General features: G+C 44.3%; 2 protein-coding genes across 9 annotated transcripts; both read left to right on the plus strand.

The window, feature by feature from the left end:
- Positions 1–7,038: 7,038 nt before the first annotated feature.
- SMARCAL1 (SWI/SNF related, matrix associated, actin dependent regulator of chromatin, subfamily a like 1) lies at positions 7,039–47,500 on the plus strand. 7 transcript variants are annotated; one of them, XM_042040973.1, is made up of 17 exons: positions 7,039–7,126; positions 7,955–8,915; positions 9,609–9,659; positions 12,222–12,482; positions 13,674–13,724; positions 17,712–17,892; positions 18,835–18,985; positions 21,846–22,004; positions 23,733–23,798; positions 31,506–31,646; positions 36,819–37,037; positions 37,812–37,882; positions 40,023–40,125; positions 40,813–40,995; positions 41,494–41,594; positions 43,125–43,221; positions 43,594–47,495. In XM_042040973.1, exons 2-17 carry the CDS (start codon positions 8,045–8,047, stop codon positions 43,798–43,800), a joined length of 2,913 nt encoding a protein of 970 aa, XP_041896907.1. In that variant the 5' UTR covers positions 7,039–7,126; positions 7,955–8,044; the 3' UTR covers positions 43,801–47,495. The 7 variants fall into 7 exon arrangements, with proteins under 7 accessions (XP_041896907.1, XP_041896904.1, XP_041896901.1 ...); XM_042040970.1 differs by having other exon boundaries at positions 7,118–7,196; positions 43,594–47,496; XM_042040967.1 differs by lacking the exon at positions 7,039–7,126 and adding an exon at positions 7,335–7,585 and having other exon boundaries at positions 43,594–47,496.
- A 300-nt stretch (positions 47,501–47,800) lies between these two features.
- On the plus strand, positions 47,801–51,149 carry RPL37A (ribosomal protein L37a). Of its 2 annotated transcripts, none has more exons than XM_042040974.1 (4): positions 47,801–47,892; positions 48,881–49,009; positions 50,271–50,353; positions 51,000–51,149. In XM_042040974.1, the coding sequence occupies exons 1-4, from the start codon at positions 47,890–47,892 to the stop codon at positions 51,061–51,063; spliced, it is 279 nt and encodes a 92-aa protein (XP_041896908.1). In that variant the 5' UTR covers positions 47,801–47,889; the 3' UTR covers positions 51,064–51,149. The 2 variants fall into 2 exon arrangements, with proteins under 2 accessions (XP_041896908.1, XP_041896909.1); XM_042040975.1 differs by lacking the exon at positions 47,801–47,892 and adding an exon at positions 48,770–48,799.
- The last annotated feature ends 19,188 nt before the right edge of the window (positions 51,150–70,337 follow it).

Raw genomic sequence — 70,337 nt, forward strand, 5'->3', positions numbered from 1 at the left:
CAATGTGTAACATCTATGTTTATTTATAGCCCCACTGAGGAAAGTACAACTGTGTTCTACTCACCTGTGAAGAACCCTGCATACCTGTGCCACCACAGGAATAAAAAAATATTAATTGTACTACCAGTCCATTGAGCTATTCATGCCACTCCTTCTCCCCCACCACCCTGTATTAAGCCTTTTAAAGCCAAAAGTGGTGTAAATCTTTCTAAACACCAGAGGACCATTTCGCTAAAACACTATCCATCTTAACAGCATGTCAGATTTCTGAATGGGAATGACTTCTTTGGTGGGAACAGGCCTATAACTTATACTGCTTCTCATTTCCTGAAGCACTGGAATTGTGCTGCTCCCTAATGTTATTTTATTAAGATGCAATTTGTCATCATATTGCTGAAAACAAGATAAAATGCTGGCTAATTAAATTCCTTATTTAACTTGATGAGCATCTGCTTTCTGTAGTCACATTTTTTTTTAAACAGAACCTTTATGGCTGCTTCTGAGGATCTGGCTATTACAATTTTTACTATGATCAAAAAGGGGAAATGCCCTCCCTAAACAAAGCACATGTGCTCCCATTGCCTGTGACCCTTGTTGTTTATAGTAGGAAACGTATGGGCAGATTGCAGCAGTACCTCACAAGTACACTGCCCTGACACTTCAAGAGCACTCCCTGTTGTGGAATAATTGCTATCCCATGGAGCCCAGTGGAAGTCACTGAGACAAGCTGGTAGCAAAATACTGCAGCTGATAGCAAGTGTTTTCTAGATCAGGCTGCTATACAAAATATAATAAACAAATCACCTTGTGACTTCCCCCTTCTGTAGCAGATGAGACTCCCAACACAAAGGAAAAATCTTCTCTGTTCAAGGAGCAGGCTTAACAATCTTAAGCACACACTTCAAGTTGAGCATGTGCTTAAGAGTGCTGTTTGTCAAGGCCAGATTCTGGCTCACTTTCCAAGAACTGCATTCACAGAGGTTTCTAAGATCAGAGCAACATTCCTGCATCATTGGTTGAGTGAAGACTGGGGTAGAAGAGTTCTCTGCTGAGTCCACATTCCTGACTTAAGCAGTGGTCTTACGTTGCTCCCATCTAAGTCACAGCAGATGATGGCAAACAATTTTATCAGAACCCACTGTAAGCTCAGGGCTTTTAGGAAAGTCTTGAGCATGCCACAGGTCTGGGTTTGTCTCTTGGAAGACCCTTTGGTATCAGACCTTGCACCCCACAGAACTCCAGAGGTACTTTGCCAACTCCTTTTGGTCTGGAGTATGCTTTGAGATCCTTCAAGGAAAGATGCTGCTCCTGTGAAAGGGCAAAGGACCATTAATATTACATTGGTGTAATACCACACCACTGACCTCTGATTCTACTGCTTAAAGGGTATCTCCATATCTCTGGGTCCCTCATGCTCCAGGAGGAGAAATGGCAGAGAACTGTGGCTAGCTTTAACAAATAGGATCTCAAAACTTGGCTTCATATAAATACTAAGGCCATAGGATTAGCTGCTTATTCTGAGCTTGAAAACCAGGCCAATAATTTAAGCTCCAGAATAGAACTAGAAATGCAACTTTGGTTTGTTTAACCTCATTTCCTAAAGAAATAAAGCTTATGCAGTTGAATTGTCTCTGTGTGCACACAAGCCTTTCCTTCTAACTTTGGACCCTTCTACCAGTTCAACTGTGTTTCACAAAGTTCTGTTGAGCATCTGAACAAAAAATCCCAACCAGTTGTGTAGAGCAGAGGGGTGTGCTCTGCCCTGATCTTAATCAAAAGATCCTGGAGAGTCCACATTGCCAGTGCCCTCACCCCAGCTGGATCACAGCTCACATTGTGTTAAATGCTGGCAACACAGGAGCTTTGGAAACACTGTTTGAATCTCAATGTAGGATGTGGGGGTTTTTCTCTTATAAATCTTTGTTCTGGGTGACAGTGAGCTGCCCCCCACACCTGGGCTGCATCACACAAAATATCACGAGTACACTGAGCTTTGCAGCAGCTCTGTGAGTGAGGCAGTGGCCTGGCAGCGAAGCGGGGGCCATGTGCTGTGCAGACCATTGCTCTGGACTGGAACTGTGGAGAGGAATCCAGCCAAGAAGGACAGAAGGCAGAAAAGAGACCCTGCAATCTGTTGGAGGGGTTGTACTATAAACAAGAGCAGGAAGGCTTCAGCATGCCAGGGAAGAACAAGCTGTGTAGATAAAAGAGGCTGCTTCAAAAGAATGGAGGGTGACTTATTTTTCTTGCACTGGGTGTCCAAAAAGCCAAAAAGAAGTGGTCTTCACTGAGCTGGCAGTCAGAGGAGGGGAGCAACCTTCTCATGCTAGAAAAACTCACAGAAAAGCCTCTGCAGATGCTCTTTTATCAGAGTTTCAAGGACAGCAGGACTCAGCAAATTCTAAATTTTGTCTTTGGTCCTACAAAGATGCTCAGGGAAAGGGCCTGAGCTGTCAAACGGGCCAGCAGGCCATGGTTCTTGATGTGCCTCAATGGCAGAGAGAAAATAGAGGGGATTAACTGTTGACTAAGAAAAGAAATCCAGGGAATGGTAGGGGATGCAGGATCAGCATCTCCCCAAACCCGAGCACATCCTGGCCCTCCAAGCCCAGGGCTTGAGTTCCCCATTAGGCAGCTTAGACCTCCTTGAGGATCCCAAACCAGAGCAGAGGAAGCACAACCCCATAGCCTACACAGGACAGGTCCTGTAATATGTATTCAGGTCAGACCCCAGCAGCCCAAAAGAAAGGTTTCTCCAACTAGAAGAAGCTCTGACAGTCCAGAAGCCTTTGTCTGACTCTCCTGCACCACAACCTTCTCTTAAAAGCTGACCTGTATATCCCTAGTCCAACCACTGGACTGGTCTTAGCTGGATAGGAACTGATAAGGCTCATGAACATGGGATTAATTTATTTTAGAAGGTGCAACTAGAAGTTCTCCACAGTCAAAGACTGGTGCATTTGGGCACTGGTTATGGTGTGTCTGAGCTTGGTGTGGGCTACCAAAACGCTCCCAGAAGCTGGGGCATCTCAGGACCCTTAGCCTGGGCTGATTTCCTCTGTTGGATACACACAGCAGCCCTGCATGCAATTCAGCCCCAGCAGAGAGTGCAGGCTGGCCACACATCCAGGAGGAAGGAAGCCAGCTCTGTTCATGTGGACAACCACCAAGGTGTGTTGGCAAGGTGGTGAAATGGGACAAATATAGTCAATATGACAGTAGTAGGACCTCTAAAGAGCAGTTCAAGACCCCTCAAAGGATAATCCATGAGATTCCAGAATGGCTCTGGAGTTTTGGGTGACTCATAATTCAATATTAGCTGCTGCTCATATAAGATGTACAACACAGGCAGTTCTGCCTTATTTGGAGCGAGCAGTCATCCAGCCCAGTCCATGAGAGGCTATTTAGAGCATGATCCAAATGATGGAAAGATCCTGGTAAGAACAGCTTTGAGAATCCCATTTTCTTAATTTTTTTCACTGATGGGAGCATTTCTTCGGAAGGGGTGAACCATTTCCTCTGCAGCAGAGCTGGGGTGTGCTGTCCCTCCCACTCCTCCCAGGATATTCACTCTGCATCTCTGCCCCCTGACCCAGTATGTGGAGGGTGAGTCCAAGCCACTGCTGGAAGCATGTTGTGACTGAAAGGACCCCTGGAGTGCACCAGCAAACTGCTTGCAAGCAACCTCTCATTTTGTAGGTCTGTTCTCTGCATGGCCGGGCTGTTCCTTGTGTCTTGCTGAACTTGTGCCATATGGAGCAAATGCTTCAATGTCTGTCTATGTCTGTCTGACTGTGCAACTCAAGATCTCCCTGCAAACAATGCTCTGCTCTCAACATTTTCATCAGCTGGGGACAGTCCCTGGATGGGGTTTTTCTCTGCTCTTCCCAAGTTGTTTTATTTTTTCCCCCACAAGATCTCCCAAAGCATAAGGAGCCATTGCCAGACACCTGGAACTGGATAGCTGCTGGCAGGGAGAAGGTGTCTGGAAACACTTGGGGGGCTATGCTCTGCATGTTCCCTTTCTCTCTTGTCCATATGTGACACTGGGATCTGGTTTAGCTCTGGGCAGTAAAAAGTGCAACAAGAAAGAGAGAAAAAAGGTCTCTCATCTGCTCCTTTCTCTCTGCTGTGTAGCCACCTGGAGACTGCTGGCATGCAAGGGAAGAAAGGGCAAAGGCAGAAGATCTGGACAGAGACCATGGGGCTGTGCATCCTTTCCTAGCAAACCCACTCTGCAGCGAGAGGACCTGGAACATGCAAAAAGGTTTGATTTTTTTGCTTGAGAGAAGCTGGGACAAAACCCCGGACCCAGACGTCTCCTTAGCTTGTGGTTTCCTTTAAAAGTGGTGTGTCTGAAAGTGCCTGTGTGCATGTGGTGCGCTCACGTCTGCGTGTGATTCCCAGGTGAGGAACAGCACTCCCAGGGTTGTGGTGTGTGTTGAGTTGCACCTCGCTCTTCCTGCCTGCCTTGTCTTTCTTGAGCTGACAAGCTGCTGACTAATGGCAGTCACTGCGACTTAATCAGGAAGCAATTTAATGATAACCTTTTCTAATTAACCAGCAGAGGGAAGAATGAATAAACTGTGAAACAGCCAGCTGGCTTCAGTGTCCCGAGCCAAAGGGCCAGTCAGGTGGGAGAAAATTGTATCTGGGGACAGGGATGGCAGCTCTGGGCCTGCCACTGGGCAGGGTAGTAAAATTCTGAGATGGGAGGGGGTTATGGTGCTCCCCAGGGCAGTTACTCCTCAATTACTGCTCTAGTCACACACATGGTAAACATGAGTGTTCAGGAAGGGCATCTCGATGTGTATAACCAAGCCCCATGTAAAACTAAAACCCTGGGAGGCCCTTTTATTTTAACTGATGCAAATATGAGTAATCACCTTATTTTGAAGATGTTCACAAAATCATAAACCAGCCCAGACTGGAAAGCACCTCGAAAGACCATCCTACCCTTTGTGGGAAAAGGAGCCTAGATGAGGTTTTATGTATCACCCTGTCCAATTGGATCTTAAAAACCTTCAGTGATGGAGACCCCACTATGTCCCTGGGGAGGTTATTTCAATGATTGATTGTTATCAATGTAAAAAATTTCTTTCTCATATCAAGATGAAACCTCTTCCAGTGTAATTTGTTGAACAGCGTGGGACCCAGTGTTGTTCCCTGAAGGACAGCACTTGTGACAGGCTGCCAGCCTGCATAAAACCCATTGATTGCTGCCTTCTGCTGTGGCCTGGGAGCCAATTTCCTACCCATCTCAGAGATCCCCCCTCCAGTCTATCTGGTCAACTCCTCAAGGAGTAGGCTATGGGAAACATGGTCAAATATTTTGCTGAAGTCGAGGTTAACAACCTCCACTACTCTCCCCATGTAGATAAAAAAATGTCATTTTGCTGCAGAAGGTGATCAGGTTAATCTGCCATGATTTGCCTCTAGTAAATCTGTGCTGGCTTTCCCAATCACCTGCTTCATTTGCTTTGTGATAGTTTCTTGGAAGACTGTATGACTTTCCAAGGGCCTGGAGTAATACTAATGCGCCCATAGTTTCCTGTGTCCTCTTTTGTAGTCTGCTTGTAGAAAGCCCCGACATCTGTCCTCTTCCAGCCTCCAGGCACACCCCCTCATCTGTCTGGTCACTAGTAGTGTCCCCAGGGATCAGTGCTGGGCCCAGTCCTGTTTACTGGCAATCTGGATGAGAGGATCAAGTCTACCATTAGCAAATTTGTGGACAACACCAAGTTGGGTTGGATTGTCGCTCTGCAGAGGAACTTGGACACGCTGGATGAATGGGCTGAGACCAGGGTATGAGATTCAACATGACCAAGTGCCAGGCCCTGCACTTCAGCCACAACAACCCCAGGCAGCACTACAGGATGGGGGCAGAGTGGCTGGGAAGCGGCCCAGTGGAAAAGGACCTGGAGGTGCTGGTTGGCAGCAGCTGAATGTGAGCCAGTGTGTGCCCATGTGGCCAAGAAGGCCAGTGGCATCCTGGCCTGGATCACCAACAGTGTGTCCAGCAGGACCAGGACAGTGATTGTCCCCCTGTACTCAGCACTGGTGAGGGCACATCTTGAGTGCTGTGTCCATTTCTGGGCCCCTCAACTCAGGAAAGTCATTGAGGTGTTGGAGTGAGTCCAGAGAAGGGCAACGGAGCTGGTGAAGGGTCTGGAGCACAAGTCCTGTGAGGAGCAGCTGAGGGAGCTGGGGGTGTTCAGCCTGGAGAAAAGGAGGCTCAGGGGAGACCTTATCACTCTCTACAACTATATGAAGGGAGATTGTAGCTAGTGGAGGTAGGGCTCTTCTTCCAGGCAACCAAGAACAAGATGAGAGGACACAGCCTCAAGCTGCACCAGGGGAAGTTTAGGTGGGACATCAGGAGGAAATTCTTCACAGAAAGGGTGATTAGACATTGGAATGGGCTGTCCAGGGAGGTGGTGGAGTCACCGTCTCTGGAGGCACTTAAGGAAAGACTGGACGTGGCACTCAGTGCCATGGTGTGGTTGACAGGGTGGTGTTTGGTCATAGGTTGGATTTGATGATCTCAGAGGTCTTTTCCAGCCTAATAGATTCTGTGGTTCTGTAATCTCCACCGATATTCAAAAATGACAGAGAACAGCCTTGCACCAATGCCAGCTTCTGCTCTTAACCCCCGGGGGCAGACTCCTTCCTCACATCTGACAAGCACTGTCACCCTTTCTCAAACATCAGCTCCACTGTTTACTCCCCGCTCAGTCACCATTGAGGAACCACACACATTGGCGTGCCAGACCCACACACCAGGAGCAGCCAGCGAGGGTGTCCGCCCCGGCCGTACAGCGCTGGGTGCTGGCTAGGGCCAGGCTTGAGCCTGGAGCCGACAGCAGAGTCCTGGCACCGCGTACGGAGCCCGAGCGGGTGCCGGGGGCGTCCCCCGTATCGCGGCTCCCTCCACAGGACGCCGCGGCCCCAGCGCCCCCGAGATAGCGCCGCGACCGGAAGACTACATTTCCCAACGCCCCGCGCGCCCCGCTCTTATCTCCCGGCGTGCTACGGCCTCCCGGCCGCTCCGTGCCGCCAGGCGGTGGTGCAGGGCGTGCTGGGAGCTGTAGTTCCTCGACGGCATTGCGGGCCGTGCCTGCCGGCGGTGAGCGGGCGGCGGAGCCCCCGGGGCGGGCGGGAAACAGGGTCTGATCTCCGGGACCCCGGGGTGGCAGGTGGTCACTGGCGGCGGCGGTAGGGGGGCCCGAGGGACAAGGGTGGGCCGAGACCTCCGTGGAGTTTGGGACAGGAGTCTGTCCGGCACATGGGGGAGGAGGGGGCAGGGGGTGAGGCTCACCGCTCGCAGGGAGGTGAGGAACGGAGGGCGGGCAGCCCCCAGGACGTGGGGCAGCGAGCGGATGGAGCGAGGCGGGATCCTGGGAGATGTGATGGGAGCCAGGTCCTCGCTTCTACCTGAAGATATGTGACCTGCGAGTGGAGCTTTCTCAGGAGGAGCTGACTGTGCCCTGTGCGGTTCAGCGTGTATCTGCCACGCTCTGTGAGATACCCAGGAGCCGAAGGTGAACAGAGAAGAGGGAGGGCATCGTCCCGTCTTTGATAATAGGTACCCGAAGTAGGTAGGATACACTTCCACCAAAGACTGTGCAGAGATGTATTGCTGTGCCTTTGCAGGGCTGGCTCTGCAGTGCAGGGTGTCCCCGTGCTTTACTGTTTTATTAGTTCTGCTCGGATTTGCAGAGAAGAGTACTCAGAACTGCAGTGGAATAGGAGTTTTCTCCTTTTTCCATATGTTTTATCTATGCAGGACTGGCATGCGAGGCCTCATCAACATCTGTCACTATCTACTGATAATGGCTCAGCATTGGTGTGACAGCTTTGCTGTACTACTAAATTTGTGTAGGATCAGTTACAGTAATACTCAATCACTTAAAATGCTAACTTATCAATACAATAATAATTTTTTTTTTTGTAGACTGGGCTCCCTTCCTCTAAAGAAGCAGGTGCCTCTGTGATTAATTCCCAATGTAGTTCTGGTACAGTTTTATTGTTGAAATTGTTGAAGATGTCATCAGGCCTTACAGAGGAGCAAAAGAGGAGGATTGAAGAGAATCGCCGGCTAGCTTTGGCTAGGAGAGCAGAGAGGCTGGCAGCCCAGAGAGCCGGGCATGTGGGCATCGCTGCACCTCCGCAGAAAGAACAGAGCCTGGGCAATCCGGGAAACTCGAGGGAAGAAAATAATCATGTCAGGGTCACCAGCCAGCACCGACAGAATGCAAACACTCCTGTGGAGCAGAAGAGCTGTCTCCAGAAAGGCTGTAACCATTACACAGCAAACCAACAGATGGCTGGCTCACACAGAGAGCAGCAAAAGAGTTGTTCAGAGGACTCAGAACAAGCAAGTGGCCTTAAGCAGTTCCCTGCAACGATCTCAAATTCTCTGAATTATTCCCATAAACATTACTTGGAAGCTGGTAGTCAGGAACATGGACAACACACTTCAATTAATCTTGGAACATTCCAGCAGCCCAAATGCTACCCAGCTTTCAAAAACCCCACAGGACCACCTCATCCAAGATTAATTGATAGCAGGCACCCTGATGGTAGTAAAGATTTACAAACTCAGAACAAATCTGCCATTAAATATGTTTCACCACCAAGCAGCGCCGCCCTGAGTGATTCAGAAATGCTGGTAAACACAAACAGACTGACAGAAAGTGCAGGGGGAGGTTTTGTCTCTCAGGCTGCTGGTAGGATGCAGAAGCTGACCAGCTCTGCTGGTTTGGGCTCTTCCTTTGAAGCTGCCTCTCACAAGAAAGCAAATAACGTTACAAAAGGAAAATGTGTGAAACACGGGGAAGACCGATTCCAGGTTGAAATAGGGTATAATGCTGAACTTATTGCTGTGTTTAAGAAGGTACCAAGCAAAGCCTATGGTAAGAATTGTTTGTTTGCTGTTATCTCTCTTTTACACTGGATTCAAGTTCCGGCATCTGCTGCTATTGTAGTTGCTGCTTGCTCTTACCAGTGTTCTATTGCTGGGGTGGAATATGTGGTATTAATGGAGGATTAAAGAAGGAAATACAGATTAAATTGGATAGAAATTCTGGACATAAATAGCTTGAGCTTGGATTTAGAAGAGAAGTCAGAAGCCTTGCTTTATGAATGGTGCTCTGAGAAGTTCAGTGGCAGCAGCTGGTCAGAGTCTTTTGGAAGTGAAGGAAGCAAAGTTATTCATAAATTGGGATGTGAAAATGGGTTACTTCAGCTATAGTTCAGAGTTATGAGCTGATTCTGTTTACTGGGTTACAGAGAACAGTGGAATCTCCCCCTTTTGTCTTGCTTCTGATCTTTTACCCCTACCTTTATTTGTTGTATTTTATTTTTGTTTTCCCCCATGTGTTGCTGGTCCCTGTGAATGGCTGTTGCATTCTTCTTGTCTATATTCCCCACGGCTTTTTTTAGTGTCATGTTGCTGTAAACTTGGTCATAACTGTTTTTCAGATGTGTGGCAAAAAGTTTGCATGAGTAGATTGAATACTTTTACCTCGCATGAACATTTAACACCAGCACTTTTTTTCTGCCCCAAATGATTCATATTCTGCCCTATTACTCTTGCCCTACTTTAGATCCTGCTATGAAAAAATGGAATTTCAGCATGGAAGATTACAGCAGTCTCTGTAAGTAAATGTTGAATGACAAAAAACAAGTGGAATCTTGACACCTCCTCCTTCCCCTGCTTTCCATAGTTATTGTTTAGTTTTGTTAGTGTCTTGAGTAAGCAGTGCTACTCAAAGATAATGCCCATCTTTTAGGCATCTAGCTCATAACATTTCTCTGATACTTTTAGTTGATTAGAAATAATTTAATTTTTTATGTAGTCTAAATACGAAACACAGGTTACACTTTCTCTGCCATTGAATTTTTCAGCAACCAACAAGATCATAGGAAAATTATCTGCTGTTCTGGTACTTGTTTTGAAAACTAAGTGTGTTGCTGTGGCTAATGCTTAATTTCTGGGTCCATTCATGTATTTTATTTTTAAGTAGCTCTTACTTAAACACTTTTATTGTTAATTTTGTCTGTCAGAAAAGGATGAAGGGTAATTCTCCAGGGTTTTGAGTGAGACTGAAAATTGATTTGCCTTTTTTTTGGTATAACAAGGGTGGGTTTATCTTTTTTCTTTTTTCCTCTCCTGTCATTTTGTTCTGGAAAGATTGAGAAATGATAGCGGCAAACACTTCAGGTAAGCTTTTCAAAAGCACACTGTATTGAAGTGAGTGATAAATCACTATTGATTTCAGTGGGAATAGAATTAGGCCTGTGTTGAGCACTTTAAAAAACCACAGTTTGAGTGCTGGTATTTTAGCTTCCCATGTGGGTTGCCACACATTTATAATTTAAATGCTGTTGGCTTGCTTGAAGTGTATCAAGTACAGATGAGAGCAGAGTTTCTGTACCAAGGAGCTTGCAAATGAAGAGAATGGTTTTTAGAAATCAGGCATTTTTCTTTAAAGCTATCAAATATATGAGTACTCTGTGGAAAGTTCCTGTTTACAAGTGAAGACAATATGTGACCAACATTAGCCAATGAAATTGGGGCAAAATAGCCTAAGAAAAGGGAACTGACTTAAAAGGGCCTTGAAAGTATAAAAGTGAAAGTGTAAAACAATTATTTTAAAAGTTCCCACTTGTAATTTAGTTCTTCTGAATAATGTGTTCCTGTATCACCATTTTTTTCTTTGTACTATTAATTAAACATGCAGTCAAACTTAAAAATAAATGTTGAAATGAAGGAGTAAAATATGCTTTTTTCCCCCCTAATTTCTTTCAGTATTAGTCATAGAGGTGAGACCTAACTACACAGTGCTAAACCAGTAACATCTAAAATCTTTTGCTTGGTTCATGGGGAGGAGAAAGTCTAAACTGGTGGTTGCCTATTCCTCTAATGTAAAAATTATTTTCAGTGGGTGCTCTTAAACTTTTATTTGGAGTAGAAATCTCAAATGGTTGTATTTGTTCAGGAAGTCACTTATTTTAAAATAATGTTGGATAAAATCCAAATGGTTTATTTATTAATTGATTAGGAAGAAATTGTCTGAATTTCTTTCTCCATTTTCACATCTTGACCACTGAACTTAAAGCTTGTGCTTTTTTGTTGCGGATCAGTTTTCTGGACTACTTAAAAAGAAGCAGAGTGGATCATGATGTGCAGCTCATGCTCAAAGGACTAGATTCACCTGGATTTATTCTAAACAGCTCCTGGAGAGGGGAAGTTGCCTCTCCACAAGTACTTGGAGAAAGAGTGTGCTTAATGGTCCCCTGCTTTTGAGTCTAATGGACTCTGGAGATGTTCATGAATCTTTGTGTTACTGTAGTATCTGTGAGGTGGAGGCTTGGGGGCAAACTTCACTACTTTGGTGCTGTAAAAAATATAAGAAATAGTACTTCAGTTGTAGTAGTAAAGACAACACATGGGTATAGACTGGCAGAGAAACACAGGGATAAGTGGCATGTTTATTACTGTGGATAGCTGTATTCTCAGGCTGACATCTGTAAAATACTGTGTCCCTCCTCTCTCCCTGCCCTGGCATTGTGACTGCGGTGATTGCTGGTGATGGGTAAGACAGGAGTGCAGATGGCTGGGCGGAAGCGCAAGTCTGTGAGACATGGAATAAAGGGTAATGAACTTAAATTGCAACAAAAGAGATTTAGGAATTTGGACTAGATTCCTTCCTACAGCATTGTGAGTACACAGCATTCCTCCTAGATGGTCATCTATCAGACACTGACACGAGGCAGGAGGCAGATATTTTTAAATCTTTCTCCTTTGCTGTTTACAGAAGCACCCTCCCATCTTTTCAGACACATGCTATTGATCACCATGCTCCGTCCCTGTGATTTTCTGAGTGAAAGCACTGTATGGCTGTGTGCAATTTACTGCTAAATGTACTTCTGCAGATTGCTTGCCCTGGCCTAGGGAGCCACATTTTAGGATTGCTGACAGAGAAGGAGCTTAGTGCAATCACAGTGCTGGACAGGTCCTTGTTCACTTACTGTCACGTGTTCCCTTTGCCGCTGCTGTATTCTCTGTGGAAAATCCCACCAACCTGCTCCTCCAGGCCATTGCTCTCTCTATTCTTTGTCCCTGTGAACGAAAGCAGGGAATCATCATTCCTTTTAAACTTGTGTGTGTTCTTTGTTATTAATTCTTTTCCATATCTCTATGCTTTTCTCTGTAGTAAAAGCAGCAAATCAACTTTCATCAGTAATTCTGGCACCACTGGAAGGAGAAAATGCAGTTGGCTTGGCATCAGGCTCTCATTCTGTTGGCAGTGGGGTTGATGTGAAATCCCTCTTGAAGATGTGTAAGAACTGGAAGAAGCCCTCAGCCCTTGTCAAAGGGAAGTGTGTTCTTATCTCTCGCTTGCGATTTGAGGTTGATATTGGGTATTCTGCAGAAGTGATTGGAGTGTTCAAACAGATGGATTCCAGAAATTATGGTGAGTCTCCTGCTGTGTCTGCTTTCTAATAATGACCTTGTTGGGACTGCTCTTGCTTCAGAGAAGAGAGGTGGTGAGAGTACATCCCTCTGAAAGAGCAGAAGAGAATGTGCTTTGGTGAAGATTTTAAAAGACCTTGTAGTTCTAGTTTAGTGTTGTATCTGTGTCCAGCACTTTATCCCATGGCAGAACATGCCCTCTTCTGGGCCTGTTAGCCAAGGTGATATTTCAGATCTCAGCACGATCACACTTACTATTGAGGTGGGACGTGCTGATAATTTGCCAGCAGTATGGAGACCATGCAAAGTTCTTGTCTTTATTGTCAAATGCAGCTGGACATTCTCTTACTTCTGCTTTACTGTGGTGTATAGTGGCTGCAACTGTCTGAGCAGATTTAATTTACCAGGAGTTTTACCAATTTTTTCAAGGCAAGTGTAATTGTAGAGCACTTTTTATGTTGGCATTCAGGTTTCAATGGTAAATATAATTTCTTTTCCACTTGTCATTTGGGAAATGAGACCCAGAGTGATGAGATGACATGCACGGTGTCACAGAAGGTCAGTGACAGCATAAGGAGGAAATTCTGGAGCTCTAGTTCTTTGGGCAGGGCCCCACCTGGCTCACTGTGTCTTCACCTGACTGAATTCAGTCGTCTTTCCCTGGATGTAGCACACAGGTGCTACCCAAGGATAAACCTGCCAGATAGGTCCGGCATGGCTGTTACATTTTGGATACTGATGAATTGGTGAATTTCCTCCTGTACTCTCCGGAGTTTTGACTCTGGGGTACAGAGGCACAACTGAAAGTGATTGTTTTACTGACTGAAGTCGAGAGTTAGTTGGTTCACAAACAGAAACCTTTGCAACAGTTTCTTCATGCTTTCTTGCAGTGAAGAGAAAGTGGTTGCCAAAATCCTTGAGCAGGTGGGTTCATTAAAAGGGCTGATCTTGGCTTGCTCTGGTGATACCACCATTTCTAGATGCGTGGTCATACTTTTAAATCTTCTCCAAACTGCTTAATGTGACAGCAAACAGAGGAGAATTGATTTTAATCAAGGTAACAATTCTTTTAAAGTGGTTCTCAAATGCAGAGGATATAGGTGGATAGACATGTTCTATGCAGAGAATAGGACAGAGAATTCAGTCTTTTTTTAGAAGAGACTTTTGACAGTGTTTGTTGTAACTATTGCAGATATGAATACCAGAAAGTGGAATTTCCTGCTGGAGGATTACCCCAAACTAAGTGAGTAGCTGTGTTTCTCCAGTGAGGGAGATTGGGGGGGGGGGGGGGAATGAATTCTATGTTGATTTCTTCTTTATTTTCACTCTGGAAAGACAAGCTGCTAACAAACCATCAGGCCAGTGTCTTCCTGTTTTGTCAAACATTTACACTGTTTGCCAAGACTCAAAACTTTATTAATGTGTTACTTATGACAGTGCTTTAGGGCCCCATTGGGAGGGCAACTTTAGATTTTGACAGATTCTGCGCTGAATTTCTGTACCATTTCTTAGAGCATGGGTGTATTTACTATCACAAAGCTATTTTTATTGCATATAATCTAAAGCATTGTTACTTGAACTATGGAGTTGCAGAAGAATGGATTCCTATCTTCCCACTTACAGATTTGAAGAGGTGGGCATGGTGGCTGCCAAGCCTACCTGTCCTTACAGAAATTTGTTTTAGATGTGTTCCCCTCAGTGCCAGCCCACATTTCCCCCTTTTGTGTGAATATAAATTCATAAACTGTCACAGCAAGCTTAGAAAACAAATATATATCAGGTAGTTTTGCTTCTAATTTCTTAAGCAGTGTGCATGACGTTGTGCTAATTCATTTCACACATTTCAGCAAGTTTTGGTTTTCAGGTCAGAGCACTAGGTTTTCAAGTCAAATGATGACCTCTGTAACAACCAGATCACCCACAGTTACAGTTGGGTTCTGTCTAGCTGCTTTTGTTCAGCCTCATATGTTACTGCTGGTAATAATGGCTTTGCAGGCAGAACAGAACTATTACGTTTTTAAGTGGGTATGCGGCAGGTTAGAATTGGGGTTGCTTCCACAGATGAGTTGATTCTGAGGCAAACAAGAAGAGCTGGTTTCTCTTATGGAAGTATATAGATCTTCTTGAAGCAGAGGCATTTTTGAAGCTGAATTTCTTACTGTGCTGAAATGTTTTGGTGCTGTTTGGGGGCTTAAAAGAAAGATTAACAGGAAAAATCTTTTTAGGAGAGCATGATGTTTTTCCTGGCAGGTGGAATCTAAGCACATAGTGTTGGTACAGTTTTCATTTCTTGGTAGAAGTTGGTCAGCAGACTCAGAATCACAGAATGGGTAAGGCTGAAAGGGAGCACAGTGGATCATCTGGTCCAACCTCCCTGCTCAAGCAGGATTATCCCAGAGCACAAGGCCGAGGAGTGCACCCAGACGGTTCTAGAATATCTCCAGGGAGGCAACCCGTTCCAGTGCTCAGTCACTGCACAGTAAAGAAGTTCTTCCCCATGTTCAGGTGGAACTTCCTGTGCATCAGTTTCTGTCTGTTGCTTTTTGCCTTTATGCACCTGTGTAATGCTACTGAAACTGACTTGCTGAACTGAAATGTAGAACTGTGTTTTGGTGTTTTGTTTTTTTTTTTTAATAGATGCAACTTTGCAGTATAATCCAGTCTCTGCAGCATGCTTGTAGCACATCTGCTTCTTAGGTTTTTATGTTTATTAAAGTTTAGAGTGCTTTGAGATGAACAGCATTACACAGGTCTTAAGTATTACAACTATTATTTATCATCCCAGTCGGCATGCTGTGTTTGGCTTGGTGCTCATGTGAGGGTTTGTGGCTGTGGAATTTGGTTGGGCTAAGTTTCAGAAGGATAATAAGACAGGTGCTCTACGCACATCCTTAGGTAGTGTGAGTGTTTCAGAGCTGAAATGCTGCTTCTCAGGGTAGTTTTTCTTCAGCATGGGCTCCTACTTCCATGGGATACCAGAATGTTTAATAATTGAGTAAGGGCATGCTTCTATGATGCATGTCTTAATAACATTAGTAATGGTTGTAGGATGGAAAGCCATGTGGTGGGGCGGTGTAGGAATGCCAGGTCTTGAAAACGAGTGTGTCATGGAGGAGACTGCTGTGAAACTGCAGGGTTGGAATGTTGACAGACCCTGATTTTGGTGAGAGCTGATGATCGCTCACAGTTTGGTCAAAAGCCTTTTATACATGCAAAGGGCCTGACCCTGTAGCACGTGCCAGGCAGTCTGAGCAGATACATCACCTCCCAGTCTGTCATAGGCTCGGTCATGCTGGCTGGCAGTTGTACACATTACATGAGGTATTCAGAATACCACAGATTTGAGGAAAGGAAAAAAAAATCCATGAATCTTGCAGAGCGTAATTTGTGAGGGCATTTGAGGATTCTAGCACAAGCCTTTTAGAAGAACAGCATTTGCTTTGTTGCCTGTTCATTTGCCTACATCAAAATAAAAAGAAGATAATTTAGAAAGGCTGGTTGCCATTTCCAGCAGAGAGATCTGTTAGCTGGGAACTGTTTGTAGAGGTTAATGTCTCTTTGCCTAGTTGCTCAGTCATCTTTATATAAAGGTCACTTCACTAAAAACTGTCTGTTGGATGAATCATGCTGGTGGCAGATATATCTTAATCACTCTCCCAGCTCATGTACAGAACAATAGCAACAGAATTATCAGTGAGCAAATTGTAGCAATTATGCGAACACATAGCTCGGTCTGTGAGTGTAATAACAAGCTTGTGCTGTTCTTTGGGTGGAGAGAGTCCCTGCTGTTGAAGAAGTATAAATTAAACTGGAGAGTTAATAAAGTTTGGTCATTGCCCAACCACAAGTGGAAATCTTTTCATATGTATATTTGTTGGAATTGCTTTCCGCCTTTATATGGCAGGGGTCCATCCTGCTGTTTTCCTCTTAGAGATAACTGAAACAAAAATACCTAACTGAATTCTGGTGCATTTACTGCTGGTATAGTGAGTTCTTATTTTAGCTGTTTTTCCAAGCAGGTTTTATTGTCTTCTGGGCTTCATATACGAACCGACTACTAAATAAAAAAAGGAAGTTGCTTCTTGCAATGAAAATCTGTGCACCTGCATTTGTGTTCCTAGTGTAGAGATGTCTTTCATTTCATAGTCACTGGGCAAAAATTATTAAATACGTTTTCCTGGTCACAGCTCACTGCGTGTTTTAAACCGGTGTTTATTTTCATAGAAATTAACTGTTGGATTAAAAAGAAACACTTTTATTTTTGGAGGGATGGGATGGAGAGGCTGCTGGAGGGGACTAAGATAAGGTTGTCCAGGAGGAGAATTGGCTAGATGCTGTGATTGCTACGATGCATGGGTTGAAAAGATGATGGCTTTGAGGTCTTGGCATAATGGATGCTGGGGATCCCTTTAGTCCAACTGGGAAGGTAAAGTTGTGAGGCTCTGTGGGTGAAAGAACAGTAGTATTGAGGAACTGAAGTGACTGCCTGTGAGCTGGTTCTGGCCTGTAAGCTGCTTCTGTCCAGGAGAACAGCAGTGGCCACCAGCTGAGCAGGGAGGTGCTGTTGGTCCTGAAGGATGGCTGGCTGAGTGCTGCTGCTGGTGGTACAAGAACTGTTTCTCTGAGTCTTGAGGTCCTTCCTGTTTTCTTACCCAAATGTGGTAAACAAGGGTGGTAAAGTGGAGGCAGACCCCAACTGTGTGAATTTGGGGAACAGGAGGAGAAGAGAGTTTTCAAAATTGAGGATGAATTATATTCTTTCAGTAATTGTCTTGGGTCACTCCTGATGATTTCGGCACGGTGGAAACCTCAGAGTTACAGAATCCCAAGGTCAAGATAAAGATGCCCCTGCCTTCTAGGGTTCAGTAGTTCTTCTGTTCAAATCTGTACTTACATCTCTGAGTAGAGTGTGCCCTAAACTGCCCTCAGCATGAATAATCCAGCTCCAGTTGGATTAGTAGTAATCACCTCTGAATGATGGCATCAGAATTTCAGTTTTTTTATAACCAAGTCTAAGTACGAGGAGAAGAGATGTGATTCATTGTGTGGTTCTGAAATAGGCTTTAGGGAAGAGGCCAGGTTAACACCTGTGCATGATGCCATGATTTCTGTGAGCTGTTTCAAGATAGGAAATGATATGATATTGTTGATGAGGTTGTGTCCTGACATCCATAATGGAAGCTGTGTGTATGTTGTCCCTTCAGATAATAAACTGCTCTGTTCTTTGCAGTGGAAGTGTTACTGAGCCTCGTGTCCGTAGAAGTGGAGCCACTGCCCGAAGCAGTAATTAGGACCTTTGCAGCTCATCTACAGAGGTCTCCATCACAGACAGACATTCCTGATGCTGACCTTTCAGTAGTGGACTCCAAAATTGTGACGAGCCTCATGCCCTTTCAGCGGGAAGGTGTGAAGTATGTCATTTTTGCATGCTGTTAAGAGCTAGTCCTTGTCTAGAATTGTGTAGTTTATATTGGTGCCTAGGTTGCCTTCTCCTCCATGAAGGGCTCTGCATTTCTCTAGAGTCTGGGTCTGTTATACTCTGGCACTCTGGGCTTTTGATTGTTTAGTATAGTATGGTTTGTTTGGGATTTTTTTTTTTAAATTTTTTTTTGGGGTGGATTTTTTTGAGTGACACATCTGTTTTATTTCTAGATAGAATTCATCATGAGTCAGGTGGAAAGTAGTATTTTTCTAGTCTAAAAAATTGTTCAAATGATACATCTCTGATCTGCCTCTTGTGATTCAGTATGTACATAACTGTCATATGATTTTTTATTTTGTAAGGTAATTGGTTTTTTTTCCAAGAACATATCTTCTGTTGTTGTTGTTTTTTGAATATTAAATACGCATGGAAACAGATGAGGAAATGGGACCCAGGCCCCAAAAGATTTAAAATTAGTAATTATATGTACAGATAAAAATTTAAATGTCCCTGTCCCCATCATATATGATCATTAGTTGTTGATTTCAATATGAAGTCCAGGACAGTCTGTACTTAATGGTCTTAAATTGCAATTGTTTTTAGTAATCATTTCTTAGCTCAGCCAGAATGAACTCTGGAACACAATGTGAGTAATATCATGGAAAGAATGTGCTTTAAATAACTGTAAGGTCTTGAGACTACTTCTCATAAGAAATCAAAGTCTCTAAGGACTCGGCTGAACCACTCTGTTCAGGAGCTTCCAAGCTTTGAGAGATTAGTGAGAGTTGCTCACTTGTATGAAGACTAAGGGAGACTGAAGAACCCAGATCACTTCCAGGTGATCCACATCAGAGGTCATGACTTGTGTTCATCTTGGTTGCCAGATAGTAACCCATTTCCTGACTCTGCTTTCCCTCTCTACTTTCCCCAGTTTTGCAATTTCCAGAAACGGACGTTTGCTTCTTGCGGATGACATGGGCCTGGGCAAGACCATCCAGGCCATCTGCATTGCTGCCTATTACCAGCAGGAATGGCCCTTGCTGGTGGTCACTCCTTCTTCTGTGAGGTTTACATGGGCAGAGGTACTGTGAGCTTGGGCAAGTGCACGTGGTCAGTAAAGAGCCTGTGTGATGGTTAGACTGTATTGTGCTTTGCAAAAATTAAACTTCTAAATGTATTAAGTCAAAGAAACAGAAGATTGTGCTGATTTAGAAACTTGATGGTGGGAAATTGCTTGGCATTGACTGTATGGTATATGTTTTTGGTTTTTTTATTGGCTGATTTTGTAGTCCAGCTGGTCTGTTGGGAAGAGGGAGAACTAGAGAAAGTATCTCCTCTGACCCTCTGTTAAGTTTGTTCCTGCAAGTCACTTGGCTCCAAGGGGACATTTTACTCATCAGTGTCAAAGATAATAGTTATATTCAAGCAATTGTCTTGTATTTGAGCCCATTGTAGCAGTATTTGCCAGTTCCTTGGCTGGAACAGGGGCCCAGGTGCTGGGATTCTCCACTCTGTTCAAAAGGCCCCATTATCATCATCATTAAGTGTCTGTCATAATACATTTTTTGGCCTGTCTAGTGTATGCTGCTGACTCCTCTGAGTCCTTCATTAGTGTTAATCAAAGCCCAAGAAAGCTCATATGGTTGAGAAATGTATCTTGAAATAAATCACTGCCATAGTTTGTACACTGAGGCTGTTGTGTTGCCATAGGCTAGTGAAATGTTCACTGTGGGAGAAAAAGGTGAGCCAAAGGTTTTAGGTCAGTAAATTCTTTCCAGAGAAAGAGGAGGTGGGAGTTTAGCTTTTCCTGGAATACTGCGTTGATGAGAAAAGCATTGATTGGGATTTGCTGGTTTTGTGCTGTAATCAGGTTGTTAGAGCATCTTGGTGTGTGTTTTAATATCCAGTAGTGCAACAAAAAGCAGGATGAAAAGAAAATAAAGTTGTTTACTGAAAAAGGGAGTGATGCTCATCATACTTGAAATCTCAAGGTCTGTAGACCTCTGGGACAACACCTAACCTGAATCCATTGCTTCTGTGGGATATCCACTGGGAACAGTTTGGTTTCCTGAAGTATTGGGCAACTGCAAATACACTTCTACATTCTGCTTCAAAAAATTTAAGAAATACAAGGCATTTTTGTTTGGTTTTTGGTTGTTTTTTTTTTTTTTAATTTGAGTGCTTGATTTCTTCCTTCCCCTACTCCCAACTGCCTAGGAGGCTCTTGTGGGAGATGTTTGTCAGGACACTTGCTTTAGAGATCTGGTTGGTTTTTTGAGTATGTGATGGATGCAGATGTAAGAAAAATGTGTCACAGAAATTCAGAAGGAAATTTATTATAGTCTGTAATCTACTCAGTTCATTCTTGCACAGATGTGTTTTACTGAAATGGTAGAAGCTTTTGTGGTGTCTTTGAAACCAAATTGGCATAAATTTTCTTCACCTTAGAGTTATCACTGTTTTATTTTGGCTTTCTGTGCTCAGGCCACTGAGTGACTTTATAGTCAAGATGCCATAGGAAGCTGGTGGGAAGGGGCGAGGTACTCTTGGGTCAGAAGTGTTGCACCCATGTGCATTTGGAGTTCAGCATTGAAACTTAAATAATTAACAGGGCGGTTTTGTAGCACTTCTTGTGGACTAAGGTCAGCATCCTGTGAGAAATTCAGGATCAATTTTATGGTGTAAATTAGTCACATACCCTTTATAAAGGAAGAGGGCAGTACAGTAGGAGCTTCCAGATACTTTCCTTTTTGCTGCCACCTTTGTCTTAAATTTTGACGTGGTGTCCGGCACATACTTTTATGATTGGTATCTAACCTTGCCTGCATGGTGGCTCATTTTGGTTATGGTGCTTTCTGGAGGTGGAGAAGGATAGTTAATTGTTAGTTTCTCACATACTGAGAAATGTGAGAAGTTCACATTTAACTCCTCCTGCTGCTGCATGAGGTTGCTGAACAGTGGAGAGGAATGATTAGGGTTGGGGGATTTCAACAGGCAAAGCTCCTAGAGACAGAGCTGCCATTTCTCATCACCATTTGGTTACATTTTTGTAGGGGCCAGATCCTGAGGGGCCCAGCCAGTTTTCTGCAGAGTAGCATCAGCAGAACTCAAATGTTGCAGAGAGCTTGGTGTCACTGGGGACAAAATTGCAAGGGAAATGGTGGGTGGTCTGGCTAACAGATGGGTTTGGGGGTGGATATCTTGCTCTGGTGTATGGAGCATTTCAAGAGGTTGATTGAATGACTATTACCACATGTATTTCAGCTGCTGTCATAGAGCAGCTGGTGTGTTGTCAGCTTGATCTTTTCATTTTGTATTTATTTTTGTTTGTTTTGGGGTTTTTTTTTGGTGGACTTTTTAAGAAAAGGAGGTAGTGGAAAAGTTTTGTTGATCTGGGTGAGTTGTACTTCACCCTCACCATGGAGTAAACATTGCTATAATGATAGATGTTTACTGCTCAGAAGTCTGTGTTTCCCAACCTTAGGTTTCCTGTTGAGTGGGAAAGCTAAATTTCCCTGTAAGCTGTGGTCACAGCATTCTCTGGCTCTGAGCATAGCAGGTAACTTTGTCAGGAGGTTATGCACATTTCTATTACAGATCAGATTTTTTTTGTTTGTTTTATTGTTGTTTTACAGGGGTTGGTTTGTTTGTGTTTCTTTTGTTTGTCTTTTATTTTTATATTTTTTCAGTGAGAAGAAAGAATAGGGTTTGAGCTCTCCTTGCTATGTAAAGTGGATGTTGCTTTATAGCCCGAATTCTGTTCTTGGTGTTCCCATTACCAGGGAGGTTGCCATGGGAAGGCTGCTTCCCAGGTGATGTCTAATGGTGGGTGGGGTGGCTCCATGTTCTAAGCATTCCTGAGGATGTTCTGTGTAGCGCTTTGGGATCTTGACAAAGAGCATAAGCACCAGAATGCAATTAATTTCTTTCCTCTTCCTCCAGGCATTTCACAGATGGCTTCCATCCTTGAGTTCAGGAAGCACCAATGTCATAGTGAGTGGCAAAGACAACCTAACAGGAAGCTTGATCAACATCATCAGTTTTGATCTCCTCAGCAGGATGGACAAGCTACTTAAGAGCACATTCCAAGTAGTTATCATTGTAAGTTAATTGTATGCTGCAAATGGGGTAGCCTTTGTACAGCAAAGAAGTGTGAAGTGGGCCTTATTTAGGACTGAAAGTATCTTGTAATTGTGGCTGTGATCACAGCTGTCCTCATGAGTACAAGCATGAGGTTTCTCTGAAACCTTTTGAAATAACTGGTAGGGTTTAATTCCCTTCTGATTCTTAAGGCAGTGTTTTCACTTTTACTGGTTACAGTGCCTCTCTGATTTCATCGTGCTTGGTCATGTCCTCTGCTGCAGAGAAAAGTGTTTAATGTGGTGTGTCAATAAAATAGTCTTGAAGTTCTGTCTTCTTAAGTCTTGGACTTCAGGATGGTGTTAGTGTTTTTTTCCAGTAAACCAGATAACCTTTCAACATCAAGTATGTGGGTAAAGCATCAAAAAATCTCCTTTAGCTTGTGTTCCACTGACAAGCTGCATTAAGCCTTCTTTGATCACTTGTATAATTTCTTTTGTAAATTACTTCAAATTCCAGTTTTTATCTTTTTACAGAGCCACAGTAAATGGCATTTTTCTGGATTTCAGTTACTAAAAATTCAAAACATCTAGTGTTTCAAATCCAGCTTGGATCAATAGAGAGCAAAAGTGTATATGTAGCTTACTATGAGTGTTTGATGTTCTCAGTCTAGTGTTCAGCACACATATACACCTGTCCAAAGATCATGACAGTTGGGACATAATTATCTTTTTGTTTCTCAGCATCACATGGGAATGTGGTAATAGATGGAGTTCTTTGGAGACCAAACTACTCATGGAGGAGCTGATGTTTTTCATTTTTATATTTCTTTCTCCTACACATTCTCTAACAAAACATACTGTCAAGGTGGAAATGCAGGTTATTATTTTGTAGGCTTGAGGCTACTGCCTTGGAGCTTTTAACCAGCCCTGAACTGGCAGATGGTCTTTCTGTGTTCAAATTTGGATCCTCTGTAGGTTTTTCCAGGTGAGAGTAGTCCTGCTGAGTGCTGAGCTTTTCTGCCTTTTCTTCCAGTCTGCTTTTGGTGGCTGGGAAAATTAATGTAGCTTATTTGTTATTTAGGAGGGAGAAAGGTGTGCCTGAGAGGCTGAGCAGTTGCATTGTCTTTGCATGCTTGTTTCTACACATGTGAAAACATGAGAATATACCCTTGGAGGGTGCCAATTACGTTTTGTGTCCTAAGTTCTGCCTTACTGTAGCAGTAGAAATGAAGCCCATTTAAGGGTGATGTCTGAAGTAGGAGACTATTACCCACCTGGTGAGCCCTATCAGCAGAACAGTTGGATCTTAATTAGATTTCTTTTTTCCTTATCATTTGCATTAACCCCTTATTAAGAGAACTGGCACTGTGTAGGCCTCCTGTGTTTGCTGCATTTAAAAGATATATAGGGGCAAATGAGCATCAGTTATGGAAATAATGTTCCTCTTTCTCCTTCCCTCTCCAGCCCCCTCTGCTCACTTTTTTTTGGTGTTCATTTATAATTCATGCCTGCAAGGTTTGATTTTTGTTCCATTTGCTTGCAGCTGCAGGTTTGAATGCAAGAAGCCTGCTACTCTGCATCCTGTCTTTTTGTTTAGAATTTGATGGGACTATCCCAATGCCTGAAATATCCTCTGAATGACAGGCTTGTAATACTAGATAGCTGAGGATACCAGGAGTTTGTTCTGTCACCTGCATTGGGACTGTGGATCTGAACTGACTTTGCCTTCATGCTTGTTTTGTTTCAGGATGAATCTCATTTCCTGAAGAACACAAAAACTGCACGCTGCCAAGCTGCCATGCCTCTACTCAAGGTGTGTATGCTGGGTGCCAAACCTCTAACTGCTCATGTCAGGCTCCCGGGGCAGTGTTGCTCCACTTACCAGGTTTAGGAGCCAGCAGCTGAATTCCTTTCGTGTGTAAGGGGAAATCCAGGTGATAGTGTAGATCCAAGAGTGAAATTTTGGTTTTACCACTTGTTTCCATACAAATATTAGATGGCAAAACCTAACAAAACAACTTCAAAAGCTCCCTCGATATAATTGTGGTACTGCCCCTGATGAGTTCTGTGGTGGCAGGGAAAAGGAAATATCAGAACTTACTGAATGTATTCAGGGAGAGTAGAAAGAATATAGTGGTGTCAAAATAGCTTGTTAAATGAAAATAATCATTATCAGTTACTTTGTGGCACACAGATCACTACTGTATGTCAGAATGACATTGCCTAGGGCCTTCCCTGGCTTTGGTTTAGGGCTCTAGACTGTTACTGCAGGCTTCCAATGTATTTGTGTGGCTGGGGCTTAGGAGCATTCCTGCTGGTCACAGTACAGAACTACTGGGAAATGGCAGAATGGGAGGTTAGCGGGACAAGTGGCCCACAGAAGGGAGGCAGTAGTCAATTATGAGATACCAGGAGAAATGTAAATTCTAACGTTTGTCTGCTGTCCTGGGATCAAAGAATCAAACTCTCCCTGGTAGCCTCTAACATACAGATTTAAGTTATGGGTGGTTTCTAGACACTGCAGGGTCTGTACGTTAGAAGAAGGTAAATGCAGTTCCTCTTCAGCAGTTAATCAGCAAGTATGTATAAAGAGAAAATTTGATCCTGTGATGGCTTTATAGCAACCAACTTTTATATGCAAGATTCTTAATGGCAAGCTGAAGGTGGTTGTCCTTGAATAACTTGGTTGTTCTCCTTAAAGGCCTGGCTCATGTCTTCTCTTGGTTTTCAAATCACTTCAGGCTTTTAATGTTTGGAAACTAAGTAGGAGGTCCAATTCTCTGAGCAGTTTGAAATACAATAACTAGGGTGTATGTCTGAAAATCGTGGAAAATAACAAATTCGCCTCGTTGCAAAATGCTCAAAAAGCAGCCTGATCCTTTGCTACTTGAAGCTTTGTAAGGATCAGCTTGTCAAAATTATTTGCAGGCTGCAAGATATGAGAGTGAAAGATGGTAGCTGTTAGGCAGAGGTTAATTGCCTGTATGTACTTCCTGAGAATTTCGTTTTATGCTATCACATCACTGGTCTTTAAAGAATTGAGAGCTGATGCTTCTGACACTGAATTTCAGTCTTCTGAAATCATTAAGAGTTTCATGTTCATATCATGCATTGTCTCACCTGTAATGAGCATGCAGTACTAGATGTTTCATGTTAGATGTTCAGGGAAGTTCTGTTTGCCTGCTTGCTGACTAAAATTTCTGAGGTATTTGCTGTAATAGCCATTTTCTTTTCTCCTTGCTTTCCAACATAGGCATTTTGCTCCAAAACTATCCCCTTTGGCATCTGTGTCTTCAGTTCCTATTGAGTGATGCTGTGACCATTACTGGCACAGCACATCACACCAATGTTTTCGTGTTCGAAAGAACTGCCAAAATATCAGGAACTTTCATCACTTGAATACTGAATTTAACAACTATATTATGTCATATTTATAGTAAGTAGCCAATGGGGTAGAAACAGGAGTATTTTCATTATTTTAACATGATACCTTGAAATTACTGGATCAGAGGTGTGGCTAAACATGCTGCTGAGGATAATATTCTTGTTCTTGCCTTCTCTGAAAGGATTTGAGCAGTAGTAGGGCTCTTAGAAGAGACCAAAAAAATGTGTAAATGTAGACAAGTCCTTGATAGGTAAACTGCTTCTAGTACTTCAGTCCCTACCTTAAGATCACAGTGTGCAGCTGTGCCAATGCTGTAACCAGAGCCCTTGGTGCTAACTCGTGCCTTGTTTGCCTACCTTCTAAGCAGTTCCACTTCTAACTGTTAGCATTATACTACTTTAACTATCTGAAATTGCCATAGTTGCTTATATTTCCTATGAAGATCTCGATGTCCTAAAGCATGAAAGCTTGTACTGACCTTTAGGGACAGAAAAAAAAAAAAAATCTACTTAAGAAATGTGATCCTTGGTCCTTACATACTACAAAGATTTATGAGTCTATAATGACACCGGACAGATCTAAGTTAAAATGTTTTGGAGACAGAGATGTTTCTGTCAGTTCCATCCATACTTAATTAATTCTTCTTATCTCAGTAAAAACTTCTCTTTTGACTTCTCCATTTGAATAATAAATAAAATACATAAGTTGTTGCACGTGTTTATACAGAACTGCACAATAATTGGGTTAAATCAGTACATTGATAATAAAGATGACTTACCTTGGATATTAATTTATAATTTGTCTTATTAGACAGCCAAACTGAATTTCCGCCTCTGAAATCTTTAGCTCATAGTTACAGCATTTAAAGCCTTATTTTAGTTTTAATATCTGACATTGACTGGTTTTCAAAATGAAGTGGTGTTTTTAGCCACTCAGTAATAATTCATCTTTTCCTGCTCTCTTGTATATATTGCAGGCAAGTGTGGTATGGAATTGTCAAGCCATGTATTAAACATGTCACCTGTCAGTTGGGAATTTCTAGACATTTTTTTAATATTAACAAAAGCCACAAATTTTGTGTGTGCAGCACTCAGTATCTTTTCTGACATACGTGGCTGCTACCCTGACAGGGATACAGAAAAGTTTTACTTGAGACAGAGAAAGAAATTTTATAATGGCTGGATGTGTGCAGTGGCTGTGCTCGCTGCCTCGTGGCTTGCCCCAGGTTGTCATTAGTTCAGAGTAAATATACAGATGTGTTATGCTGAATTTACTGTTAGTGGATAGGACTTTGAGAGGAACTTAGAACTGCGTGAACAGTAAGATAGGGCAAAATAGCAGCAGCAAGATGTTTAGGCCATATTTCTTATTCCCTTCATGTTCCAGTGGATGTGCAAACTTGTGGGTGTGCAGACTTGTACATGGGGGAGAATGCTCTGTCTGCCTACATGGAAGCAGGTGACAGAGTATGCACACAGTCTGTGTGCCTCCCTGCAGAATTACGGAGGAGGATTGATTGAAAACTATAGTAGAAAACAGTTCTTTGATGTTTGGTCATGTGGCAAAAATCCTGCTTTCAAAGTCAGCCAGCTTTCACACCTACAGGTCTGTGCTGGCAGCTGCCTGAGATTCGTCCCCAGCTGCAGCACCTCTCACAGTACTCAAGAGCTAGAGGTTGCTGTGTTCAAAGTGGTCTTTGTGTCTTGTTTCCATGCGCATCAAAGTGAGAATAGCTTCATAGTGTTGGGCTTTGGCCGAGTCACCAAAAGGCCTGGTTAGGCCTGGCATGTCCTTGCCCCTAATTCAAAGCTGTGGTAATAGGACCTACTTGTCATCTTGCTGTTTTCTGTAGTCTCATGTTTGGGACTAAGTTCTCCTGGGTGTACTGACAGTACTGGTTGTTCCCTTCACCTCTGCCCTGCATCTGCTTCCCTCAGAGGCAGAAAGTGTCAATAGTATTACACTTCTTGTAAGCACTTTGTTTTTTCCTTCTAAGATTAGACTGGCTCAGAGACGTAAACATAGGAGAGGGAGTACAGATACTACCCATATCCTTAAAACAGCAAAGCCTCAGGGATGTAGATGGAGAAGAAACAAACAAACCAGAACTTTTTCACTGAACTGTAGTGAGATCTCTTGGGGACAAGAGTGGAAAAGAGTCTGCCTATTTTTACCAGCCAAGGTGCTGCATGGTCTTTATTCTTCTGGAATTGCATGGAGTACTGCAAGGCATGGAAACTAGGGAAGGTCCCAATGAAAAATGGATGAGTTTTTTGGAAGCATGACAATAAGTAGTGGAGAATTGCATTGGAAACTGAGAAATAAAAGGTACTATCTAATAAATTCCAGCGGCATTAAATGTTCTTATACTCTTTGTGCTCTCTATGAGCATTGCTTTCCAACGTGTGGGTAATATTACTAATTTGATTGTTCCCGTTGAGCTGCTGTTTCAGTTAATAGTCTGATGCACATCCTGAAGTTTGCAGGGTTAAAGGTCTTTGGTTTTGTTATGGGAGTCCAAATACACCATGTGGCTGGAATCTAAACCTTTTGTGCTTGTTGCCATAGAACAACTAAAAATAGTGGAGGAAAACAGGTCCATGCTGAAGGTAGAAGGTGAGGAGGGAACACAAAAATTTTTATTTCTGTCAGGAAATAAACAGGAGGTGTCTTTAGGTGTTACAGATCTGTATGGATTAGATAAATAAACCTTTCCTTATTGTCACCTGCTGAGAGAAGGAACTTCATCTTGAAACTGAAGAAGCTGTGGGCCCTCAGGGCTTCATCTTCAGATCTGCTCTTACCTTCCAATTTCTTTTCCTTCTTGGAATAGGAAGGCAGTTTAATTTGCTTCAGTCATAGCTTATCACTGCTGGTTGACACACATTATCTGTCTAGATGTCACTTAACAATAGGGAAAAGTATTTATATTTTTTTGAATAATTACTGTAGGATCATCTTCTGAAATGCAGAGCTCTATCTCTTGCCCAAGTACAGAAACAGACTTCTGAAAGCAGCTGCTACTCTTCCCCTTTATCCCGTCTTCTATTTCATCAGGTGATTATTTTATTACGGTCCTTCTCAGATTTCCATTTTGCAGGATAAGCTATTCTTAAGCTAAGCAGTTCAAAATGACACCGTAAGCAAAAACTGGGGACACGAGTAATTGTACAGCCAGAACCAGCCACACTTATTTAAGAAAGTATGTCAGTCTGTTAGCATATGGCAGAGCTCATGCTGTGAAATTCATTTAACACTGAGACAGTCATTGTATGTTAATGAGGCTGTTTGCATGTTCAATTATTTGTTTGTCACATAACCCCTTCGCCTTGCCTACTCCCCTCTGAATTGTTGGCTGCTGGGTCTTGACCTCTAAAGTAAGTGCCATCATTTCTTAAATTATTCTTTGACTTTCAAAAGTGACTTTTATAAATGTTCTCACAGCTGTGGAATTAATTCTTGCTGGTGTGTTGTGTAATGCTACAAAGCCACATTTGTCTTAGGCTACTTAGTAAATGAGAACTGCAGACCAGGTCTCCACCAGCTCCATGAACTTCATGCCTAAATGCAGCTGAGCAGCTAATATTAGTTCTTCTATGTGAAAATATTATCAATTGATAACAGATCTGATTTTGTTAGAAAGTCCTTTCTGGCCCCTGCAATCTTATTTTCTGTGGTGGTGTTCCATATTATTGTTACAGACCTTTGAAGAAAGAGGCTACATGCTTACTCTTGGCAGCACAGAGGGTTCAGCAGGAAACAAGAATTAAGCAGTGATCAGCAGAGACTTCTCTGCAGGAGCAAATCTTTATTGGCATCTATTCAAAATGAGTTGCCACTAGAAAAAGAAGTGGGAATCGGAGCCATTTCTTTCATCCAGAATTTAAGTCAGCCTTCAACACTTGGAAATTTGTTGTCCTAGGTTTTTTGTTTTTTTCTTCTATTCTTTCTTGAGCTCCATCTGTCACAGGTTTTAAAACTGAAAGGGACCTTTGGGATAATGAGTTAGACCACCTATGTTCCATGAAATTTTCTGGAATTAATTTCTGAAGTTCTCCACAGCTCTTGTAGAGTTAGTGTCTTTTGGGGGTTGGTTGGTTGGTTGGTTTTGTTGTTGTTTTTATTGGAGTTTTTTTTTACTTTTCAGTTTGCTTAAAATGGTTAATTAGAAGATATGTCACAGCCCTTGGTTAAGAGCTTGTAGTGGTTGAATACCCTGTCTGTTCAGAAATAAGTTACACACAGCAAAGCAGCAGCTGGACAAGTTTAGAGTTCAAATAACCTGTAACTTCATCATTCTCTCTTTTGACACCTATTTAGGGGCTGGGTAAGGAGCCTGACTAATTGTTGTGACTACTGGGAGTTAGTGTTTCAACCTCATCTTGTGCAGCTCCTGGGGAACACCCTCTGAAAGAGCCTTGAGGACAGCATAAACCCTTTCAACACAGTTGGGTTTATGTTGCATTTGTTATGTCCCTGGTCTGTTTTGAGTGTGTTCTTGCTTTAGCTTGATTCTTACATGAGATGTCTGTAATCCTGTGACCTTCATGTTTTCCTCTTTCTGGCACTTGCCTTCTGTTGGTCCATGAGGAACAAGTTTAATTTGGAGGTTTCTTGCACTTGTGGGACTTGCTTGTCCTGCGTTTCAGCAGATTTCTCAGGGTAGTGCCAGTTTCCTCCTCAAAGGTTTCTGCAAGGTGTCAGATATTGTCTAGGTTCTGTTCAGTCGTCCTCTAGTGTTACCTTAATTTAAAAAAATTACCTAATTGCTGCTTGATCACTGTTTCCTCATGGGATTTGGTATGTCTGGTCTCTGTGACTCCTTCCTCTTTTGAGTAGCATAGGCACCTCTGTCTTGTGCAAACTAATTCTTACTTTGGACACGTTCAAAGGTTTGACCTCTCCTCTTACTTAGTTCAGTAAATATCCTGCATTTTTAAATGTTTGTGGGAATTGCCTGATCCTGGTGGGGATCACATTTCCCTCTGATCTGTTTAATAGGGATTATTGGAGAAGGCAAGTCCCATCTTGATCACAACCTATATATAAATAGCTGATAGAGTCTTGAAATAATTTCCAGAACTCTTTTTCCACCAGATTTGGTTGGTAAGTGGATGAAACAGTTGAATAGATCTGGGTGACTTGTTGATCTCAGTGAAATGATAAAAGAATTTAATTTTCTTTTTCATTTAAATGTGAATGAGTGGTGGGTACAGATGTCACTCAATAATCTCTTTGTTATTTTAATGAACCTGCATTAAACTATGCAGGAAATTGCAAGGCACATGTAATTTAACTACAGTATGTGAATTTACAGCAGTAGAAATTCATATTTTATCTAATAATAGAATTAGGTAATAGTGGAGGTATGTAGGTAGAAGTACATCTTGGAGACTTACAGTGTAATTTTTTTTCCTCCACTTCTTGGAAGCACCTCCTTTAGATGCAGGTTTTCCGCCCTCTTCCTGTCTCCCCTACAACACATTTTACAATCTTCTTACATGATGTGTATTTATTCTCTCATGTTCTAGCATTCAGCCAGCTGTGCCTACACTCAGCATTGGCTATCAGATCTTCTGGCCCTGCTTCAGAGAGCTTCATTTTTTTCTCTCTGCTAGTATAATTTTTTAAAAAAATGAACAAAGAAGTAAGAAAAAAATCCTTCTTCTTTGTATCTCTTCTGCTTTCATGAGAAAGACAGTGTGCTTCTGGCTTGCTGTGGCAGGTTGATTATGAGAGAATTTATTTTGGAGATGGGGATGTACCTGAGAGGGTGTGTCATTTTCCTTTGATAGCTGATTCCAAATGAAAAGTTGAGCCAGGCATAAGATATTAACGTGTCTAGTGGGTAAATGCTGATTCAGAAAGTACTGTAGTAAAAATGGACATCCCTGAGAGCATGTGGATGGTTATTAAGCAACTGTGTGGTTTGTCCTACTCCCTAGAAGTTTGAAGCATTGTCCTTTAGTGTTTTCAGGCAGTGACGGTGGAAGGTACCTGCGAAGGTGAAGCACTCTTCCATTTAGGGTACTTGAACAGGGAGGTCTGGGATCTTCTTTCAGGACTGGGGTGACTTGTTAAGTTCTGCTCTGTTGAAAGCTGTTACGATTATGATGCCCTGCTTGGCTTTCCCAGGCTGCCAAGAGAGTGATCCTGCTTTCGGGAACGCCGGCCATGTCCCGGCCTGCAGAGCTCTACACGCAGATCGCCGCTGTCCAGCCAACGTTCTTCCCACAGTTCCACTCCTTCGCGCTGCGCTACTGTGATGCCAGGAAGGTACTTCAGTGGGAAAGTGGCAGACTGGGACTCTGCAAAGTGGGGAGGCTTTTTCTTTCCTTCCTTCTTCTTTCTGCCTGATATTACATCTGTTTTTGAGAAAGTCTCTGTGCAGGGTAACATTTTGAAAGCTCTTAAGTTGAGGAGATTGAGGTGCTGCAGTGGTGGACCTGAGACGTGAAAGCAGTAGTGGAGCGTATTTTTATCAGATCTTGCCCCCCTGAGTTTTTTAAACAGGCAGAGAGTAACTGTGGAGCCTTTAAGCAGCTGCAGGTTTGGGCTAGTTGATTTAAAAAAAATCCCAAAAAAACCCAACCAACGAACCAAAAAAAAACCCCAAACAAAAAACAACAAACCAAAAAAACCACTTTCTAGTCTTAGTCACTGTTTGATAAAGGCCTTTTTTGCTTGGGATTTTGGATTTTATACCTCCAGGTAAGTAAAAAAATCAAGACTTACAGACTATATCTTTGTATTCCACCCTCTTCTAATTTAGGAAATGGATGCAATCCTCTGCATATTTTGAAAATAACCCCTCTGCCAGCTGCTCAGCAGTTGTTTCCACAGTTACTGAGTCCAACCATTGCAAGAAGCCAGCTTTGCAGGAAGCCAGCATTTGCAGCCATGATAGCAAATGTCTGCCTTGCTGCCAAGGTATGGGCAAGTCACCTGCACTTGGATTTGCCATCCTTAGAGCTGCTGTGTGTGTTGGAACACACACTGCTGAGAGAAGAGCTTTTGCTGCTGCTTCTTGTACACGGAGGCTCTAGGATCTTCTGTGCTGGTTGCATAGACAAAAAAGAAGGACTCAAATCTCCCTACAGCTCTAATTCAGAGTGCTTAGCAAAGTGGTTGGAAACACCAAATGACCACTTCAGTGTTCAAAAATATTCACTGAAGAATTGACCATCATCAGTGTATGCCATAAAAATAGTTACAGCTATTTGTAGGGCTTTTGTGTTTGTTTTCTTTTCTGTTTGGGGTAGCTAACATATACCAAGTTTCCACCAAGAAGATTCTTACTTCAGTCTCATAAAATTCTTGAATCCCCTTTTTCCTAGATCTGAATGCCCACTTTTGCTTTCATAGCCAGTGTAGTGCTTTTCTATGTAAGTCCAAATGTGCAAGTCAGAGGAGCACTTAATTGGCTTTGGCAGTCATGTGCTCATGCCATTGATTAGAGTAAGGCCATTAGGCTGCAGAATCACAGAGCATCAGTCCTGGGTCTCCATCCATAATAGGAATCGGACAGAGGGAGAGACCACATCTTCTGCTAAGCTTCATTATCTTTAAAATGGAAAGATTCCTTTCTGAGCATTCCTTTCAAAATGCTTCCTAGAGGGAAATAAAGAGATACGGTTTAATCTTCTTGGTTTTCTGCAGTAAAAAGGAAAGTTGCAGCATGTGAGTCTAAGTAGGTTTGGTGTTTGATAAGCCCTGTTAAGGATAAAGTTCTGCACAAGTAGCTGTCATTTCAATTACGAGGCACATGAACCTTGGATAAAAGAAATAAAATAGTTTTACAGGATCCAGGTTGTAATAGCGTGTTCAGTGTAAATGACTTTTCAACCTGCAGTGAAACTCAGCATGGAGGTCACAATGTGTATCAGCTTCCCTTCAAAACCTCAGCAGGGTTTCTAGTACAGTTCTGTTTCTGCGTTTGACCTGCCTCTCCTAGACAGTTGAACATTGTTGGTCTTCTCCATGCTCACCTGGGACATTTTGTTACAGTTCATGTCAGTAAATTATAATGTGAACCTAGGAAGAATTTGGTTATTTGGAGAAGTGGGGCTGCTATAAATAGAGATGTAGATAGTGTTAGAGAAAAAAACGGGTCTGCTGAATACTGGGTTGCCACTCGGCAATGAATAAATTTAAAAGGTGTTTGGATGATTGTAGTTGGTTTCCTCATGACTGTAGAGTGTCCCTCACATTCGTTGCTGCAGCTCTCACCTGAGACTGTGTTAGGAGTTGTATCCTTTCTGAAGAACTGTTGTGGTACTTCTGCTGTCAATACTCAAGTAAGTTCTTCTCTCTGTCCTGAAATTGGGAGCATTATGAGTGGGGGTAGAATTGCACAGAACCAGAGAGGCTTTGCAAGGCTTTTGAAGATCTGTAAGGAGGAAAGGTGTTATGTAAAAATGTTTTGGTATTAATAATAAATCCGATTGCATTAGAGGATTAAAGAAAAATTGGCAAACCTGATCCATTCAGTTTAAAACTAAAGTCTGACTAGTTTCTGTTTCAAGATTTTACGACAGAAAACTGCAAATATCTGGCAGATCTGATTAGAAAAGTTACCAAAGTTTATAATTTTTTATTAATTCAACCTTCCAGCATCTGTACTTCTAAAAATGCAGCAAGTGAAATGTCACCTGTTATTTACAAGCTATCCCAAGACTGTTTCCCAAAATACATGCTGTGAATTCATTTTTCAAACTGGCTGATGTTGGCAAATATTAAGTAATTTCTATCTGAGCACATGCTCTGAATTTGTAAGAGTTTGGCAGCTTCTGCTAACACTGTAATAAGTTTACTGACTCATGTAAGATGCTGTAACACTTTGGTAAGAAAATCACAGTTGGAAGCATGTGTTCTGGAATGTTATGGATCAAAGCCAGATGTGTATTTTGGCAAAATAAATGTCCCTCTTTTTTTCTCTCTTTTCTTCTCCGCATTAGGGTATACTAAGCTAAATTTTCATAATTCCAAAAGTAATTATCTCTATAACTAGCTAGGTGCAGCAGAGAGCTAGGATGTGTCCTTGTTTGCAAATTGTTCCAGCACCATAAGAAATACATAACCTAAACATACTGTGGGGAGTCTGCCTGTATGTACTTTTTAATATGACAGTAGATGGTATCTTGGCTCTGTGTGTGCCTTTTTCTTTCCCTTATGAGGATGCTGCTCTTCTGAAGTCAGTTTGGCTACGTGGACACAAAGCATATGTATGATTTGCTTGTTATGGAAGTGGAAGGTGGGAAAACATGGGCTTGTAAGTGGAATGAGATAGCCCAAGGAGCTGCCTTGCTGAGCAGCCTCATCATGTTGATCCCTCCTACTCAGCTACCGGTGCACTGAGCAGTGTGGGCAGTGGGCTTTGGAGGCTGGGCACAGCACCAGGGCAGTCCTTCTTGGTTCTGTACATCTGCTCTGCTGGGCCCACAGAACCTGAGAAATGCAGAAAGGGAGCATAAAGACTGTGGCTCAGCAATGTCAGCTTTCATGCAGAGTGCCTAAAGCTAATAAACCCAGCTAGACTTGAGCTAGCTTTTCATGGACCTGAGGGATGCATCTGTGTTGCACTCTTGGTTTCAGGGAAGCAGAGCAGTGTTGGTTTTTTGTTGGTTTTTTTGAGGGGTTGGCTAAGATCCAGGTGGGCTTATTAGCTCCAGCCCTATACCACTGGGCTGTCGTTAGAGCCAAAGTTTTAATTCTACAGGATTCAAATTGGCTTTGTGTTTAGGGTTTGAATTGTTTCCTGCTTTAATGAACCAACTGTAGCTAATCAGATGGTGCCATAATTATGTAGGAATATATTAAGTCAAATGAGTTTAATGATGGCCATAAGTACCAGAATCTGAGTCAGTTAATGGTTCACATCAGTACAATATGGCAATAGAATTGCAGATTGTTTTATCTCAACCTGAAGTAGGAACATTCACTTTCAGATATCAGAGAGGTCTTACTTGCTTGTAAGCTCTTTGATTCCTCCTCTTCCTGTCCCACAGCATGTTCTCACCCCTGTTCCATCAAAGCACCACCCCTTAATACAGTCAGTAGCATGACTAACCTTATGGCTAGTGTGATTTATTTTTTGTCTTGTGCATTCTAGGAGAGGATGGAGGATGCAGTGAATACTTCGGAGCTTCTTTCTCTTTTACTTCCATTTATGTGTTGTAGCAGTTTTCTCTTGAGGAAGACAAAAGCAATATAGATCTTTAAGGTTAAATCTATTTTATTAATTAATGTAGCACACTAAGTGCGGAGCAGCCGATCAAAGGTGTTGGTGCTGAGGCTCCTCACATCTCCATTATGTGCATTTCAGGAGGGAATATGTAGTGGTTTACTTTGGATTGTTATTCCAAGACCAGAAGTTGTATTTTTGGACACTGCCAGTATTACTTAGAATTAGAGCTATGAGGAAGATTTCACCTCCCTCCCCACCTTGGTTTTCAGTATTCCTGTAGCTTTATTCCCTATACTTATTTGTGAAATTCAAGCAGAAGGGTTTCTTTTTTTCCCTTGCTTCAGCATTAAAACTGTATTGGTCTCTTCTCCATAAGAGAGTTGTTTGAAAGATGCTTCTTTTGGGGAATGTACCAATTTGGATGCCACTGTTGTTCTTTCTCAGAGAACAAATGATAGGCTGTGGGGTTACTGGTAGCAGAAGTGATGAGCTGAGATTAACTGAACAGATGTATATTGCCTGCACACAGGATCTTGGAGGATAGGCCAGGTTCAGAGGGGAGTGCTTCAAGGAGGAGTAAATGAATGGCTTGTTCAGAGGAGCTTTGAAGTGATGATGCTTTGAAGAGACAATATTTGGAGTGATGTTTTTTGGGCCACAGTTTATTTATGGTTTGCTTGAGTCTGAGCCAAACACGGTAATGGCAGAAATAGAGTATGTCAGGAAGCAGAGCAGGAGTCAGGTCACAGTGGAGAACAGGCAGTTCTGACCTAGCATGTCAGACAAGTGTAACAACTCTGTGAAGGCATCTGGGTTAAGGATGTTTGTCCTCGTGCTGTTAGAGAATATTTTTGTGTGTCTCTCTGCTTAAAGCTGAGGTATATGTGCATGCACAGAACTGCAGTGAGTCCTTTTGGCCTGCTCAATGCTGCAGGTGGAGAGCAGCAACACCTTGCTGTGTGAGAGTGAATACCAGGGCACAGGGCTGCAGCAGGAATCCTTGCCACCTTTCTGCATAGTCTTCTTCCCTGCACCTCCCTGAGCTCTTGCAGATAGGAAAAAGGGAAACTTGTAAGTAATCTTTTCATGTTGGGTGGATTAGTTTGTATGTTTCTACCTTATTGCCATTTTTGTCAGATCTCCTGTGAACTGTCAAGTTCTTGCCTTGTCCAGTTTCCCTGGAAATTTATTCTGCTTTTGGATTACCTGCAGAGCAGTTCTCTTATAGGTTTGACACTGATAACTGCTTTGATCTTTCCCAGATGCCATGGGGTTGGGACTACTCTGGATCATCCAACTTAACTGAACTGAAGATTTTGCTGGAGGAGTCCATCATGATCCGACGTTTGAAATCAGATGTGCTTTCCCAGCTTCCAGCAAAGCAACGCAAAATGGTTGTGGTAGCTCCTGAAGGCATTAGTGCAAAGACCAAAGCTGTCTTGGCAGCTGAAGCAAAGAAGATGGCCAAAGGATATGAAAGTGTAAGTCAGAAACTATTTTCATGATGAGCCATTGCTACTTCAGGTACTTTTATTTAAAAACATCAGTGAACAAACAGTACCCTGAGTTCCAAGAAGGTCAGAGCCATACCTTATGTGAAGGCACAATTTTAAATGAGTGTACAGCACAATCAAAACTAGCTCAGCTTGATTTGATCTAAGTGGTCTACATTGTCCCTTTGTGTGAAATACCATTTTCCCCTCTTTTTTTCTCTCTTGTTAGTAACTTCTAATTGTCTTTCATATCTCTTGCCTCTCTACTTACTCTCCTGTCTAGCCACTCATTCAGCCTACGAAAACAGCCTTGATTGGAGCTGTGTAGTGAACAGAGCAGTAGCCAAAAATGTGAAGGGTTTATTTTTGCTTTCCTTGTTTGTTTTCCTTGTATGGGTGGAAAATGCATGTTCTAGGCTCCTAGGTTGCTAATACAGTTCTTACAGAACATAGGGGTTTTTCCTTGCCATTTTAGTTGGGACACGCTTTCTCAACTAAAACTGCATTTGTGATACACTTGTCATCCAACTTGTAGGAGTTGAGTGGGAGGTAGGCAGGGAGGTGTCAGGACTGTGTGAGTATCTGCCATACCCAATGGCGAGTAGGAGACTTTCCCCACCAGGCCTCTATTGCTGTGCTTTTTTAGACTGACTTTTTTCCTAGCAAAGTGTTTATTGGCAGCAGCAGACATCCCAGATCTGTAAGCAAGAAGGAGAAAAGGCATTTTTGAGACTCAAATTTGTTTATCTTTTCCTTCTACAGAAACAACAGGAGAAGGAAGCTCTTCTTGTCTTCTTCAGCAGAACAGCAGAAGCTAAAATCCGCTCAGTCGTGTAAGTGCTGTGTCATTGCCTCATTCTTGCCTGGTAAAATGTGGTTTTTTCTGCTGAGAACAGGGAGACAGTGCCCTAGAGATAACAGTGCAGGCACATGAAGCATAGCCTCAAGTCAGCCTAGAAAAACTTGATTGTAATTACAATGCACTAAACATTTTCTTCTCTTGGAGTTCTTTCGCTGAATAAGTCTTCTGATTTCATTCCAGATACAGATCTAAACTGTCATTTGAACCATTTAAAATGACTTTGTGTTTTGGACTTGGATCAAATTCCCTGGTCTGGACCCTATTTCAGTTTAAGGAGCAGGGGAATAATGAAACTAAAAGCATCAACAGAATTTGAGAAAACAAATGCTGCAGTTCTGCTGCAGCAGGAGTCCTGAACCAAAAAGCTTATGAGATGGGCTAAGCTTTAATTGTAGTGTGCTTTAGGAATCTCAAAGCTCCTACTGAAGTTCTTGCCTCTTCCACAGGGCTCATATGGGACCTCAGTAGCAAAAGTTTTGTACCACAGGTGTGCTTTTAACTCTCTCTTCCCTAGAAATAATTTCTTTCTGTGCCCTTTCATCCTTAGCCTTTTTGCTGGGACTGCAAAAGAATTGCTTTAGGTCATAGCATAACTTTCTCATAAGTAGTATGCTAATAATATAAAAATGGTTTACTTTCCACAGCTCTCCAAATGTAAGGACCAACTGATGTGCACTGTGTGATTTCAGTCGCAGACCTTGCCACAAAATTTGCCTGTTTGGCACAGAACTGCACTTCATAGTCCCAGTATTCACTTCTGTAGGAGAGTTTCTTCCTTTTATGTTAGTGAACAGTTAGAAGAGTTTCTTCTTTTTATTTCAGTTGCAAGTATGAACTGAATATAAAACCATGAAGTGCTGTTTACTTGACTCTCTGGTAGGAAGCAGTCCATTTTCTTCTGGGGTTTAGTAGCATTTAAAATATCAGTTAGTACCAACTGCTAAGGTACAGTACTGTCTGTACTAATGGTACTGTCCTGTGATCACTTTCCATGTCTTAACCCTTGATGACACATCTTCCATTGCTTCCATTGAAACTACATGCCATTTCTTAAATAGAATGGGGGAATGAGATATAAAATAATTGTGATGTGTTGGTTGGCATCTGCTCACTACTCTGAATGTTCACTTTGATATTTGTTTTAAAATCCAGCAGTCCCACTTCTCTCCCAGATTTCTTTGTTAAATGATACTGTCATGTAATGGGGATCTGAACATTATGAACCCTGCAGAGTTGTCTGCCATCTTAATACAGTGCTGGAAATCCTTCTTGGTCTTTTTCAGTGACAGTTGCTGCTGACCTAAGATGTGTTGTATTTAGCAAAGGTCTTGGTATTTCTGATCTTCACAACAACTTTGCTGTTCCAAAGAAAAGATGACATTTGTATCATCTGTATGGGCTTATAGGTGTTCCTCAGGCTCTAGCTGACCTGATTGTAACACAAGCTACTACATAGAAATGGGTTCTGTAGCTGTGCTCCTAGTCCATGGGAAAAGCTAGATGTTTTCATTTAAGTGCATTTAAAAGGAGTCTTGTTGCCTTTCATTGGCCATTAGCGTATATGCATGTGGATAACTCCTAGAAATAGGATGAGGAATTTAGATTCTTAAGCTGGAGTAAATTGTCAGTGGGAGCCATTGCAAGAAAAGGTGGTTTTTTTCTGATCAATGTGTTTAGAGATCTTTTCTTCTGTTATAAAAACAATTCCAAGTAAACCCAGGAAGTTTTAACTGCATACAGATTATTTTAGTGTATTTAGAAATACAGATGAGTGAGTGAGATTGTAATTAAGTATAGATGGGCTTCAGTTGATTGGCCTGGGATGTCATGTTCCAAGTATGATACAATAAACTGATTCTCTTTGGTACCCAAGTATAATGTAGGCAGCTATCTCCTGTGGTGAAGAAAAAATTAGGGAATTTGCCTTTCCATATTTTAATCTATAGAAGACTTGACTTGCTACTTGCACTTTACTGCAGCTTTTTGTGCTAGCCTGTTTCCTGGTGTCTGTGTATAGATGGGCACTATCTTCAAAATTTGTTGTGAGCAAAGTCTGTATTCTCTCAGCACATAATCTTATAGTGTTTTGGTGTTTTTCCTTTTTCATGTAGAGAATACATCCTGGAGTTATTGGAAAGTGGGAATAATAAATTTCTGGTGTTTGCTCATCACAAGATAATGCTGGATGCAGTAGTTGTAGAGCTGAAGAAGAAAGTAAGTGACTGACTGATTTGTCTTAACTTTATCACTGTTCTAGCTTCAGAGCTGTTGAAGAGCCCCCTGGATTTATGGCTGGTCAGATAGTTTATTATGTCTGTCACAGTTAGTGACAGAGGTAATTTCTACTTGCTGTGCTTCTGAGTGTGCCCTTCACCAAGGGAGCTGAGCTGTCAGGGTGAATGCCTCACAGGATGCACTTTGTATTAGCTGAATGGCTTTTATTGTATTTAATGTTCTTTAATTCCACTGTCTGCCCTGCAGCTTGTGAATTCTTAGAGGAGTGTTACTCTGTGTGGCCATTGTTCTCCAGGCTTTCCTCAGAGGGAGAATGTGACTACCTAAGCCCACCATCCCTGCCTGCCTTTACCTCTGTGGTACTCTTACATTTTTGAACTAAGATACTGCAGGGAGACTTGATAGAGCTGCCAATCATTACTCTTGACTTCAAAATTGTTTGTCTAACTTTTCATGTGAGATTTCCATGGGTGCTCCTAAAGCATTCTGGGTCATGCTGGGGCAGCATGAAGAATGGTTTAAGATAACATTCCAGACTATAACCCACAGTGACACTGGTGACTTTGCTCAGGGGCAGCATTGGGTATGGAATCCACTAAAACATGGAAGGAGTATACAAGAAAGGGGACACCAGGTCTCTAAACAGCGTCTTCTGCCTTTTCACAGCACGTTGAGCACATTCGCATTGATGGCTCCACATCTTCAGCTGAGCGGCAGTCTCTGTGCCAGAAGTTCCAGTTCTCAGAGAAGCAGGCTGTGGCTGTCCTTTCCCTCACTGCTGCAAACATGGGCCTGACATTGTCTGCTGCAGATCTGGTGGTGTTTGCAGAACTCTTCTGGAACCCAGGGGTAAGTGTCCTGGAGGGAACAGGGGTTGGATGTTCCCCAGAGAGCAGAAATGTTGGTAATTAGGAAATGTGGCAGGTGACTTTCTCTAGGGTTTTTCTCTTTCTTTCTGTCATGTCTGCTGGCTCTGCAACCACAGGTGCCTGGGCTTGAACCTGTGAGGCTGGTTTACACAGCTTGCTGGCAGGGGAAGGTGGCACAAAAGGGAAACACGCTTCTGTCTTAATTTGACAGAGCTCTTAAGTGTTTGCCCAGCCAAGACCTGAAAGGGTCCGTCATCAGTGCTGACCTCTACTTTGGAAAATTGCTCAGTGCGTTTTGGGAACCTCGTGTACCAGATTGCTTCTTGGCTTAGTCTGTTTGAGAATACAGGTCTGGACAGGATCCAGATAAGAAAGAGTTGCTAAGCAGAAGAAATGAGATCTTCCTGTTCTCTGGTGCTTACACTATTTCTTAGATGTTGCAGTTCTCCCTTTTTATTTGTCATGTTTTTGCGTTAAGATTTTGATCCAAGCAGAAGATCGGGCACATCGAATTGGACAGACCAGCTCCGTTAATGTTCACTACCTGGTGGCTAAAGGCACAGCAGATGACTACTTATGGTAAGAAGGGAGGCAGACACTTTGGTTCTCCTGCCACCTGTTTCCACTGTTTGTCACATATGTGGTGTGAGGGGTTAATGCTAGTGCTGATTTCCACAGCCTGTGAGGAGGGGAGGATCAATATATGCCAGTCAGGGCTGCTTCGAGCTGGTGATGTGGCCTGGCTGCAGTGGACATGACTAAGTGGCTGACAAGCAGGAGGAATAAAAGTAGTCACCTGACAAAGAAAGGGCTCTTAAGAGAAATTTCTGGGAGAGCTAAGGCATCTAAAACCTTCCCAGTCTCCTTGTAAGGAGGAGGAATTGTCTTAGATAACAGCCCAGAACATTCCTGTGCTAGGGTACTGTAAAGTGCTGAGACTTCTAAACAAAGTCAGCAGACGCTGGAGATGGTTCAGTGTATTGCAGATCAGGTCTGAGGAGCAAGCTGGCTGCTGAGTGCTTGGATAGGCAGCTGTGGAGGAGGACTGCACTGTTGCCTTCCTCTTGCTCTTCAGTGAGCCCTTCAGATGGATTAAAAAGGTGCTATTGACCCACCTCTGGATAGTTGTGGTATGAGCCTTTTTGGCTGCAGTGGGAGTTACCAGTGAACATTAGTCCTTAGGGCTGGGGAATCTGACATCTGGGGGCAGGGAGGATCTGAGGAATCTTTAGTGCTGCAAGGGAACTGACCTGCAAATGATGGAAAGAAATTATCCACCAGCTGGTTCATTTAAAGTCCAAAATTACATCTTTATTACCTTGTTTAAAGGAATGAATGAACTAAGTGAACTTGTGCAGTTCCCAGAATATAATGATGGCAAGTTAATTATAACCCATACAATGCAAAGATCTGGAAACTGATGCATCACCCAAATTTCATGGAAAGTTAATGACAGTAATTCTGCCTTTATTTGTGAAATGCTGTCTGTGCAGTCATTAGTGCTTAATGGGGAAGAAATACAGCTCTCAAAAGGACAGTGGCATCTTTTTCAAGACAGGACAAAGAACAAGAGGACGAGGCTATTTGGTAAATGCATTAATTGTGCCGTGGCCTTGGATCTTTCAGTGCCCAGTTCGCAGGTGTGGCTGGGACCTCTTGGCCTTTTGGGCCAGTGATGGATTCTTTCTCCTGCTGTACATTGGGAGTTATCCTTGAAATGCTGATACATTTGTTGTTGGGGCTTACCATTGCTTGCACTGGAGACTGAGCACACAGGCTACTCGGAACCCCTTTTAGCTGCATCTTCTTGTTCTGACTTCATACCACTAGTGTTGCCTCAGTCAACTAGTTTCTCTATTGGATGTGTGTGTTCTCCAAATGTTTATAGCCCCAAATCCTCTGATTGTTACCAATTTAATTGACTGATATCCCAAGACAGCATGCAAGTGATGATAAACAAGAGCAGGACAGGTTAAGGAACAAACAAACTTTGGTAGAACAGCTGTCTTTATACCCAGCTATATCCTTTTTTAATCTACACATAGTAAATGAAGCAGTGTCCTTGATGATACATTTCTCCTTTCAGTAATATCTGTTTATCACTCCTAGGCCAATGATTCAGGAGAAAATCAAAGTGCTGGGCGAAGCTGGTCTTTCAGAAACCAATTTCTCCGAAACAGCTGAGTCAACTAATTACTATGCTAAGGTAATTGACCTGAAAGAATATTGGTGGTCCCTGGGAGAGGCTGAATGGGCTTTTGCTTGTGTACATCTAGATTGGCACAGGTGACCTTACACCTGTTCTGCCTTTAATGCCGCAGACCAGATTGTTCAACTCCTCCCAGGATCCACACCTTGACTTGGACTCTCCACAGAGGTTCCAAGCCTGTTACTTGCAAGGAGGCCTCTTAGCCTCCATGTCATATGTCTTTGAGTATGTATGTATGAGATACATATGTGTGTGTATCCTATATGGTATGATCTATACACACTGTGTAAGGGGAGTGTCCTCTGATTTTGCTTACCGTGTTTTACACGACAGTGTGGATGCAGATCCTGTTCTGTTCTGTTTCCTCAGCCAGATCCAAAGCAGAAGACGATCTATGACCTTTTCCAGAAGACCTTCTCTGAGAGCAGAGATGACACTGATGATGTTTTGTTTTTGGAGGCAGCTGATGCTGGCTGTGAGTTTGACTCTGGAAGTGCTTTGCAAGACAGAGAAGCAGAGACATGTTCAGTGAGTCCCAAAAAAAAGCGGCGTATTGAGGAGTTTTTCAAAGAGTAAATGGTGACAGCAAAAGAGATGGCAGCTACGAGATTTTTTTTTTAATTAAAAAAGAAAAACCAAAAGCAATCACGTATTATTTTTTGAGTTTTTGAAAATAAAAGACTTGAAGTTTTCTGTATCTCTGGCATGTTTAATCTCAAAGGATGAGAAGGCAGTCTGACAGTGTGACAGATGTGCAGTGCACACCTGGCAGCCTGCAGGGTTTGCAGTCAGTCCTGGTTTTGCCAGTGACTGAATGGACATGGGAAAGTGTCATTCTGCTGTGTTTCAGCATGTCAGCTTCCACAGTTGTTCTGTTTAAAAAGCAGATAATGGTCCCCAAAGCAGAACTGGTAAGAAAACCAACTCCTCAGCAGCTGCAGAGTGCTTTTAACAATCAGTTTTCCATCTCCAAAAGTCTGTATTTCTAGGAGTTTGTTCCCTGGCAAATTTGGCCATTACTTGGATCACTCACAGACTGGCTCTTGGGTATTCAGTTTGGCCATGAGGAAAAAAGATCCAGACAGATCTTGATGTTTTGTGGAAGTGGGGAAGAGGAGGGAAAAGAGCAAGTTACCACCTTGAAGCTAGGTAATGTAGCTGCGTACCAGTAAGTGTGTATTGACTGTTTTAGGCAGATACCTGCCTCAGCACACTCATCTCTGGCCTCGTGCTGAATATTAGGACCTGCTCCATGGCATGTGCTGCTTCTGTCAGTGGAGGGTGAAGCTTGTGCTGACTGCCAGGGATTAACCCTGACGTCTCAGGGAGGGGAGGTGTGTGTGTGTTTTCTTCAAGACTAGACTGATTTCTACAGATGAATGAGGAGGGGGACACAGGCAGCCTTTTGCTCGTTTTGTAAGAAAGTGATTCTGGACTGAACTGTTTAAATAAAAAGTTGTTCTAAGTTGTGATTCCCCAGCTTTTGGTACTTCTTCTATTTTATCATCTCGCAGTTAGCTGTGTTTTACAGCTGTAATCTGTAGAAAAGGTGGCAAACTGAAGGCTTACATTGAGCTCCTGGAGGCCAGCAGCTAATGTGCTGTGGAGGTGACGTGCTTGGCTCTGTGCAAATACCAGACACTGACAAAAAATACCTCTCTTGCGAGGCAGAGGAGAAAAATGTTTGTGCTGTAAGATTAACCTGATGATATTAGGTATTTTTTCCTGCATTGAAGGGTTTGATTGTTCCATTTTCAGCTGGTGTCGTCATGGAAATGCCCCACAGGCTGGATGTACAATTGTGCTGGGTGGAGAACTGCTTTCCATTCATGACTGCAGATGGTGCTTTGGGGTGTGAGCAGTAGCAAGGGGTGTTGTGACTGGGCAACTGCAGGAAATGGTTTATCTCTGGGTCTGAGGATGAGAGTTAATGAGCACTGCTCTTGCTTCAGCAGCTGGCCAGGTGATGACACGCTTTTTGACATTTTTAAATGTCTGTCATCTTGAACACAGAGTATTAAATCTGTAGGACGAGTGATCTTTCTACTTGCAAAGTGGGTTGTTCTGAGTAAGGGGTGAGAAATGTTGCTGTCTGCTGACTGAGAAAAAATGCAAAAGACATTATTTGTATACCCATATTGTTGTCTCCTATAGAAGTAGTTATCTTCTTTGTAAAGCTACAGCTATTTCAAAACTACTTTCCTAAGATACATTGAAAGTACCCTTGGAGAATTCTGCTTCTTACGAACTCGATTCATCTTTGATTCATCTCATTGTCCATATGTTGGTAAATCCCAGCCTTGGTAGAAGAATGCTAGGTGTACCTTCCCTTTGTTAGGACCCATAAAATCTCGGTTTGCTGCACAGATACAGAGGTTTTTCAAATACACTTGAAATTCACTTTATCCTTACTAGATGAAAAGGGGGAGAAGAACCTTGCAGGAAAGTGCTGTTAGTGATTATTACTTCAAGGGAGTGGAGAGACTACAGGCCTTATCCTGATGGCACCATTAGTCCATCATTAATATGGTGAGGAGGTGGCTGGGCAGCTGGCAGCAGGCTCAGACAGGATCTCCAAGGCTTGCTGACGAGAACCTGTACAAGGCAGTGTGCAGGTTGCCAGTGAGACCCACAGGCAGGCTCAGGAACATGCAGCACTCCTGGGGACTCTCGCACCTGCCCACTGAAGATGATAGAGCTGTATCTTTTTTGGCATTATCTAAAGCCAGTAGAGGAAAGGGAAGGACCCATCTTACTGGATCTTGGAGCATCTTACTGTGGCTGGATACCTGCTTGTACACCTGCATCAGTGCTCCCACCCATGTTCAAGAAAGGTGTGTTTTCAAGAAGGATGGCAAAACAGCAACAACAGGTTAAAATACCTGAACAATAAGCTGGAGCAGTTCCAACTAAGTGTTCTGCATGCCCCAGGCTGGCCAGCTTCATGTGCTGAAGAGTTCAAGGGGCTGGACTGTCAAGGCAGGGCTGTGCTGGCCTGTCTGTGTCCTTCATCTTCTCAGTCACTTGGAAATGCGTGTTTACCTTGGCAGTGCTGGGAACGGCTGTCACCCTGGGTGGCTGGGTTTGGTTGTTGCCAGAGCTGTCTGTGACACTGGTAGATGATGGATATGACCATGTGCTGTACTGTCACAGCAAACCTGAACTCTGTAGATACCAGGGAATAGCAGTAGGTTCTCTGGATGTGTTGGCTGACAATTTATATGTTTGTTTAACCATATCATCACTAAGCAGCCAAAGGAACTTACTTTTTCTTTTCAGTTTTCTAATATGTTGGTATCAAAGCTGTATCCTGTGAGTCATCATTATGACGAGGATCTGAAAAGGGCAAATATATTCCTAGGATATATCAAATGAGATTTTGATTCAACTGAGGGAGATATAAATACCATTGCCTAAAGCCTTGCTGAGCCCTCATCTCAAACACTGCTCTGGCACCAGCTCCCAGAAGAGCTTGCAGGGATGAAGCTTGGCATGACATCAGGGACAATAGGAATTAAAAATGTCAGTGTTCAGACCCTCAAAGCAAGAGCCAAGAGGGGAGGTGACATCCGTCCCTGAGCAGCCCCTGAAGTACAGACCCCAGCCAGGGAAAGTAACACAGTGGTAGGGTACACTTGATTCCTTGATTCCCTCTTAACTAAATAGACTGCAAGCGAAGAGGGCTGTCATGGGTTGAAGCAGCCAGGGTGGGTATGGAGGAAAATTACCTGCAACAAGGACCTGGGGACAGTTTCTCTAGGTGGACTGGGAAGCTCCAGCCCGCTCCTGGCAGGAGGGGGATGAACCGTAGCTGGCTCTGCACATCAAAAAGCTCTCAGGCTAACTGGATTACATTTCTTAATAGAGGTTAATGGGTTGCTAATCCCCTAACAAGCATTGCAGCTCGGTGGCACTGGTGTATTTTTCTCGCTGTGTTTTGATGCTGGGAATCACCCCTGCAGCGACACACGAGGGCTTTTGGGGCTGGTTGTGTCAGCACTGGGCAAACTCAAGGAAATTAGGAAGTTGCCTTGACCTGACCTGATGCCAAAATTATTGAGATCTCATGGTTTAGGGCTGGTATGTTTTACGGTAAGAATTCATCCTCATTGATTTTTATATTTATTCATTATTATTTACTTGTTCTGCAGTTCTGGTCATGTTTTCTGTCCCCGTTTTGACATCTACCTGCTGTTTACTATCTTTAAAAACGAGGTGAGTGAATGGAACTGCCCCTTCTCCTGTTCTGCTGTGACCTCCCTCGGTGGAACCCCAGGACTGTGAGCTGCGGCGGTGCTGGCGCTCATGCACCGCCCGGGTCTCACACTGCGTTCCGCAGGATGGCTCAGGCTGGAAGGGACCACGGTGCTCATCTGGTCCAACCCCCCTGCTCAAGCAGGGCCGTCCCAGAGCACACGGCACAGGACTGCAACCGGACGGTTCAGAAGAATCTCCAGTGAGGGAGCCTCCACAACCTCTGTGCCAACACTAAGGCCGCCCTTGCTCCCGTTCCGGCTGACCCGGGCCTCGGTGCGCCCCCGCCCCGCGGCCAGCCCCGAGCCCCCGGGGCCGCCTCCCGCCCGGCCTGCCCCGTCACTTCCGGCCGCGCCGGCCCGCCCGCGCCTGCGCACTGCGGCTCCCTCTTCGCGTCGGCGCCGGGGGAAGATGGTGAGTGGGGCCGGGCTCGTCCGCCGCCATCCGCCGCCATCCGCGCTGGGGCCGCCGCGCTGAGCCCGCGGGGCGCGCCCGGAGCAGCCCGGGGCCGGGGCTGGGGCCGGGGGTGCGCCGCGTCCCCCAGCAGGCCCCGGCTCCGCGCTTCGCTGCGACAGCGGCGCGCTTCGCCCGGGGGAGGCGGCCTGGGTGAGGGGAATGGCAGCCGGGGCGCGGGGGAGAGAGGGGCTGCGGCGCTCCATGCCACCGCCGGCTGGCCTCGGGAGGGACGGGGCTCTGCTCGGGCTTGGCGGCCGCACCGCTGCCCGAAGTGCCCCGGCAGGAGCTGGGAGGCTGCAGCAGCGCCAGTCCGGCGGCATTTCATCACTAATGCTCCAGGGGAGGGCAACGAGGAGGATTGGAGGACTGGAACAGCTCTCTGATGAGCACAGACTGAGGGAGTTGGGCCTGTTCAGCCTCTTAAGAGGCGATTAGGAGGGGATTTTATTATATAAATATATTATTATTAAATAACTAAAATAGTGTACGAATATCTAAAGGGGGCCGTCAAGAGGCTGGAGCCAGGCTCTTCTCGGTGGTGCCAAGCAGTAGGACAAACGAGCAGAAACTGATGCGCAGGAAGGTCCCCGTGAACACGAGGAAGAACTTCTTTACTGTGCAGTGACCGTGCACTGGAATAGGCTGCCCAGAGAGGGTGTGGAGTATCCCTCACTGGATATACTCAGGAACCATCTGGATGCAGTCCTGTGCCATGTGCTCTGGGACCATCTTACTTGAGCAGGGAGGTTGGACCAGGTGACCACTGAGGTCTCTTCCAACCTGACCCATTCCATGACTCTGAATACTCAGTTTTCTCAGCGGCAGGGGGAGGCTGCAGCCCGGCTTTAGGATGCTCAGCACTCAGGTGACAGGAGAGGAGGGGGGAGCAGCGAGGAGAAGCCTGTCCTTGTGGGGTTGAAGCTTACCCTGGTTTGCCTCCCAACAGGCCAAGCGCACCAAGAAGGTCGGGATCGTGGGTAAATATGGGACCCGTTACGGTGCGTCCCTTAGGAAAATGGTGAAGAAGATTGAAATCAGCCAGCATGCCAAGTATACCTGCTCTTTCTGTGGCAAGGTGAGAGATCTCCCTGCCCCCCAAAAGTCTTTAAAAATCACATTGTTATTGATGCTAGAAAGGTGATTTGATGCTTTCAGTAACTTGTACTAAAGAGAAACATGCTGAGTTCTGAGACAGGGACTAGTGTGTGGTGAGCTTTGGGCTACTGTCAGAGTCCTTGAAAAAGAGAGAGTAGACATTTCACATGCATTTTAGTGGTAGTTAAATGAAAACAAACATAAATTAAATGAAAACAAACATAGATTACATTTCGTTATACAAAAGAGTGACCAATGTTGCCATATGGTATGTTTTATGTAATTAATAAAATAGACCTGACAGAACTAAAGCATCACACTTGTTGTTTTGGTAATTAAGGCTTGACTTGAGCTTTTTTTTTTCCCCTTCAGTAACTTTTTACAGCATACCTGGAGGAGGAAGAGAGCTTGCTTTTCTCACTTTTAACTTTTCATGGCAGTTGCTTAGTTCTGTGTGCTGTATAACTCTGTATGGGGAGGAATTTCTGATAGGAAGTAATCTTACCTGCATGTGTACATAATTAAAATTCACTGTTAAATCTGGTGTTTGACAGTTTGAAAGGCCCATCAGCTTATGCTTTGCACAGATATTTTTTATTGATAGCTGTAGAGTAGGAATCTTTAAAGTGGCTGGAAACTTAAAAACATTTTCATCATGGGGTTTTCTTGCTTTGATTTGGTGTTGGTTTTTTGTTTGTTTTTAACTTACTGCCTTTCACTTATGAAGTGAGAAGGTTCATAATCTTGTCTGTAGAGCTGCCTAAATCAGGCATAGGTGTGGGCAAACCTCTTGTCACCTCTGCAAAGTGATGGGTACTTGCATGGGGGAGGGAGTTCAGTATGCACCGCTCACTCTTTTGATGCTGTTTGAAGTGGGTCTGGGTTAGAGCAATCTGGGATTGCCCAGGGAGTCCTGGGAACAGTGGTGTTCCCTGAGTCACCAAACCAGGCGAGAATATCAGTTGTTATGACCAAGTTAACTCCTTACTATTTTTCTCCTTCAAAATAAGGTGAATTTTTGATGATGCCTTTAGAAATGTCCGAGTGTATATCTGAATAGAAGGTGTTTCAGAAGGACTTTCCCTGTTCTGCAGAATTTGAGTAAAAGGTTTCCTTGACTCTTTCTTGCCTTAACGTGCCTTATAGGAGTGCTGTGTTGTGATGCTGAAGTCCTTGCTTGAAGTTTGTTGTTTGGCTTTTTCAGCTGATGGAGAGGGATTTTTTTTTTCCTTCTATTCCAGACCAAAATGAAGAGGAAGGCTGTGGGTATCTGGCACTGTGGGTCATGCATGAAGACAGTTGCTGGTGGTGCCTGGACTTACAAGTAAGGAAATGAAGAAGCTCCTGTCAGCATTTATTCTCATATAGCTGAGGCATAATACAGGTTTTGACTTTTTATTTATTTTTTAAAATTTTGACCTTCTAACCATTAAGTATATCTGTCTTGAGTTAGTGATGGGGGGAGTTGCTTGTTCTGTTAAAATTTGATTGCTGTGGATCAAAGGCAATTTGATTGCTATTGTTTGCAATAGGCAAAACCAGATTTACTCCAAGAAAAATTATTTTCATGTTTTCCTTTTGTTGTAGAAGCAAAAAAATTGAATCATAATAACCTTTATTGTGAGGGTGCTGTTGCTTACTCCCTTTCTTTGCTCTCTTTCCCCCACAATTCTGTAGAAGACACTCTTGCCCCACATGTAGCAGTTGTGAGGGATCTGAGCCCACACATTTGTGCACGTGGTGGGTGCATGACTGGGAAATTTGGGTTGGGATGTAGCCTGTGAAGTTGCATGTGCTTTGTGGATTGAGGCCTACGCTTTGTTGTCAGGAAAATAAGTGTGGAGTTAGACCCTGTTTGACAATGCAAGCAGATGATAACAATTTGAAATGATTAGCGCTTTCTCAGAAAAAAACCCCAACACTAGCACAGTTGTTGTGCCACATGCAAATGACTCTGCTTCTTCCTCCAGTACCACCTCTGCAGTGACAGTCAAATCTGCTATCAGAAGACTGAAGGAATTGAAAGACCAGTAGAAGCTACTTCCTGTTCTCCTTGTGAAACATCCTTTTTTCTCCACTGTCAAGATCTGTCCTTTTACCAATAAAAGGGTGATAATGGAGTGGAATCATGTTTGTCTTTTCTGCAAAAAGTCCTGTCTGTTGTGTTATGTGTGATGGGTGCCAGGTGCCCACCAAAGCTGCCCCATCACTGCCTTCCTCTTCTGGACAGGGAAGAGAAAAAACAATGAAAGGTTTGTGGGTTGAGATGAGGGTAGGGAGAGATCCCTCACCAGTTACTGTCGTGGGCAAAACAGACCTGACTTGGGGAAACCAGTTTAATTTATTACCAATTGTATCAGAGTAGGATAATGAGAAATAAAATCAAATGTTAATTCCAGTCACCCTTCCCTTCTTCCCAGGCTCAACTTTACTGATGATTTTCTCTCCCTCCCCAGCAGCTGCACAGGGGGATGAGGAATGGGGGCTGAGTCCATCACATGCTGACTCTGCTGCTCCATCTTCCTTGGGGAGGGCTCCTCTCACTTCCTCTGCTCCAGCATGGGTCCCCCATGGCATCACAAGTCCTGCCAGCAAACCTCTTCCAGCATGGGTTCCTCTCCACAGGGCAGAGGTCCTGCCAGGGGCCTGCTCCACTGTAGGCTTCCTACAGTGTCACAGCCTCCTTTGGACATAGCCCTGCTTCAGCCTGGAGTCCTTCACGGGCTGCTGGACTGGAATGGCAGGTTTATTTTAGAACTGTTTGGTTGCTGTGGAATGAAGGTATGTAGCTGTTTTGGTTAGGCATAGAAATAACAACGTAAAAGTATAAGAATACTTAATACATATATAAGAAAAGAATGAGAAAAAGGTATAGAAAAAAGGGGGAAAAGACGGGAAAAAAGGAAAAATACCACTACTCATGGATCCAGTGATAAGACTTGGTTGTGGGTGATTTCAGTGTCCTTTGGTCCAGGTGATGGTCACAGTCTTGATCTGTGGGAGGTGGGGGAGCCCCTGAAACACCAAGTTCAGTGGGTTAATACCATTAGGTGTGGTGGGAATGCCCACATACCTCCCCTGAAGGGAGTGGGGTTTCCACTGTGTGATGCAAGATTGTGGTTCATGCACTGTCCAGGCCCAGAAATGGGTCTGGGGGTGCTTTGGGGGTCTTTTATGGCTTATGACCTAAGACAGCTGCCTCATGTTAGCGTAGGTGAGCAAGGGATGAATGCTGTCAGGCTTACATGTGCATGTGAATGTCCCAATACCTTCCAGGGGAAAGGGGAAATGGAGGAGGCATTTCACATCTCAGCCAGTTGTGTAAGGGAGGACACTGGCATGGTAAGAAGCATTATCCCACCTTGCAGGATCTGCTTCTTATTGGCCTTCTCCCTCATCTGGCTCAAGAACAGTTTATTGCTTAACAAAAGTTGGTTTGAAGTCATGCACCTCACCAGCTGCTTTTGAAAAAGCCGATTGAGTCATTAACCCTTAAAATTTCAGTCTCAAAGGCAGACGCCTGGAGCATCTCCTGTTTCTGCTGCACTGACCTGGGTACCTGCAGACCTGTTCCTCTCACATACTCACTCCCCTCTCTGGCTGCAGTTGCTGTTGTGTGGGCTTTTTTGTCCTTAAATCTGTTAGCCCAGACACTCTATGATCATTGCCAATGGGCTCATCCATGGCGAGTGGTGGGTCCGTGCTGCAGTGGGCTGGCACTGGCTTGGGCTGGTGCTGGCTCTGTCAAACACAGGGGAAACTCGTGGCAGCTTCTCAGAGAGGCTGCCCCTGTAGCGCCCCACTACCAAAACCTTGCCATGCAGACCCAGTGCACTGTTCTGTATTTATAGGTGTTACTATAGAGACACTAGCAGTGCTATCCAGTAGTTTTGAGTGGCTCTTGTTACTGGCGAAGCCATTAAAAACACTTCCCAGTTAATTGCACACTTTGTTTGCTGAGGTGAATCTGAGGAAAGCTTAAATAACTTGAAGAAGCTTGGCTCATATTGGTATGTCCTTCTCATCTGTGCCTTGAGGAATAACGTAGAGCTGCATGAGTGGAGGAATGGGCAGATATAAGGGGGAGGGAAGAGAGAACGCATTAAACATCTCTGTGCCTCTTCCCATTTCCTCAAGGGACTGGGGCATGTGCTGCAAGATGGAGAGAAAAAGAGCATGTGGACTGGCTTGGTGGAGGCTGGAATGGTAAAAGCAGCTCGTGCTCTGCTGCTGGCTGGTGTTGCTAATTGTTCAGCACCACCCACAGATAATCGTGTATACAGCCTGTGGCATGTTCTGTTGTCCGCAGACTCGGGGTTAGTCCACCTGAATGCTTTGCTCCCTGTGGCTCACTCCCTCTTGGTCTGGTAGCAGGCTGTCCTGTCTGTGTCTTCGAGTTGCCTAATCCATACTGAGTTGCAACAATAAATTTTCATGTTGTGCCAATCCTTGGGACATTCTGTCTTGGAGAAAAAGCTGCTGTTTGAGTTTTTTTTCCTCCAGATAATCCATTTAGACTGTCAAGATACTGAAACATGTTTTATGGTCTGACTCATGAATTTCAATTTGGTTTTGTCTGGGGTTTTTTTTGGTGACTGCATCTCCCATCTCTAACAATACAGGTCAGCAAACACAAGTCTTGTGAATAACTTTGGTTATTACCACAATTTGTAAACAAATTTTCCTGCCGGAGGAAAAATAGTAAGGAAGTAGCAGAGGGGTTTCTTGTTCTTGCTCCAAATTAAGCTTTACATGGATTTGGGTAGTGATAAGCCACAGCAATAATAATTCATTAATGAGCCTGACATCTTCAAAAGATTAATTCAAAGCTGGACCTAAGTAGGAACTTCTTCCCAAGCTGCAAAAAGTCTGTGGCTCACAAGTTTGACTGCAGTGACGCTGAACTTGTTTTCCAAACTTCTTTTTTCCTTTTAATTCAGTGCTTCAAGCTTCCCTTAATAAAATCGACTCATGTACTCAGGTATCTGGTGTCATTCATACCAACCTGCATATCCTCATATCCCTACTGGCTTGGTGATGTAATTACTTCCCTGGGAAGCCAGTGCCCAACCACTCTGTGGGTGAAGAACCTTTGCCTAATATCCAGCTTAAACGTCCCCTGACGCAACCTCATTACGTTCCTTTGGGTCATGTTACTGGTCACCAGAGAGATCAGCCCCTGCCTCTCTGCTTCCTCTCATGAGGACAGTGTGGTTCTGCATATTGCTTTTTATTCTTGATGCAGTGTGCTTGGGTCACATTTCCATGTGCTGAGATAGGACTCTGCACACCTCTGTGCTTGCTTTATTGAGTCAGAGGTTGTAATTAAGTACAGGATTCTGATAAAGCCTTCTCAACTGCTCTAAGTAGCCATTCATTAACAGGTGCAGAGGATACGTTTTGCTGCATTGATATCCCAGGATGGTTGCACAGGCATGTTATCTGAGGTGACTTCTATGCCTACTGAGGAGGTTATTAATTACCCTTTGGATTTATATTTGCAGAGGGTGCAAACTGGGCAGGGTAGAAACACAAAGAGAAGATAAGGATGTGAGACGATCTTTTCCACCTGGATTGTGCGGTCCTACCTGCATCCCTGTGAGATGGGCTGTGCCCGCAGATCCCCATGGCTTCTTGTGCCGCGGTACCCTGGCGTGCTCCTCGGCAGAGGGGTTTGTGTTGGTGAATCTTCGAGGCTGCCAGTTCCGCCCGTTTCCCCGAAGTGAGGGCGGGGAGGAGGACGGATGCGCTGGCAATGCTGCGGGCGGCCAGCGGGCGCCACTGCCGCTCTGCTGCGCGGCGCGGCTGCTGCATCCTCCCGGCTCCCCTCCCAGCCGGCAGCGGCTCTGCGCACCTGGGCGCCTGATACAGCTGCTCAGCTCAGCGCTTCGTGCTGCCCCCCTAAAACGGGCCGTGGCAGTCATTTGAGATTGAAGCAAGAGTCTGTGACAAAAGACATCAGGAGGTTAAAACGAATGGGGAGGTTGGACACGAGGATTTTGTAGTCATTTGTCACCTCTAGCAAAGCTGAATTTGTGTCAGTGCTCAGTGCAACTGCCATGTACACCCTTAGGAGAAATTTGTATTGACAACTGTGTGATTCGGCCAGGTGATCTTCCAAATTTGTTGTTTCCTCTAGGAATCTGGGGTGAAAACAGGAATTCTAAACAAGTTTGCTTACTGCTTTCAGTATATTTGCTATTAAGCCCTAGTCATGAAATTTGATAGAGTTGTCTTAGATGCTGTAGAAGCAGAGAGCTGATGTCCTGGAGGGTGTGAGCTTATGGCAATGTCTGACCCACCTGGATTACTACAGCTCTGGGAATTGGAGAAGGGTTTGATGGAAACAAAGACTTTAAATCTGACTGAATGTTCTGTAGATATGGCTGAGCAGGTTGGTTGACCTTGGTTGCTTTTGAAGAGCAGGTGAGAAGTGATGCCTTGAGAGGCCTCCTAGAAACAGAGACTAGACAGGAGTAAAGGATTAAAAGATATATTTCTTTGAAAGGCCCCCAAAGGTACACCTCGGGGACTCCGAAGCCAACTCTCAAAAATGGACCCCAAGATGGACCCCAGGTCACGAGTTCTTCACTCTTTTATAGGTTTGGTTCATTAGCATAGCAGGGTTAACTCTCCAATTAAAGCTTCAGTTTTCCCCACAGCTTACCCCCTAGCAGCTCTTTGGTTCATACTTTTTGGCCTAGGACAGTCTTGGTGTCCTTGGAAAGCAGGCCTGGAGAGGCTTTGTTATGTCTACCTAGCATGAGAGAGCAGAAATTACCAGGCTACAAGAAACTTCAGAGTCACACACTGAGCAGTACAGGATTTGAAAAATATAAAAGTTAAAACCTAAGGCATCAGAAGGGTACCTCTTTCTCAAAGCACTCTGTCAGTCCCGTGGGATTTTTCTTTCAGGATCAAGGATATAACCTAAGGGGATGGTAGCTGTAATCAGGGTGGCATTTCAGGTACCCAAAGGTGTTTCGGGAGCCCAAAGGAACACGGAAATAAACTGAACAAGTTCAGGGCAGCTTTCCTCATTTTGATTTCTGTTAGGCATTTCTTTGTTTCCAAAACAAAATAATTGCTTTGGCTTTACCCCATTTGTGCTTCCTGCCCCCTCTTGGTCACCGACAGCCTGTCTGGTCTGTAGGGGATCATGATGCTAAGCCTTGGGGGCACCACTGGTGTTATGCCACATATTAAAAGATTGTGGGGATTTAGGGCCTACAGGAATGAGAAACCTCAGACACAGACATTGGTTTCCCCTTCTGCATGTCCTGACCTAAAGGTGGTGTGAACTCACCCTGTGTGCAGGTGCTCCCCTTTGGCTTGGTGTCTGAGGGACTTGCCTGTAACACAGCCCAGCAGTTATAAGCAATGGGCACCACGTTTTAAGGAGCATATTCCGGTGTGATTTCTAACTTTCATAGCCATCAAATATTTCGCCCTTGCTGTATGGTCAGCTGCTTTCCTCCTTGAGCACAACCAAGGGCTGCTCATGGCCTTCCTGAGCTCCTTCATGCCTCCTCCTCCATGCTGCATCGCAAGGAAATTTCAATGGCACTTCAGAAACAAGAGTGACTGATGCAGGTGAGTCACCTTCCTGGTGCAGACTAATGCTGTCTTGGGGCTGTATTCTAGGTCTCTCCCTTAAAAAGAAGGAGATTTAGTGATGAAGTTTATTGCTGGCTTTGCATGCAGCTCAGAACACTGGACAACAAGAGAAGCAACCAGATTTGGGGAATGATGTGAATACCACTTTAACAGGCTGCAAGTCAATCTGATTTTATGTATTATCCTAGCTTCCACCTGCTGCTCATCCCACCTGGATTTTCAGCAGCTCCACTTGGAGAAAAATTGCATCACAGAGCTGGCCCAGCTCCTGTGGATGAAGCGGGCCGGTAACATCTCCGTGCTACCCAGCTATGCAGCGGGGCTCACAGCTTTCCTTGGAGAAATGGTTCCCTGAAGGATGCTACAAAATTACTTGCAATGGCATGAGATTGTGTATTTCCAACCGCTTGAGGTGCCTGCTTGAAACTGGCCCCAGTGCTCTGGAAGTGGGCAGTTGCCATCGGTAACACATCCTTCCTCTGAGTATTTGATCTTAGCGGATGTCTTTTGAGGCATGGAGTGTGGCAGAGTTGTGGATATGCCTCAGGTGCCCTTATTAGATGCCTGGGTGCATTTTGAAAATGGCTGCTTAGAAAATGTCTAATTGCTATTCCACATATTCAAAAAGGGTTTTTTTTTCTCTTGTCAAGGCTTTGGCATGCCTTGGGTTGCTAAATATACTTTCCTCTTGCAAATTCTTGGCAGGAATTTGTGTAAGGAATCATGCCAAGCAGTCTCTTCAAATGTTAACAAGCTCATCGGTGTGGCTTTCCCAGTGCAGGGTTTGTGCTCTTTTTTTTCCACCTTCCTTCCCAAAAAATCCCAACCCTTCTTTTTGTACACTGTTGCTCTAAGCATATGAACTATGGCAGCTCTGCAAGAAAGGATTTTTCTAACCAGAGCCAAAAATAAGTTCTTGTTTCGTGTTCAACAGTTTAGTGTCACAGCCCTGCTCAACCTCCCGGGTCTCCTGTTGACTAGGAAGTGTGGATTTTGGGGTGCTTGTGGAAAACCTAATCCATTTCCTCTCCTCCTTTGCCATTCTTGCATTTTCCTCTGTTCTTAGCAAGCTAGACTGTGTCCTTGCATGGCAATTGTAGATTTGATGTCTTTCTTCCAGTAGCCTATTAGCAAATGAATGAGGCTGTCATGCTCCCCTTTTGTTTCCTCCCCAGTGCTTATTCGGGTGCAGAAGCAGCCCTGGAGGTGGTGCCTGCAGCCGGGCAGGGCCCTTTAGATTAGAGCTTCAGGCTGGGCTGCTTCTCTCCCTCTGCCCCAGGCAAAGAGCAGCGCTGCTCTGGCATCTGGAACTTACAAAGCAAAGAAAGCAGCCAGCGCAGCACCCCTGAAAACCTCAATGTCTCCCAAAAGGAAACCTTATCCTAGGACCTTGGCATTCATCAATATGTCAGGTTACACACCTCCCTTGAGCTTTACTGGAGACAATCTTGCATAAGCATTTGGAGAGCTTTGCCTCTGACTTGCTCTCCCGGCCTTCAGTCATCTGACGGACACACCTTGGGAGCAAGCCTTTGTGTTCAGGTTGGGGTGCTGGATTCCCTCCCTGTGCTCAGTCCTACCTCCTCTTCATGGAAAGAGCTCAGTGTGGGATGCAGGGAAGGTGCTGCAGGGGAATTGAGTTGGGGGGCCGGAGAGCCTGAGTGCATCACACTGCAGCCTGGAACGAGCAGTGGGTGTTTTTGAAGGGACCTCTGCTCACACCGAGGAATATTTATTTATAACTCATGAGTTTGGCTTCAGGAATTTGCTCTGTGACCCTTCTCCATTTCTTTGATTAAACCTCCTATTGTAAGGGGAGCGTTTTATTTTGCAGTCCTTCCCCACCGTGAGACAAATGTCCTGCAAGTCACAGCTTTGCTCTCCCGTTCAGGCAATTGTGGAACAGCTTCAGCTCTCTGAAAGTGTGGAGAGAGAATGTGATTCCTCCAAGTAAATATACCTGATGCTAAGTGATAGACCAAGAGGGCACTTGCCTTTTTCACTGAATAGACTTCTTCCAAGTTGCCACCTACCACTGGGCCTCACCTTTGAAGGAAAAAGTTTTGATGCAAAACAGGATTGTTTCTAATATCCCAGCTGTGAGGCCAAGTTGATTGCTTGAAGATAGGATCTTGGACTCTATCAGTCATGTCTGTTTCCATTCAAGCGGTTGCATTTGAAACTGTTGTTACTGTGATGGATTAGATTTGAGATTAAAAGGCAAATCTGTAAAGAGAAAATTTTAAAAAATCCTTAAATGAAAATTAGACCCAAGTCATGCAAGGAAAGAAGAGGAACAAATAAATAATCTAGGCATTAAACAAATAACTTTTAACCTTAGTCAGCTGAAGATGTATTTTTCTTTTAGCATGAGGAATATGAAACAAAGAAATGCAAGTTCCTGTAGCAAGCAAGAGGTGCTTGTTCCAAAGTAAGTCCACCTCTGACAGAAATGCTGTGTACGCTGTGGTGCTCTTTGGAGACCTCAGGTGAAGACTATGCTGGTACCTGTCAGAAAAAAAGAACAACACAGTTCATGGAAAAGATAGAAGATGATAAACAATCAGACAGATATGGAAGATTCACAGCCCTAAAAACAGGCTTGTGATCTGAGCCCATCAGCAGCCCAGCCATTGCTTTGGTTTGGACTATTATTACTGCACCAGTGCTTAGCAGCTGAAGACAGTGATGGTTTTTACAATATATACCTTAATCACTGATAAATCATTTCACATTGCTCACTTGGAGAATCTGAGGCATTAGAAATGGTGGTAGAGCTGCTGGTTATGTTACTTTTTTGCTCTAAAAGGGTAGAGAGTGATTGTACATGGTAAACAGGCTATTTCATTTGGTCAGTGTGCTGTCCTGGCCTTTCCCACTACTTCCCTTCTTTCCTTGGTGTGTTCTCACCCTGTGTGGACCCTCCTCGATGTTGTGAGGCCCTTGAGGCATGGAATATCTTCTTGTTTTGCCCACTGGGGCGAGCTGAGCACAGAGGATCCTGCACGCTCCCTGTTACCTCTGTTGTTCATCTGGACCATGGAGATCACCCAAGCCTTTGAGAATACATTTTAGGAGCATTCCCTGCCATCAGAGCAGGAAGATGGTACCTTTGTCAAAGGGAAAACTTGCCATCACTTGCAGAAAAAGGGGTTGCATAGAAATGAGGCAGACTCTGACTTGTGGTTTTGCTCTAAATCAGCTGCATTTTTAACATTCAGAAGCCAACAAAGATGAAAGACTCCTGGTCAACCTCTCTACTCCCTTGGGGAAAAAAGTAAAAAGACTTGATAAATATTTTGCATTAATAAATTCCATTTGTCTTATAAAATGAAGTTTGCCAGCTACCAAAGCAGAAAAAATATTTTACATAACTCTGAGTGCGACATCTAAAAGGTTGCTATGAGCCTGGTTTGAACAACTCTTTCCACAACCCAGAATGTGAAGGAATGCTAAGCTTCACCCAAGCTAGGGCCAAGCTTGCTGCGTGTGTCTGTGTGGAGGTCCAACCCTGGCTGGCTGCCAGGTGCCCACCAAAGCTGCTCAACTTTAATTGGGGAAATTAGTTTAATTTATTCCCAATCAAATCAATGTGGGGTAATGAGAAAATGAAAACCAAACTCTTAAAACACCTTCCTCCCACCCTCATTTCTTTCCCAGGCACAGCTTCACTCCTGATTTTCTCTCCATCCTCCACGGCCTCAGGGGAACAGCTGCCTCACCATGGCCTTCCCCATGGGCTGCAGGGGAATCTCAGCTCCAGCACCTGGAGCACCTCCTGCCCCTCCTTCTGCACGGAGCTGGGTGTCTGTTCCTCTCACATGATCTCATTCCACTCTGGCAGCAATTGCTGTGGTGCAATAACTTCTTTTCCTTCTTAAATCCATTATCCCAGAGGCGCTGCCAGTGTCATTGATGGGCTCAGCCTTGGCTAGTGAGTGGGTGGTTCCATCTCAGAGCTGGCTGACATTGGCTCTGTTGGACACAGGGGAAGCTTCTGGCAGCTTCTCACAGAAGCCACCTCTGTAGCTCCCCTCCTATCAAAACCTTGGCATGCAAGCCCAGTACAGTCCATGTACTTTTCTGCCAGATGGTTGGATTTATTTCAGGCTGGCTGCCTTCTGGTGAGTGGGGTCCACCAGGTAAGAGGTAAGCCATGGAAAAAGAGATAAAGGTGTGTACTTGTCCCAAAAGCTGTTTGTGAACCCAAAACAATGTCCCTCACTATGCTGTGGGAACGTTGCTATAAAAGGCAGGGAAAGCACAGCTGCCTACTATTATTGTTTTGTTATTAGTTTTTAAGTGTGATGTTGATTACTCAGTGGAGCAGATTCCCCAGGGATGTTTCTTGGTCTGGGCTACCAAGTTTCTGATTCTCAGGGCAGGAATTGGGCACTGGCTGTTCCTGCTGATCCTGACAGGGTCTGTGTGATGGTTTGCATCACCCTGCTGTGGTTTTGTGTCAGGCTGTGGGGTGTCAGACATCAGCCACAGCATCTCGGGGAGCTGCAGGAGGCTTTGCTTGTCTTTTTCAAGCCTGCACCCTCGGTCTTGGTTAGCACTTCCTGGCATACACAAATATAAATTGTTATGAGTGGTTGAAGGAGACACCCAAAGCCTGAGACAAGCAGGGTGCAGCTGAGGTCTGCCTTCAAGTAACAGTCTCAAGACCACTTCAGGTTTGGCACTCAGAGCATTCCAAGCCAAGGATGCTTTTTTGGCTTTGTAGGATGCACACCATTGCAGCTGACCAACCTCCCTCCACCCCTCCCATCAGTCTTCTCCTCAGTATCAGCTTGGCTTGCAGGAGCTGAGGTTGTTTCTCTACTCAGTTTCAGTCCATCTCCTGGTCACCTCTGCCTAGCTCCTCGAAGATTAACTGGCTGCAGCTTTTTGTATGTTTACACTTCCTCTTGAGCCACCCTTTGCCTTGGGCCGTCTGCCACTAGATGAACTTTTGGAAGGAGGGAGTGACCAAAGGCTCACAAGTCTCTGTCAGTGTCAAGGCCAGGAAATGCTGTGAGTTAAAGCACAAAGAAAATGAGGGATGCAGCAGCTCTGGGGGCACAAGAATTGTCTGGAGCTTGGCTCCTACAAACATTGAAGCCCCCCAGCCTCGCTGCCTGAGATGTGCATGCCAGGAAGATATGCCATAGTGAGCCACATGGGAAGTGACCATTCCCTCTTGGGAAGGTGTTTGAAACAGTTGACTAAGGATTTATCCTGATTTGGGGTGAAAATTTATTTGCGAATCCCAAACAATGTCTCTTGTGGAGCTGTGGGAATATTGCTATAAAAGTCACGAAAGGCCCAGCTGTCTACGATTATTGTTTTGTTGTTAATTTTTAACAATAAGGGCAATTACTCTCTGGAACAGATCCCCCCTGGGATGTTTGTTGGTCTCGACTATTTAAACTATGAGGGCCTGTGAACAGAGACGTGTCTAGGGCAAAGTGTATGTACAGCACCGAAAACCTCAGTGCCTTCAGTCACAGCTTGTGCAAACCTACTCTCAGTTGTGTTGCAGCAGTTCAGGAGGGCACATGTGGCCAGACACGCTGTCTCAGCAGAGGGGTGTCTGCTCCTTCTGGGGTGGCAGTAAGTCTTAAGAAAATTTAGAGACCTGAGTAGCCGTGAGCACCTGAAGTCTTTCCCAGTTTTATCAGATTGATATTTCACAGCAGAATGGCCTGTTCAGGCTATATATAGCCAGCCCCTAGCTGAGAACAATTAGTATTTGTTTTAACAGCAACTGAGGCTCTTCGGAAAGAGTTTCAACAGCTAAAGGATTAGTTCTTGGTCACTAAGGGCGGGGTGTTGTTTTGGTTTTCTCCTCCCCCTCTCCCCCTCAGTAGACTGTGCAAGTGCCTTCTCTTTTAGGAATCAGTTTTGGAACAAATGGAGACTCGCCACTAAATTATATCTCTGGGCAGAAAAGCAATGCCAAGTCAGTCAGTTGATTTTGTAATGTAGGACAGAGCCCCCCTTGCCCTGCGTGCAGTCATGCACAGACTCCTTGGCAGCTAATTAATAATTTGCAGTTAAGCGGCGGCTGCTCCCTTGCATCATTTCAACGCGGTTGCCAAGTGGAAAATTGAAAAGCAAGAGAGAGCCAGAGAGAGGACAACAACAACAACAACAACAACAACAACAACAAAGGTTTAAAGTTCTAGGAAATTTCACTATGTGAGGTCAAAATTCCTTGTGTGTTCAGGGGCTGGGCTGTTGGCTGGCAGGCACCTCTAGTTAACATGGCAAGGCCATTTCTTTTCAAAGTCCTGTTGTCCTTAAGCACCTCCTGTTTGAGAGGAATTTCTTGGTCCTTAAATGCATGAGTTTGGGGAGGGGGAGTGTGGAGCGGGGTACACAGGACTAGGGCAGGCTGAAGAGAAGCTGAGTGAGGGTTTTCCTCATGGTCTGGAAGGTAACAAGTGCTCTGAGGAATGGGAACAGGCTCCAGGACAGGACTGGGAAGAGGATGGGGGTGATGCCACAACGGAATTTGCGGAGCAGAGGATACCCAAGAGTATTACAGCCAAGGAAAACCTGGTCCTAGTTTTTCTAGTTTTTCCATTCTGAGGAACACATCTTTCCAGGAGTCTCTCCTCCCAGAGTGCTGGTCAGCTGTTGGACTGTGTTTGCCCTGTTCATAACACAAAAGGGCTTTCCTCTGTTTGGAGGGTTTTTTAGCACAGTCCAGTTAGATAACAGTAACAGTATTTTCTTGTGAGTCAGGTTTTCCACTCTTTTACGCTGTTAGCCCTGGGGAAGAGCTGGGGCATGAAATGTTGGCACAGCAAGAAGTGCAACAGCTGAACTGAGCACTTGGAGTTTTCATACATCTTCATGCTTGGGGTTGTCAGAGATGTGAGAAGAAGGGAGCTGAGGGAAGGCTGGTGTCGAGAGCATCTGATGAGCTGTTTCTGCTTTGCCAGCCTTTCTTCTGTTTTCTCCTCTCCATGGAGGAAGCTGTGGAGGCATCTGACTCTTCCCATCTACAGTCACGGTAGTCTTCATTAGGTTGGCAGCTCCAGGATCTGTGTGGCTGGAGACTGGTAAATATCTGGGGGAAGCAGTCATAAAAGATCATCAGTCTCAACAACATGACCTATGGGGAAGGGCTAAAGGATCTGAAGAAGGAAAGCCTTTTTGAAAACATTTGTTTTCAAATACACAAAATATTTTGCTGTAAGGTGAAATGGCCTCATCAGTTCTCTGTATTCATTGCAGACCTGACAAGAAGTGATGATTGAAACTTCAGCAGGGGGTTAAGCTTTGGTTGGACATCTTCTAGCCAAGTAGATCTGACTGGCCTTACTTTGAATAAGGGTTGAAGCAGAGACTTCCAGAGGTCCTTTCCAGCAATAAAATTCTAAAATTCTGTGATAGGAACAACTTCCCTGCAATAAGGATGGCCACACAGTGATGAAGTGAGGTGATAGTAATGTCACAGCTGGAAGTTCCAAGCTGGAGATTAGGCAGACATTTGTCAGAAGTGGCTTGGGGAGAGCTGTCAGTGTTTGGAGGCAGGAAAGCAGAATGTCCTCCTGATGTCTCTTCTGTCTTTGACTTTCAAAACCATCAGGTCTTAACTCTCAAGAACTGGCATCTGAGGGCATCAGGCTGTGCATCCTCCACTTCTGCTTGGAGGATACTGAGGCTTACAGATACCCAGCATGAGACAACATGGGACAATCTGGGAGGCCAACTGGTTCCATTAAGAAAACTGTTGTTGTTCCATGTTCACCCTCTTGATTTGGAGGTTTTCTGGAGAGGGAAGGAACCAATGGTGTGCATGACTCATGGCCATTTTCTAAGAAGCCCAGTAATGCTGGGTTGAATCACCAAGCAAACACAGGCAGAGCTGCAAATGCCCAGAAGTCCTGGCCTCCTGCTGCTGCTCACATTTCATGATTTCATTACTAAATCTAAACCTGGGACTCACAGTCCTTTCCAGGGAGGTGTGTTTAACAGCACGCGCGTATCGTCAGCCACATCTCTTCCTCTTTGCCCTGAGCCTTTGTACACAAAGCAGTGATGGGGGGCTTGTAGCTTCTTGCAGTTTCTTGCTTCTGTGGGATTCCTGTGGGCTGAGCACGACTGAATGGCTGTGGTCCTGTGGATGAGAAATGCCTCACACCCTGCTGGCATCGAGAAAGGATTACTGTTCCCCTGCTTAATGCGTTTGTTTAATGCCCATTCCGTGAGGCTGTTTCTCAGGCTGTTTTCCTTGCAGGATATGTCTCTGTGTGTGCAATTAGCTAAGAGACATTAGCTTAATGACTTGTGCGTGTCTGAGTTAGGCCTGGCCCAGTCTCGGATGGCTGTCTTTCTCCTGTCTGGAGACTTAATTCTCTGCAGCACAAACTGCTCTGTCATGCTCATCCCAGGGTTTGGATGCAGACAGTGTCTCTTGCTGGTCCCCAGCCAAAGGAACCCTGCTATCACACATAATTACCTCCTTGACTCATCGTGACTTTTATTGCCCCCACCTCCCCTTTTTTGTTTTGTTTTATAAGTTTGATTTGTTCTTTCGAAGCTATTGTTTCCATCCCTGTATTCCCAGTGGCTCCAGAGGACTGCAGTGTATTCATGCAGGAATTACTGGGGCGGGCTCTGTGGTCTGTTTTGTGTAAGAGTTCAGACTGAGTGATTGTTCTGGTCTCTTCTGGCCGGTTTCTGAGCTTATGGGTTAGGCAGAGGGAGAGTAATATCTGGACAGCAAGCTGCATTGTTCAGGAGCCTGGTGCTGAATCAGAGTCCCTCAACAAAATGTAGATGGTAATCTCTTTTTAATGGACTGATTTTCTTAGTCATCTCAAGTGGTCCACAGCAGTTAGCTGAGCAGTGGCTCAGGTAAGATGAAGGGGACACTGGTCATCCAGTCTTCTGAACAGTTCCAGAGCTAGAAGTTTTCAGGACCGCAGGAGTAGATCTCATAAGGAATCTCTCCTCCCCCTCCATCTTTTGTCCTCAGTCATCTTCTTTCCCATATACTTCAGTCCCAGCTTCGAAACTCAGCCCAACAAATGTGTCTGCAGAGGGAACTGATAAAAGACAGGTTCCTCTTTCTCTGTTCCTGGCAGGACTGAAAATTCTGCTGGCTTAGCTGGATGGCTTCTCCTCTAGGCAAAAATGGATTAAGTTTCCAGAGCCACCACTGTGAAACTGTTTGCAGTGACTGGACCTGCACAACAACATTGATGGGAAGAAAGGCAAGAAGACAGGGGTATCTTGTGGGCTTGCTGATAGGTAAACACATGGTCAGATAGGTTTTTTTGAACCAGACATTGTCTGCCTAATGCTACCGCTGGTCTTTCCTTAAAAGTGAGGGCAGGAGGAGTGCTGTACGTTTTGGATAGCAGTAAGTCAGTTTATCTGCACCTCTGGCCTTGTGAGAGGTTTCATTGGGTCTCCAGGCGCCTCTATATCCTTTCCAGTTCCTCCCTCCTTGTGCTACTACCCACAGGCAAGGTCCTTGAAGTCATCACCTGCAGCTCACACTCAGGAGAGACCTGTATTTGCTCCCTTGGTGGAAGATGAGGAAAAAAGGAGTGCTTGGGTGGACCATGTTGGAAGACTTCCTTCAAGGATTTCTCTTTGGGTAGGATGTGTGTGCCATGGAGGCAGCTGTTTTGGAGTAGGTGGTTTGAGATACTGTCTGGAGCAACAGGAAAGTAAGTGACAAGTTCATATCTTTCATTGCTTTTCCTCACCAATTTGCACTTCTATAGCAGATTTGGCAAGGCATCAGCTACAGACTTGGCACCGGGAGGAACAATCTGAATTAATTTACCTTATCTCTGCTTTAAAAACTCCAAGATCGATCAGTTTATTGTCATCCTGGAAAGGACTGTGACATTTCTCTTATTGCTGAATACATTGTTCATGCTAAAAAGTGTCACTCATGTTGGTTTTTGACGTAGATGGATATAATCTACATCAAATCAAATACATTTCTTTCATTGATATAATTAATGAGCAGAAGGCATGGGGCAATTGTTAAATTGTTGAATACTGCAAATTAAGGCCTTCAAGAACAACAACAAATCCATGCCTATAATGGAAAGAGCAAAGACATGTCAATCTTGTTTAGTTACCTGGTTATAGGATTCAAGATCCTTTACTGACAGTTTCAGAAAGAGTGTCACAGGGTAAAAATACCAGATCCAGTAGCTCCTATTGCACCAAACCCATATGAACTCTCTCATCAGACATGCTTATTTTCTTACATAAATTGTTTTTCTGTTATGAAAACCAGTCCTTTTTGTGAAACCAAGCATTTCAACAGGGTACAATCTCTCTCTGAGGACTTTTCCCCTATATTTTTCATGGGAAACTGACCAAATAACCCAATTTGAGGTTATTTTCTTTTAAATCAAATTTATGGGCCTATGCTGCAAACCTTCTAGGTTTTATTTCTTCATCTTAAACCTGAGAAATGTGTTAAAAAGAGGTCAAGGATAATGACCAGCAGCAAAAAGCAACATTTTAACAACCTTTCTTCCTGACCAGCTTGGCTAATTGTTCATTAAAATACCCTTAAAAACCTTGAAGAGGAACAAAACCTCCATGCATCATCTCCATCTGTCCTGGGAGACAGGCAGGGAAACCACCAGGAGCTCATGGAGCAAGGACTGTACTGGACAGGGAGCAGGTTCTTGGCTGCTCTGTGCATCTTCCACAGAAGACATTGAAGGTCATTGTCATGTCCACCCCTCAAGGCTTAGTTTTCATTAAGTGCATGGGTTTGGGTTTGCTGTCTCTGGGTCTACATGCAGGCTCTTCCTGACCCCTGGAGCAAGATATTTCTGCAAAGAAAAATCCAGAAAAATACTGTGAAAAGGACTGTCCCGTTTTACACCTTGAAGACAAAGCTCCATTGGGACCTATGGCCTTCTTTAAATAGAGTTGTGTCAAAAGATGAGTCCGTCCCTTCATTTACCAAACAAAACAGCCTGATCTCCCTGTCATTCATTCACGTCTTGCACTAAAGCTCTACAAGTGTTGGATGTGGCTGGCTGAGCCAGCGTTCTGCCTGGCCTCACTGCTGCCACGATGTTTTGGGGTTATCCCCAAAGAAGTGAGAACATTGCATGCAGATGGATGCACTCATGCACAGGTGATTTCCACTCCTGCAAACACCACAGGCCGAGGCCCCTGCTTCCACCAGAATTCCTCCACTGGGCTCAGAGGGATGGAAAGGGTAAAAGGGGTGCCTAGGCTGCAGCAAGCCAGGCATGGAGGCCAGCTGTCCCATGCACAAGTCTCTAGGGCCTTAACCTCCAGACCACAGTGCTCAGCTTCTTCTGAAAAAGGACAAGGCTGTACAGCAGAACTGTGGAACTGGAAGGCTTGCGGGCTGAAATGAGTCCAAAAGACATATTAACAGGCATGAGAGGCCTGTGATGAAATAGCTAAGGTATTAATGCAGCCAAAGGCTGGTAATGAATACGAGAAATGCCCACATTTACCCAAGAGGTCCCAAAGGTTTTTTGTCCAGAACATTGTGATCCTTAGAGAAATCTCTTAAGAAAGTTAAACCACAGGGTTAGGGCTCCAGGACAAAATCTGGGCTAGTGTGGTCTCTCAGTTGTTCTGACCTCTTGTCTGATGAGACCCTATTTGCAGTTTTGGGCTTTTTAGAGCATGGATATTATCCTCTGGGACTCGTCATCCAGAGCCCTGTCAGGTGAGGGTGCCCTCCTGCCCCTATGGGTGGTGTGAGCCTCTCACTGTGCCCTGTGGCTGAGCTGCAGATGGCAAGGCTTAGTTCGCATGTTTTCAGATGGGATTCTGTCCCCTGGTGACAGGGGAAATCTTGAATGCTCAGGTACTGCCCATGATATACAAAATGCTCTTCTGCTGCTTAGCTCTCTCTCCATCTCTCAGCTGCTGAAGAAAACCTCTGAGGTGCAGAGCACAGGTCAGTGCAGGCTGAACTGCCATCATCACAATCTGACCTTCACTTCTCCTTGTTGCCTTGGCCCATTCCTTCTTTAATGCATGGAGAGCCTGGAAATGGTCTCTTAGTGCTGAGCAGAGCTGGGTTGCAAGGAGAAGATGGGACCTGGAGGCTGATGAAAGCAGAGATTTGGATGGCTGAGCATCCCTGAATATAGTGCAAACACCACAGAAATGAGGAAACAAAAGCAGGTTTGATGGATCTTCCTCTAAAGTCAATTCCAAAGCAGTGCCCATCTGACCTGATTTTTGGAGAGGCTGAACCCGCTTTTTAGGACTCACGCACTGCAGTCAGGCACCTTTTTGACCCTTCCGAAGGAGACAGTGTCACCACTGGTGTGGGCAGCCCCTGACCATCCCAAAGGCTGTACCCACACTGCTCACCCCATGTCTCTGTGTCCATTAGTCTCCCCATCCTTCTGAATTTTTCTTCTTTTGTATGTATGGTTTCCCATTCAGAGTGCCCCAGGGAGGAAGGGCTGCTGAGTGGAGGCCTTGCTGTATGGTCCTGGCGTGTCCCTTGGCATAAAAACACCACCTATGCTGTGATTATTCTGTGCACCTGATGTGAGAGTCTGTACAGCCATTCTTTGCTTTGACCATTAACAAGGCCTGACTTTAGTCCAAAACAAGCTTCCTTGAAACAAAATAGTCATTTTCCAGTCTTCCTGTAGAAGCCAAAAGTATTTTAAGTTGGACTGGATTGGCCTAAACACAGGGTGGGGAGGGAGTTTGTAGGTTTAGTACATTTTAACAATGAAGAGAAGAATGTGAAAGGAAGGATTAAACATGGTGTCTTATGTGTATTTACTGAGTCAATTTATAAGGTGCCTTTTGCAAAATATCTTGAGCACTGCATGGAAAACCACAATGCAAAGTATTTGAAAAATCTGAACACGAAGCCAGCGTGTCCCAGCATCCAGCCAGGAAACAGAGGAGAAGCTGGCACTGGAAATAGTTTTCTAATCACCAGGCCCCAGCAAGAGGAGATCTGTGTCTGCAGAACAAGGTGAGCCGTCACAGGAAGGATCTGTTCCCTGTGCTCCAGCCAGCCCCAGGTGGGTCTCTGTGGGCAGCCTGGAGGACAAGTGGCTCAGCCCATCAGATCTCCTCCAAACAGAGTCCTGGGCTGACAGACCTCAGTGCAGATAGGGTGACCCTGGCTGAACTGGGAGGCCTGAAGGTGGCCCACTGCAAGCCCAACTGGTGAACACACAGACCCCAGGAGCAGGGCTGCCTGAATGGGAGCACTTTGGGGAATGCAACCACTGCTCCATCTGTACTGCACAATCCTAAGGACTGCTGCCCCTGGACTGTTTTCAGGGAGAGGCCAATTAGAAGCCCATTTCACCTGGCCAAGGAAGAGCACAGATGTTTGTGGCACTGTTTCTGTTATGGGATTTCCTTGCTTGGAACTGAAGCATGAGTGTTTGGCATGCTTCTGTGCTGATGGCTTTTTCCTGTGAGATGGCCAGAGCTGCCCCTCCAGCTGTGGGGCTCTGCCAAACCCTGCAGAGGGGCTGCCAAGTGTTCCCCAAAACCTTTGTGAAGTCCATGGGACACCTATGTGGTGAGGAACACTATGAAGAATGCACTTAACAAGAGTGCTTTGAAGTCATGGGTACTGAAAAAATATTCTGTGGAGGATTTAACTGAATTAAAGAACAGGTGAAGACCTCAAGGCAAAATTGCCTCACCTCTATTATACAACTTCTTCAATCATTTTA

This window comes from Corvus kubaryi, unplaced genomic scaffold, assembly GCF_017639235.1.
Source record: "Corvus kubaryi isolate FWS band 111438036 unplaced genomic scaffold, C.kubaryi_AGA036_p1.0 37396, whole genome shotgun sequence".
Lineage (NCBI taxonomy): Eukaryota > Metazoa > Chordata > Aves > Passeriformes > Corvidae > Corvus > Corvus kubaryi.

Excerpts from the sequence above, each read along its gene's own strand:
- SMARCAL1 (XM_042040973.1), top strand. The coding sequence starts at position 8,045 with ATGTCATCAGGCCTTACAGAGGAGCAAAAGAGGAGGATTGAAGAGAAT. Across the intron at positions 12,483-13,673 it reads GATGGATTCCAGAAATTATG|ATATGAATACCAGAAAGTGG; the intron begins GTGAGTCTCCTG and ends TAACTATTGCAG. Across the intron at positions 22,005-23,732 it reads CATTCCAAGTAGTTATCATT|GATGAATCTCATTTCCTGAA; the intron begins GTAAGTTAATTG and ends GTTTTGTTTCAG.
- RPL37A (XM_042040975.1), top strand. Across the intron at positions 49,010-50,270 it reads CCTGCTCTTTCTGTGGCAAG|ACCAAAATGAAGAGGAAGGC; the intron begins GTGAGAGATCTC and ends CTTCTATTCCAG. Across the intron at positions 50,354-50,999 it reads GGTGGTGCCTGGACTTACAA|TACCACCTCTGCAGTGACAG; the intron begins GTAAGGAAATGA and ends TTCTTCCTCCAG.